Source organism: Hordeum vulgare, chromosome 4H (genome assembly GCF_904849725.1).
Source record: "Hordeum vulgare subsp. vulgare chromosome 4H, MorexV3_pseudomolecules_assembly, whole genome shotgun sequence".
NCBI classification, from domain to species: Eukaryota; Viridiplantae; Streptophyta; class Magnoliopsida; order Poales; family Poaceae; genus Hordeum; species Hordeum vulgare.
This window is the reverse complement of record NC_058521.1, coordinates 66,154,753-66,226,841: the sequence shown is the minus strand read 5'-3', so window position 1 is coordinate 66,226,841 and position 72,089 is coordinate 66,154,753. Positions and strand designations below refer to the sequence as shown.

The 72,089-nt window shown below is 42.8% G+C and overlaps 1 protein-coding gene across 1 annotated transcript; it reads left to right on the top strand.

Moving 5' to 3' along the window:
* Positions 1–36,928: 36,928 nt before the first annotated feature.
* On the top strand, positions 36,929–47,230 carry LOC123447896 (transcriptional corepressor SEUSS-like). The gene is made up of 10 exons (XM_045124611.1): positions 36,929–37,320; positions 38,504–39,718; positions 39,825–39,944; positions 40,122–40,170; positions 40,248–40,462; positions 40,593–40,661; positions 40,962–41,056; positions 45,291–45,384; positions 45,551–45,620; positions 45,780–47,230. The coding sequence occupies exons 2-10, from the start codon at positions 38,600–38,602 to the stop codon at positions 46,715–46,717; spliced, it is 2,769 nt and encodes a 922-aa protein (XP_044980546.1). The 5' UTR covers positions 36,929–37,320; positions 38,504–38,599; the 3' UTR covers positions 46,718–47,230.
* Positions 47,231–72,089: the final 24,859 nt, after the last annotated feature.

The following is a 72,089-nucleotide window of genomic DNA, read 5'->3' as shown; positions in this document are numbered from 1 at the left end:
AAAATGGCCTATTTAATAAAAAATGACTTATACTTAGCTAAGTTCTCTCCTAACTGACATAATAAGGCCTAGGAGAAGAAGAGAAGAAGAAAAAATAAGAAGGAGAAGAAGAGAAAAACAAGAAAATAAGAATAAGTAGAAAAAGAGGATAAAGAAGAACAGAAATAGAAATAAGAGGAAGAAGAAGAAGAGGAGGAGGAGGAAGAAGAGGAGAAGAGGAGGAGGAGGAGGAGGAGGAGGAGAAGAATGAGGAGGAGAAGATGAGAAGAGGAGAAGAAAGAGGAAAAATGAAAAGAAGGAAGAAGAAGAAGAAGAAGAGAAGAAGAAGAGAAGAAGAAGGAGAAGGAGGAGGAGGAGAAGGAGCCCTCCTTCTTCTCCTGCTTCTCTCCTCCTTCTTCTTCTCCCTACTTATCCTTCTTCTTCTCCTTATTCTCTCCTCCTTCTTATCCTTCTTCTTCTCATCCTCCTTCTCCTTCTTATTTTTATTCTCCTTCTTCTCTTCTTGATTCTTCTCTTTCTTCTTCAATTTAGCGTATTTTCCCCAACAAAGACATACTTAGCTAATTATCCTCCAAAATGACATAATTAGCTTAGTTAGGGTAAAAACATCATAAGAACCTTGGTTAGCTCACAACTTAGCTAATTATCCTCCAAAATGACATAATTAGCTTAGTTAGATCCAAAATGGCCTATTTAATAAAAAATGACCTATACTTAGCTAAGTTCTCTCCTGAATGACATAATAAGGCCTAAGAGAAGAAGATAATAAGAAAAAAAATAAGAAGGAGAAGAAGAGAAAAAAGAAGAAAAGAATAATAAGTAGAAGAAGAGGATAAAGAAAAATAGAAATAGAAATAAGAGGAAGAAGAAGAAGAAGAAGAAGAAGAAGAAGAAGAGGAGGAGGAAGAAGAGGAGAAGAGGAGGAGGAGGAGAAGAAGAAGAAGAAGAAAAAGAAGAAGAAGAAGAGGAGAAGAGGAGAAGATAGAGGAAAAATGAAAACAAGGAAGAAGAATAAGAAGAGAAGAAGAACAGAAGAAGAAGATAAGAAGAAGGAGAAGGGGGAGGAGGAGAAAGTAGCCCTCCTTCTTCTCCTTCTTCTCTCCTACTTATTTTTCTCCCTCCTTATTCTCCTTCTTCTTCTGCTTCTTCTCTCCTTCTTCTTCTCCTCCTCCATCTCCTTCTTCTTTTTATTCTCCTTCTTCTATTATTGATTCTTCTCTTTCTTCTTTAATTTAGCTTATTTTCCCCAACAAAGACATACTTAGCTAATTATCCTCAAAATGACATAATTAGCTTAGTTAGGGTAAAAACATAATAAGAACCTTGGTTAGCTCACAACTTAGCTAATTATCCTCCAAAATGACATAATTAGCTTAGTTAGCTCCAAAATGGTCTATTTAATAAAAATGACCTATACTTAGCTAAGTTCTCTCCTAAATGACATAATAAGGCCTAGGAGAAGAAGAGAGGAAGAAAAAATAAGAAGGATAAGAAGAGAAAAAACAAGAAAATAAGAATAAGTAGAAAAATAGGATAAAGAAAAACAGAAATAGAAATAATAGGAAGAAGAAGAGGAGGAGGAGGAAGAAGAGGAGAAGAGGAGGAGGAGGAGGAGGAGGAGGAGAAGAAGAATGAGGAGGAGAAGATGAAAAGAGGAGAAGAAAGAGGAAAAATGAAAAGAAGGAAGAAGAAGAAGAAGAAGAGAAGAAGAAGAGAAGAAGAAGGAGAAGGAGGAGGAGGAGAAGGAGCCCTCCTTCTTCTACTGCTTCTCTCCTCCTTCTTCTTCTCCCTCCTTCTTATCCATCTTCTTCTCCTTATTCTCTCCTCCTTCTTATCCTTCTTCTTCTCCTCCTCCTTCTCCTTCTTCTTTTTCTTCTCCTTCTTCTCTTCTTGATTCTTCTCTTTCTTATTCAATTTAGCGTATTTTCCCCAAGAAAGACATACTTAGCTAATTATCCTCCAAAATGACATAATTAGCTTAGTTAGGGTAAAAACATCATAAGAACCTTGGTTAGCTCAAAACATAGCTAATTATCCTCCAAAATGACATAATTAGCTTAGTTAGATCCAAAATGGCCTATTTAATAAAAAATGACCTATACTTAGCTAAGTTCTCTCCTAAATGACATTAGAAGGCCTAAGAGAAGAAGATAATTAGAAAAAAATAAGAAGGAGAAGAAGAGAAAAAAGAAGAAAAGAATAATAAGTAGAAGAAGAGGATAAAGAAAAATAGAAATAGAAATAAGAGGAAGAAGAAGAAGAAGAAGAAGAAGAGGAAGAAGAGGAGAAGAGGAGGAGGAGAAGAAGAAGAAGAAGAAGAAGAAGAAGAAGAAGAAGAGGAGAAGAGGAGAAGATAGAGGAAAAATGAAAAGAAGGAAGAAGAATAAGAAGAGAAGAAGCACATAAGAAGAAGAGAAGAAGAAGGAGAAGGGGGAGGAGGAGAAGTAGCCCTCCTTCTTCTCCTTCTTCTCTCCTGCTTATTTTTCTCCCTCCTTATTCTCCTTCTTATTCTCCTTCTTCTGCTCCTCCTCCATCTCCTTCTTCTTTTTCTTCTCCTTCTTATCTTATTGATTCTTCTCTTCCTTCTTCAATTTAGCTTATTTTCCCCCAACAAATACATACTTAGCTAATTATCCTCCAAAATGACATAATTGCCTTAGTTGGGGTAAAAACATCATAAGAACCTGGTTAGCTCACAACTTAGCTAATTATCCTCCAAAATAACATAATTAGCTTAGTTAGCTCCAAAATGGCCTATTTAATAAAAAATGACCTATACTTAGCTAAGTTCTCTCCTAAATGACATAATAAGGCCTAAGAGAAGAAGAGAAGAAGAAAAAATAATAAGGGGAAGAAGAGAAAAGGAAGAAAGGAAGAATAAGTAGAAGAAGAGGATAAAGAAAAATAGAAATAGAAATAAGAGGAAGAAGAAGAGGAGGAGGAGGAGGAACAAGAGGAGGAGGAGGAGGAGGAGGAGGAGGAGAAGGAGAAGAAGAAGAGGAGAAGAGGAGAAGAAAGAGGAAAAATGAAAAGAAGCAAGAAGAAGAAGAAGCGAAGAAGAAGAAGAAGAGAAGAAGAAGAGAAGGAGAAGGAGAATGGGAAGGAGGAGAAGGAGCCCTCCTTCTTCTCCTTCTTCTCTCCTCCTTCTTATTCTCCCTCCTTCTTCTTCCCCTTCTTCTCTCCTCCTTCTTCTCCTTCTTCTTCTCCTCCTCCTTCTCCTTCTTCTTTTTCTTCTCATTCTTCTCTTCTTGCTTCTTCTCTTTGTTTTTCAATTTAGCTTATTTTCCCCAATAAAGACATAATTAGCTAATTACCCTCCAAAATGACATAATTAGCTCAGTTAGGGTAAAAACATCATAAGAACCTTGGTTAGTTCACAACTTAGCTAATTATCCTCCAAAATTACATGATTAGCTTAGTTAGCTCCAAAATGGCCTATTTAATAAAAAATGACCTATACTTAGCTAAGTTCTCTCGTAAATGCCATAATAATGCCTAAGAGAAGAAGAGAAGAAGAAAAAAAAATAAGAAGGAGAAGAAGAGAAAAAGGAAGAAAAGCAGAAGAAGTAGAAGAAGATGATAAAGAAAAATAGAAATAAGAGGAAGAAGAAGAAGAAGAGGAGGAGCAGGAATAAGAGGAGAAGAGGAGGAGGGGGAGGAGGAGAATAAGAGGAGAAGAGGATAAAAAGAGGAAAAATGAAAAGAAGGAAGAAGAAAAAGAGAAGAAGAAGAGAAGGAGAAGGAGAAGGAGGAGGAGGAGGAGAAGGAGCCCTCCTTCTTCTCTCCTCCTTCTTCTTCTCCCTCCTTCTTATCCTTATTCTTCTCTTTCTTCTCTCCTCCTTCTCCTCCTTCTCTAAGTTCTCTCCTAAATGACATAATTATCTAAGTTCTCTCCTAAATGACATAATTAGCTAAGTTCTCTCCTAAATGACATAATTAGCCCATTTAGCTCCAAAAAGACATAGTTAGCTAATTGAGCTCCAAGAAGAGGAGAAGAGGAGAAATGAAAAGGAAGAAGAAAAAGAAGAGAAAAAGAAGAGAAGGAGAAGGAGAAGGAGGAGGAGAAGAAGAAGAGAAGAATGAGAAGGAGGAGAAGAAGGAGCCCTCCTTCTTCTTCTCTCCTTCTTCTTCTCTCCTCCGTCTTCTCCTTCTTCTCCTCATCCTTCTCCTTCTCCTCCTCCTCCTCCTTATTCTTGTTTTTATTCTCCTTCTTCTCTTCTTACTTCTTCTCTTTCTTCTTCAATTTAGCTTATTTGTCATATATATGTTCTTCTTCTTCTTCTTCTGACTTTCTTATTCCCATTTTGCAGATTGGATGTACTACATGAATGGAAGCTGGCATTGGAGTGCTTTAGTTCTAGTTTTTATTTGAGTTGATGAACAATGTGGAACTATATGTATATGTATGTATGGATGAACAATATATGTGGAACTATATGTATGTATATATGGATGAAACTTTATATGTGTTAGTTCTTTCGATATATGGGATGTACGTTGATGAACAAATGGCATTGATGAACTTTATATGTATATCATATATGTGTTGTGACCTATATATCATATATGTGCTATGAATTATATATATGTTTTGTGAAATAGAAAAAATAAACAAAAATGTCACAATATGGGCTCTTTGCCGTTTGCCAACTGATGGCAAAGGCCTTTGCCATCAGGCAGCTGACGGCAAAGGCCTTTGCCATCAGGAAGCTGACGGCAAAGGTGCCACGTGGCACCCAGCTGTGCAACCTGGGCAGCAGCAGCTGGCCATATGGGCTCTTTTGCCGTCCGCTGCCTCGGGAGGCTGACGGCAAAGCGGTAGGGAGGCAGACGTCAAAGAAGCCGACAAGCGTTGGCCCAACTCTGTGCTAGCCCATAGAAGCATACGACAAAGATGGGGAGGGAAGCAGACGGCAAAGATTCAGAGGGAAGCAGATAGCAAAGCCTCCGTTAGCCCTAACGGAGGCGTCGCCCGTCAGCTGCCGTCTCAATCTCTTTGCCGACTTCTCAGTGTCTGACACGGACGGCAAAGAGCTTTGTCGTCCGCTTAGGGTAGGCTGACGGCAAAGAAGCTACAATGCCGTCGTAGGCTGACGCGGAATCTTTGCCGACAGGTGGCAGACGGCAAAGCTCTTTGCCGTCGGTGTAGACCTCTTTGCCGTTTGTGATGGCAGACGGCAAAGAAGTTGAGTCCTGTAGTGAACCATTGAAGCACAAGATTGGAGAGAAGACATCACATAGCTACTGGTCATGGACTCATGGTCCAAGGAGGACTACTCACGGCACGTCCGGGAAGCGTCCATGGCGGTGGAGAAGCTCCCGGAGGTCAATCCTCCCTCCGGCAGGGTGCCGGGAAGAGGTCTCCCGACGCTCCCAATCTCGGAAGCGCTGGGGCGACAGAATGATGGAGAAATTCGCGATTCCAGAAGTTGTCGAAGGGTTTCCTCTCGGGACTCTAAATATAGGCCAAAGGAGGGCACCGGAGAAGGTGGGACCCACCCAGGTGGCCTCCTGGCCCATCTTCAGTGATCCAGAAGCTTCTGTTTCGCTAATTTTTTATATATTTTTCTGGAATATTTCGGGCTTCGGAAAATTGGGTAAAAGCCCCTGCAAAATAGACATCAGCAGACAGAAACTGGCACTGGGTGCGCTGAGTTAGTAGGTTAGTCCAAATATGTGTAAAATGATATAAAAGTGTAGCAAAACATATAACAATGTTACCCAAAAGATCATGGAACAAGCAGAAATTATAGATATGTTTAGGACGTATCAACATCCCCAAGCTTAAATCATGCTCGTCCTCAAGTAGATAAATGATAACACAATAATTTATGTGGTGACATGCTAACACACATATAATAACTTCAAAGTAAATCAAGCGAGATATGCAATTCAAGTCAAGACAATAACAAGCAAGAGTCTATATGTAGTATTGAGTTTAGCAAAGTAAAAACATAAAGGTGCAAGAGCTCTCGCTGTCCGTGACTCAAATGTCTCCAAATGGTGTTTGCGTGCAAGAAGTGGGAGATGGGTTGAGATCATAAAATATATTTTTAATTGAGAACTCAATCTACTAAAAATTTCACACTTAATCTCCTTTGAAATCTTATTTTGACTCATCCCGAGACCACTAGTCAGGCACAAGTCAAAGTGATCCTCTCCCTTTCGATTTTGAGCACTCATGCAATGGATGAGCATAAGCAAGATATGTTGGCACTTAGGATGGCAAATAGAATAATGATGGGGAACTAAGACAAAAAGGTGTGAAAGTCTCACATCAATGAGGACAACCATAGGCGAGAGAAAGCCAAATGATAGATATGATGTGAGGAGTAGGGATTGCCATGTATTGCATGCACATATGAGCTAAGATAAGCTCTCCAATGGAACTAGTGGGGGTGCATCCAAATTGTTTGCTCATGAAGACCTAGAGCTCATTTGAGGAGGCTCATCATTGGAATATGCAAACCAAGTTCTATAGTGTAAGGTCCCCCACATAGTTATGCATGAATGATAATCTCTATGTAGTACAAATATAACAATGGAGTACGAGTGTGGATCTTTCAAAAGGGATAGTAGTGTTGCCCCTTCTCTCTTTTTATTTATTTTTCTTTTTCCTTTTTCTCTCTTTTATTTTTTGTGGCCTCTTTGGCTCTTTCTTTTATCTCTCATTTGTCCTCTTTGGGATCTTTTCCTCTCTTAAGGGAAACACTCTATGTTTTACATGAATAAAAAGAAAAATCATCACACTTTATAAGAAGTAGTCAACATAAAGACAAGTGAAAACTATCATGATGTATGCAAATGTATGCCTCTGCCAGTGTAGCAGGATATGCAATGATACAAGTGCGTCATGTAGCAACAATTGGAGCAAGGCCAAAATATCATGCGGCTCTACGATCAAGCAAAAGCATGTATGACATGAAGATCAAGTCATGAGATGGTGGGTGTTGCATGGCAATGTATCTCGGAAAGGCTATGGAAATGCCTTAATAGGTAGGTATGGTGGCTGTTTTGAGGAAGGATATAATGAGGCTTATGTATGACAGAGCGTATCATATCATGGGCTTGGATGCACCTAAGGAGTTTGCACCAACTCTCAATGTGAGAAAGGGCAATATACGGTACCGAAGAGGCTAGCAAAATATGGATGGTGGAAGTGCCAACATTCGAATACTCACATTAGTCCGAAGAGCTCATACACTTATTATGTAACTCTCTATCTAGTTAGGAAATTCACAAAGAGACAAGTACCCCGAGGAGAAATGTTTGGGGGTTTGGTTATCCTTGCGCATCCTTGACTCATGGTAATGTGAGGGTACTCTATATATTCCAACCCCTCCAGAGGTTAGCTATCAATTTAGTAGCTAGAGTTCTCAACTAATTTTTAGTTTTTGAAAAACACACGGATTTCCCAAAATACGACACCTATCACTAATGGGGTCAAGCTCTTGGCACCAATAGTCCAAACATTACTCAAATCAATACCTCAAAACTATTGCAAGTTACTACTATACTTAAATAGCAACCTCATTTACCTACTCATGCAAGACACACAACTCAGTGCAACGAGCCAACTCTCTAAACAAGATAAGCATGATAACTCAAGAGAGTTCCAGAAGAAACCTAAATAATATCTCTTAAAAAGATAAGCATGAAAACTAAGAGCTAAGCATGACAGTAGCTATGAAAAGATGAAGAACACATAAAAGGGATAAGCATGAAAACCTATGTTGTGTTCTAGAGTGGAATGGAGCGTGTCTCTCTCCCAAACAAGGTAGGCTAGGTTAGGACATGTTCTGAACATCAAGCAAAACTAAAACAAACTAAAGAGTAAAGAGCGAGACGCTCCAAGCATAGCACATATCATATGAAGTGATAAAAAAATAGCATGGAGATGGATGAACTGATGATTGCTGATAGAGAAGGGGATGCACGGGGGCATCCCCAATCTTAGACGCTTGAGTCTCCTTTGAATATTTATTGGGGTGCATGGGGGCATCCCCAAGCTTGAGCGCTTGACACTCATGTATCTTCTTTCATCATCTCCCATCGCATACTTGAAAACTCCCTTCATACAGAACTCATCATAAGCTGATTAGAGTGGTTAGTTCCCTTAATAAAACAATTCATTACCTGCTGGAAATAAAGATTTTCATGAAAATATACTTCTTCTTATGAATGCCAAAAGGTTTTTGCAAATAAAAAGTAAGCTTACTATTTGCAAAACAACGAAAACGGAAAACATGGCAGAATCTGTGAAAAACAGAACAACAGGTAGTAAATAATTTATTCGAGCACTTCTGCAACTCAAATAAAAAAACTCAGAACAAATGCCAGAAAGGAAATTATATAGAGCGTGTTTTCAAAAAAAATCAGATCAAAAAGATGATCTGGTGATTTTTAGCTAATGTTTGTGTCAAGTAGACATAATCTGTTTCTGGATAGCATGTCACAATTTTTGAAATTTCTTGCAATCGGAGGCTATAACTTGGCACAAAGCTTAAAAATAAAAATACAATAATGTTGCTACAGTAGTAACAAGCATCAAGACCACTAAAACAGAAAGTAAAAACAAATTGGGTTGCCTCACAACAAGCGCTTTCTTTTATGCCATTGAGCTAGGCATAATGCAAGAAGATAAAGTGTTATCAACTCCAAAAGAATAACTTGCCCGAGTAATGGAATCATAAGGTAACTTAATCTTCTTTCTAGGGAGGTGTTCCATTCCCTTTTTAAGAGGAAATTGGAATTTAATAATTCCCTCTATCATGTCAATGATAGCACCAACGGTGCGGAGAAAAGGACGTCCCAAAATAACTGGACAAGAAGGATCACATTCAATGTCCAAAATAAGAAAATCAATGGGCGCATAATTATCAATGACAATAATAAGAACATCATCAATTCTCCCTAAAGGTTTATTTATGGAAGAATCAATAAGACGAACACCAAAAGAACATGGATCATAAGGTTTCCAATCAAGCATATCATACATTCTTTTGGGCATAACGGAAGCACTAGCTCCAACATCAAACAAAGCAAACCAAGAGATATTATTCAATTTTATTTTGACCATAGGATCCCCACCATCTTATAGTTTCCTAGGAATAGAAGTCTCTAGCTTGAGCTTCTCCTCCCTAGCTTTGATAAGAGCATTGGTAATATGCTCGGTGAAGGCAATATTAGGCGTACTAGTGTGGGGTCTTTAGCCATTCTTTGCAAAAAGGTGATAACTTTGGAGAGACTATTGTCAAAATCAAGGTTACTACCATTAATTAAAGTGGTAGTAATGTCATCTAAGCTCATTCTTTTGGTAGTCTCTAAATTCAAAGGACGTTCTTGTCCTATAGTTGAGGTATTAGCATCACCATTAATAGGTCCATTGGGACTAGGAGTGTGATGGGTGCTAAAAGTTTTGAGATCCTCAACAATTTGTATAGTTGCAATGGTAGTGTGTGTAGGAAGGATCTTAATTCTCTCTTCCTCTTTATTTTCTCTAGCCCATCTATCTTTAAGTTTGGCTAGTGTTCTTATGTTCTCATTAATTTGGACTTGGATAGCATCCATGGGTGTGGTGTTCCTTTCCTCAAGTGGGGAAGTTCTAATTTTAAGCATCTCTACATCATGAGCTATGTTGTCCACCTTCAAAGAGAGACTATCTATTTTTTCTAGTTTCTCTTCTACACTCTTGTTGAAGGCTTTTTGAGAAGTGATAAAATCCTTTAGCATGCTCTCTAATTCAGAAGTGGAGTTTTTGGTGCTAGGATAATTGTTATTGTTCCCATAGTTGTTGGATGGGAACGGTCTAGGATTGCTACCAAAATTACTCCTATAAGCATTGTTATTGAAGTTGTTCATAGAAATAAAATTAACATCCACTTGCTCTCTTTCTTGAGCAACCAAAGAATTTAACGGAACATCATGAGGATCTTAGTAAGTAGAGTCATGATCATGTCAACCTTATCATTAAGGGAGGAGATCTCCTCAACAGAGTTTACCTTCCTACCTGTTGGAGCTCTCTTGGTGTGCCATTGAGACTAATTTTTCATCATCTCATCCAATAGCTTTGTGGCAGCACCAAGTGTAGTTGACATAAAGGTTCCTCCCATGGCCGAGTCTAATAGATTCCGCGAGGTAAAGTTCAATCATGCATAGAAAGTTTGGATAAGCATCCAAGTAGTCAAACCATGTGTAGGGTAATTCTTAACAAGAGATTTCATATGTTCCCAAGCTTGAGCAACATGTTCATTATCCAATTGTCTAAAATTCATAATGTTACTACTCAATTGGATAATCTTAGCAGGCGGGTAATAATTCCCAATAAAAGCTGTTGACAACCTCTCTGTACTTGTTGATGACTGTGTAAGGGAAATCTGCTACTGACTACGTCTCCACCTTCCACTTGGCTAATCTTAGCAGGCGGGTAATAATACATCTCCACTTGCTTGATGACTATGAGGTTTATCGAACCAAGAGGACTCCTAGGCTCAACAAGTAGGTGTCTTCCACCCTGGCGCTAGCAGAAGACGTGGACGTGCACACACAACAAATAACTTTGCTCCCAACAAGTACAGAGAGGTTGTCAATCTCTCCGGCCTTGTATTTTGCAAAGGATCAAAACACAAGCGGGAAAGTAATAGTGATTGCAACGGAAAAGTAAATGAAAGCGGTAAATAATAGAGGTGTAAACAATGATGGTGATATGGATCGGAGTCACATGATGTTCACTAGTGATGTCTCTCTCCCAAAAGATGATAAACAACTATGCTTGGGTAAACAAATCACACTTGGACAATTACCAGAATTATGATCGCACCGTAATGCTAATTATGCTACTTGATAGTTAGAGGTTCAATAGTAATGGGCAGTACGCCAAGACAAGTAGACTATTTATTCATCAACATTTACTTACTAATAATCCAACTTGAGATATCTATCCAGAACATCTCGCCGGTTTTAAGTTGTGAGCCCCACCCAAAGTGTAAACTCAAAGCAACAGACAACTGCATTAACGAACTATGCGTAAGGTAAACAATCCTTGCAACCGTGATCACAAGCACAATTGTTTTCTCCCTGGTGGCAACAAGCACATCCCCTAGTCTCATGTTTATGTCACTCAAGCTAGACATCGAGGGGCATGAACCCACAATCATGCATAACGCTCCCTCTTGGAGTTACAATCTACAACTCGGCCAAAGCAGTAAATAGCAACGGAAAACATGCATGAATCACTAAGGAACATAATATAAAAGGATAATCAAATATATAACTCATAACAATCTAAACATAATCTCATAATCCATCGGATCCCAACAAACTGAGCATAGCAATAGCAAGAGAATTACATAGATGCCTTGATCATGTAGGGCAGCTCACAAGTACTAACCATTGAAGCACAAGATTCGAGAGAAGACATCACATAGCTACTGATCATGGACTCATGGTCCAAGGAGGACTACTCACGGCACGTCCGGGAAGCGTTCATGGCGATGGAGAAGCTCCCGGAGGTCAACCCTCCCTCCGTCAGGGTGCCGGGAAGAGGTCTCCTGACGCTCCCGATCTCAGAAGCGCTGCGGTGGAGGAACGACGGAGAAATTCGCGATTCCAGAAGTTGTCGAAGGGTTTCTTCTCGGGACTCTAAATATAGGCCAAAGGAGGGCACCGGAGGAGGTGGGACCCACCTAGGCGGCCTCCTAGCCCCCCTCTGGCCCATCTTCGGCGATCCGGAAGCTTTTGTTTCGCTGATTTTTTATATATTTTTTCTGGAATTTTCCGGGCTTTGGAAAATTGGGTAAAAGCCCGTGCAAAATAGACATCAACACACAGAAACTGGCACTGGGTGCACTGAGTTAGTAGGTTAGTCCAAATATGTGTAAAATGATATAAAAGTGTAGCAAAACATATAACAATGACACCCAAAAGATCATGGAACAAGCAAAAATTATAGATACGTTTGGGACATATCAACCCTCGGGTGGACTGTTGGCTACATCTCTGTCAACGCGTCATAAAGACGGGCACGTGTAGCGTATAGCTCCACAGTCAGAGCTCGAAAAGCATGATCCACTGCCTTAGTGTACTGCACCAGAACCCGTGTGTCGTAGCGACGCGTCACGTAGGGGGCGAAGACAGTGAGGTTGGACTGGTCGTTGCGCTCCCAAATGCGAGCAGTGTAGGCAGTGAGATCAGACCCAGTCTCATCCCCAGCACGAGCATACATGATGTATATGAAAGCAGACCCCTCCAGGTGAGGGTACGCTCCATGAAGACGGGTGATAGCGATATAGGCCGCATCATGGACGGCCATCTCGATCGACAATCCAGTACCGCAGAAGGTGTGGCACTCGCGGGTGGAGTTGCCCATCTGGTCAAAGATGTGAACCTCGGCCTGGTACTGGTACTGGTTGAACTCGCGGAAGTCCTCATACACAGTGTACTCGGGGTACCAGCGATATCCCATCCTGGTCAAGAGGTCGACCAAAATGGCCGGGAACCCAGTCGTCTGAGTGGCCAGTGTTAGGCGCATGTGCTGCCTTGCGGGATGCATCTGAAAAGAAAGATTTAAGGATTTCAAATGACACTGTGTGTAACATATTATCAGAACAACAAGATTGGATAGTCCAGCCCTCTGGGTCGGTGTGATTACGAGAACCTAATGTTAGAGTTAGTAAATTATTTAACCCTAAAGAGAAGAGAGAGTAGAACCCAGTGCATAGAAAAGGAGTAAAAGATACAAATACCACCCAATTGAGATGTGGGCCCGTAAGCCACAACATCAAAGTTAGTAAGTTTTTCAAACACTAGACTCAACTTCGGCCAAGGAGTTGGAAAGGGGGCTACCTATAGGCAGTCGGCTCTGATACCAACTTGTGACGCCCTCGATTTGATCGTATGCTAAACATACACGCAAATGCGTACGACGAAGCTCAAGGACTCACGGGAAGATATCACAACACAACACTAGACACAAATAAAATAAACATGCTTCATATTACAAGCCAGGGGCCTCGAGGGCTAGAATACAGAAGCTCGATAAACACACGAGTCAGCGGAAGCAACAAATATCTGAGTACAAACATAAACATGGGGTGCCTTAGAGAAGGCTAGCACAAAAGATACAAGGATCAAACGTGGTGAGGCCTCCTGTTTGGGAACCTCCTAACTACTCCTGGTCTTCAGCGGCCTCCACATAGTGGTAGGCACCGTCGAGGTAGCAGTCGTCGTCGGCAGGATACTCCATCTCCTAGGCTCCATCATCTGGTCGCAGCAACAGATCAAGGGGACAAAGGGGGAGCAAAGCAACGATGAGTACTCATCCAAAGTACTCGCAAGACTGACATCAGAACTATGCTAAGTATGCATCGGTATCAAAGGAAGGGGTTTTATGTGGACTGGCTGCAGCAATGCGAGAATAGAGAGAAGGCCTAGTCCTATCGAAGACTAGCATCTTCACGGGTCTTGCAGCAATAGACGAGAGTAGAACATGTAACACAAATAATAGTCATATTGTTGCAGCAATAATTAATATGAGGTCATGCCCAGAGATTCTCCCTCGACTCCCTGCGAGGAAGCAATCCCGGAGCAACTATTCCAGTTAAGTAACAGTTGTAGTTGTATAAGATCAGGGCACAACTCCAAGTCATCCTTTAACTGTGGACATGCCTATCCGAATAGTTAATTTTCATCCCTGCAGGGGTGCACCAAGTTTCCCGTCACGCTCGATAACACTATGGACGGACACACTTTTCTGGGTCATGCCCGACCTCGGAATATCGACACATCGCAGCCCCACCTAGACTCAACAAAGAGGCCAGCCCGGTCTAAATCCTAAGCGCGCAGGGGTCATGGGCCCATCACCCTTTGCACTCCTGCATGATGCGTGGGCGGCCGAGCTCAGTCCTAGCACCCCTTATTACAAGCGCGATGCATATCCGGACCACTCGGGCGCACGCTGCTCCATTGCTGACGTCTGAAAAGCTTCGGCTGATACCATGACGCCGATTACCCATAACTTTTCCCGCGTAGCCGGTTAGTGCGAAAAGGTCTCCGACCAACCCAGATCAAATACCCAAATCCATTAACATTTTAATTAGCTCATCGACACATCCACGCGGGAATCCACCCTCCTAACATTTATTCATCAAAGATCCAGTAACAAGGTCAAGTAACTGTGTGGTTGTAACATCACGGGGAATCCGAGGTATCACCCTCGTTGGATTCCGAATGATGTAACCGTCAAGGTGGACTTAGAGGAATCACCCTCGAGGGTCTCACACTTGAGGGGTTGCACGACAGAGTCGTCGTCGGGAGTGGTGAAGGAGGAATCACCCTTGATAACCACGAGCGACTAGCTGTACTACAGAGATATCATCCTGAGTACTTCGCGAGGTGTTACCCTCGGTACCCGATAGTAGCTCTGCAGTGCCGTACAACTAAGGAGGGTGCAAGTGTTGTGTCGGTTCTTGGCTCGTCGATCAGGGATCGGGACTCGACAGTAAAGCGGGGCAATTGGACTAAGGGGTCAGAGGGGATGACTGCTCCACCTATACTAAACAGTTTAAAGTACGATACTGGAAAGTAGCAGTTCATCAAAAACAGGCTATGCATCAGATATAGGAGCTAACTACAAAAGTAGCAAAATTCTAATGCAAGCATGAGGGAGAAAGAATAGGCGATATAGGAATGATCAAGGGGGGTTTGCTTGCTTTGTTGCTCTGCGGCAAAGGGTTGGTCGTCAGGAGAGTAGGTGTACTCGGCAGCAGCGTCAGTCTCGGGGTCTACCGGTAAGAAGAGGGGGAAGAAACAATACATAATAGCAACGGTGCAACACTAAGCATGACATGGCAATATGCAGGTCTAAGCATGAGCTAACGCAGTGCTATCCGTCATAGACGGATCGGGAAAATATCAGATGATATTTTTGCGGTCTCTCGCTACTACTGTTGAGACGAAAAACGGTGGAAAAGTTCCACGTTTGCTATGCTAGGGACGCGTGACAAACGAATGGATAGTGTATCAGGGTTCGTCTCGTTGTGCCGATCAACTTTCATGTTCAAAATATTTTCATCTGAGCTATGGATTATTCTATATTATTTTTCAAAGATTTAATAAATATTCAAAAATTAAAACAGATTTAATTATAATAGATAATCAGATATGACATCAGCACTCAACACCCTTGTTGACTAGTCAAACTGACCAATGGGTCCCATACGTCATAGACACAATTATTATTAGGGTTAATTAATATTTAATCAAGTTAATTAGTGGGGTGGGACCCACGTGTCATACTGCTTAGGTTAATTTATTAACAGAATTAATTAACAACTTTAATTATTTTTTTCTATTTGATCTTAAACATTATTAACTAATTAACATAGTAATTAACTAGTCTAATTAATCCTTAATTATCTATTTAATTAATTAACTAATTAATTAAATAATATAACTAATTATTTATTTGCTTTATTATTGTTGTTGTTATTATTTATTAAAACGTATTTTTTTAATCCTATTTTTTAATAGTAGTTTAGAGGGGGGGTTCCTGGGCCCCCTTTGTTAGTCATGGTGAAAGGGCAAAATACCCCAAAACAATAATCCAAGTGGGGGTTAATCCCCCCTGTTACAGGAGATGGTCTGGGCCGGCCGGGGCAAGGCCATCGTGGCCGAGGCCAAGTCCAAGGACGAGAGGGGCAAACGGGGGCGCACCGGCGCGGGCAGAACGGGGCGGCGTTGGTGGGAATGCTGCGTCGGAGTTGGGGAGAGGAGAGATTAAGGGAGGAGCCCGAATGGAGGGCTCACCGGCGTTGATGGGAAGGCCTGGTGTAGCCGGAGTTCACGGGGAGGGGCGGAGGAGACGTCGCGGTCGTGTCAGAGGAGGCCGGTGAGGTGGTGGAGGCGGATCCGATGAGGAGGGGCCCGGAGGAACACCGGAGGGCGCCGGCGTGGCGAATCCGACGCGGGGGAGAGAGGGGGCGAGGGTGGCGCTGGGGAGCTTCGGTGGAGAGGGGGGTCCGGTAGGGAAGGGCCACGGTGGTGGTCGTTGGTGGGCGAGGAGAGGGAGCGGTGGTGGTCGGCCGATGGTGTTGGTTGTTGCCGGGCGATGGTGCTTGGCGAGGTGAAGGGGTGGCGCAGGTGGAAGAGGAGAAGGCCGATGGGGGTGGGGGTGCCGGTGGGGTGGGTGAAGGGAGCCGAGCAAGGTGAGGTGTGGCGGGCTCGGTCGAGGGGAGGGAGGAAATGAGGGGCTCGGGCGGGGGAACGAGGGAGCCCTAGCTCCCTTGCGGTGAGTTTGGCGGCGACTCGGATGAGGAGTGAGGAGGGAGTGATTAGGTTTAGGGTTGGGGAAGAAAAAGGGGGTTAAATACCCCTTGGGTAGGCGGGTCGGTTGGGGCTGGGGCTCGTTGTGGTCGACTGGGCCGGTTGGCCCAGTTGGGCCGGGGCTTCCTTCTTTTTTTAATTTATTAACAGTTCTAGTTTTAATTTATTTTAGTGCAATAAATACTTCTAATATTAACGATTCCTAAATGACAATTCTGCTAGGTATAATTCGACACACCCGAACATTTTTATTTTGGCATTCAAAAACTTTTATCGTTTGACTTTATTTTAAATTTTGAATTTGACTCGGTTTTGAACTAACGCAAGATTAACAATAGTAATCACGGTGGGCATCATTAGCGTGGGATCACTATAGCTTAATTACATACAACACTGTAGCAAAAACTAAGGATGTCACACCTCTCGAGTGAGGGGCTTCGCTTGTGCAGCTTTTGCCTTTACGAAGGTGGTCTTCTTCTTTGCCATTGTCATACCGACTCACAATTTCCATAACTCGATTGAAGGTAAAAACATCAGTCCGCCCGAACTTCAGAATGACCTCGCGGTACCAGATGCCTGCCTTGAAGGCACATATGGCCTGATGCTCCGTCACATTTTCCACATTGTTATGCAATGTGGTCCAACGTTCGATGTACTCACACAAAGTCTCCTTGTTCCTCTACACACAGTCTTGCAACTCAGTCAATCCGTCCAGGCGCTTGTAAGTGCCCTCAAACATCTTGACAAACACTCATGCCAGGTCTTCCTAGCTATAAATGCTGCCGGCGGGCAGCTGATTCAACCACGCCCTCACTGACCCCTCCAGCATGAGGGGTAAGAGTGTCATTACAACAAAATCGTTGTTGCTGATGATCTAGACGGCCACTTGGTAGTATTCGAGCCAAGTATCCAGCTTTGACTCACCGTTGAACTTGCAAATTCCCGTTGCTAGCCTATAGTTGGAGGGTATCTCATCCTCCCGAATGTACCAGCTGAAACACTCGAGGCTGGACGTGCCCCGTCCACGCGGTCGCTCTTTGCTTGCCCTGGCCCTGTCAACCATGCCTTGGGCGATGATGGATCTAGCGTTGAGCTCTGGTGCTCGGAAGTCTTATTCCCGTAGTCTCTATGCCTAAAGGCGCTACACCTTCAGTCGTCTTCATAAGACCATTTGTCATCATAGGATCGTTGTTTGTATGATCTACCCCTCGGAGGGGGCGTCCAACTTCAACGGTGGTCCTCGCTCCTCCGGTCTCCGTATGGGTCTCTCAGAGGAGGGGAGCGATAGTGCCTCCCTGGTGCAAGCGGACTATGGGCCCACTGCATCATCTCCGCCCGGACAGACTTGTTGTGAATGCAGTTGTGTGACTACGACACTGTTGAATTCTACTCCAAAGCAGTTTTCAGGAGCGTCTGAATCTGGCGAATGCCTTCCCCATGCACGAAATCAAATGGTTGAACGGAATCAACGATCCGAGTGGCTTTGGCAAAATTCTTGAGCGTGGTGTGCATCACATGGCAATTGTGGGCGCGATCGCTCAGGAACATTTTCTTGCAATGTCAGCTCGAGGTGAGCTGCTCCCATGCTGCTCGGTTGTCAAGTGACCTCTACAGACGCTCGGGCCACTCGTGCTCGGACAAAGTGGCCTGACGCACGGCCTCCAAAGCTATCTCTTCTAGGGTAGTCATGGTAATAGGGGTGATCAGGGCATGCTCATTCCTCTGTCTGAGTTGCTTCCACTGCTCCCGAGTGAGCGGTTGGGGAATGTAGATGTCAGTGGCATCGCTGGCATGGTCATCTTCATCCCGCCCATGGGAGTTTCTCATGGATGACCCGGGAGGTTCTCTAGTTGTGCCGGTCATCAGAATTTCTACAACTAGATCGCTACTCTCGCACTCGGACTCGTCGGAGGAGCTGTCGCACGAGGAGGGGAACAAGTTGAGGGTCGGCTCGCCAGAATCGAGTCGTGTTCTCAAGAGCCATGGCATGCTTGATCCCACGTTGGAGCCGTGAGCGCCCGGAGCGCTTGTGACGGCGTACAACAGAATGAAGGGGCGTTGAGCAGTATGGGACCGACGGCTGCTGGAGAAGGACTCCGAACGTCGTTGGACGAAAATGCACCGTGTCGTGGGCCAACAGCGCGTCAGTCTCAAGCGGAGCTTCCTGCAGCCATGCCGAGTCATCAATGATGAAGCTGAGGGAACCGAACATAATCTCTCCGCCGAGGGTCATCATGGTGACCGAAAAAACACCACCTACGTTGTATATCGCTAAACGTACAGGCCCCATGGTGGGCACTAACTATCGTGGAAACAATCCTGACAATGAAAAATAGGGGTATAAATGAGGGGTGCAGCCTGGCTACTGATTGCAATCTCTCGCGGTGGCTAGACGAATGCTGATGACAACAAACCTTCCCCGACAACGGCGCCAGAAAAATGCTGCTAGCACTCCCGGGCAACGGAACTAGAGAATGTTGTTGATGGCCCACCAGCGCGTGGGTTCGCAGTAGTTTTCAAGGGTAGAGTATTCGACCCAAATTTGTTGGTACGCCAGGCAGGAGGTGAGAGAATACTCTCGAGTATTAGCAGCTGAATTTGTCAGATTCAACCGCACCTGAAAGATTAGTATCTGCAAGCACATTAGTAACATCAAAGTAGTAACAACAAAGTAGTATGATAACAACGGTGTCAGAAACGATCTGTTGACGGAAGAGGATATGTGACTAGCTCCCGTTCGTTAATGTGATGTAGGCATGCATTCTGTGTGTCGTCATACGTGCTTAGGGAAAAGAACTTGCATGACATCTATTGCCCATCCCTCCCGTGGCAGCGGGGTCCAAAAGGAAACTACGGGATATTAAGGTTCTAATAAAGAACCGGACCAACGCATTAGCACTTGGTGAACACATGAACTCCTCAAACTATGGTCATCACCGGGAGTGGTTCCGGTTATTGTCACTCCGGGGTTGCCGGATCATAACACATAGTACGTAACTACAACTTGCAAGATCGGATCTAAAACACACATATATTGGTGACAACATAATAATTTCAGATCTGAAATCATGGCACTCGGGCCCTAGTGACAAGCATTAAGCATGGCAAAGTAGTAGCAACATCAATCTCAAAACATAGTGGATACTAGGGATTAATCCCCATCAAAACTAACTCGGTTACATGATAGATCTCATCCTACTCATCACCGCCCAGCGAGCCTACGAATAGATTACTGACGAACGACAAAGAGCTTCATGGAATTGGAGAGGGAAGAAGGTTGATGATGACGATGGCAACGATTTCCCCTCTCCGGAGGCCAAGACGGACTCCAAATCTGCCCTCCAGATGAAGAACAGGTGGTGGCGGCGCCTCCGTATCGAAAACGCGACGAAAACTTCTCTTTTTTATTTTTTCTGGGACGAAAGGGATCTTATAGACCTGAGATTGGGGTGGCAGAGCCATGTGGGCCCCACAAGCCTGCCCACCGCCACCAGGGGGTGGTGGCGGAGCCAGGGCTTGTGGCCCACTGGCCCAGGCCCTGAGGTGGAACTTGGCATAGATATTTTTCTTATTTTCCAAAACTGCTCCCCGTAAATTTTCAGGACGTTTGGAGATCTTTGATTTCTGCACAAAAATAACACCAAGGCAATTCTGCTGAAAACAACGTGAGTCCAGGTTAGTTCCATTCAAATCATGCAAATTAGAGTCCAAAACAAGGGCAAAAGAGTTTGGAAAAGTAGATACGATGGAGACGTATAACTCCCCCAAGCTTAAAACCTTGCTTGTCCTCAAGCAACTCAGTATACAAACTGAGAGAGAAAGAAAAACTTTGAGAAACTCTGTTTGATCTTGTTGTTGCAACTATGTCTAACTCATAACCAGAATTTCATCAAGATCACAAGTTAACCACATAAGCAAATGACACAAAGGTCTCACGGTAAACTAATATCAATGGCATAATCAGCTAACGAGCAAATAATAATGAGTTTCAAATACCAACACTTCAATCAAAACAAGCATGAAGCAATATGAATAGGTGGTATCTCGCTAGCTCTTTCTGAGACCGCAAAACATAAATGTTGAGCACTTTCAAAGATCAAGGGCTCACTAAACATTGTAATTCATAGCAACGAAGATCCCGTCATAGTCATATTCAATGTCAATCAAAAGCAAAGCATAAAATGACATAGGTGCTCTCTAATTCGTGCTTATATAAGAGGAGGATGACTCGACAGGAAAATAAATAGACAGACCCTTCGTAGAGGGAAGCATTGATTTGCAGAGGTGCTAGAGCTCAAGCTTTGAAAACAAAGATAATAATTTTGGGTGGCATGCTTTCATTGTCAACGCAATGACCAAGAGTTCTCAATATCTTCCATGCTACTCATGCTGTAGGCGGTTCCCAAACAAAAAAGTAAAGTTTTAACTCCCCCACCACCAATCAATCACACTCCACGGCTAGTCGAATCCTCGGGTACCGTCCATACTAACATCCATCCGGGGGTAGTCTTGTTTTACAGTTATGTTTTCGTTTTAAGCATGGAACTGGGCATTCCAATTACCGGCCCCTTTCTCGTGAATGACTGTGAATAAACACATGTCGAGGATAACACTCCTAGCATGGAAGATATCAATAGCCCTATGTCACCACATGAGCGGTTCGGGCATGCAAAACAAATTATTTCTTGAAGGTTTAGAGAATGGCACATGCAAATTTACTTGGAACGGCAGGTAGATACTGCAAATAGGTAGGTATGGTGGACTCTCATGGAAATTTTTTGGGTTTATGGAAGTGGATGCACAAGCAGTATTCCGCTTAGTACAAGTGAAGGCTAGCAAAAGACTGGGAAGCGACCAACTAGAGAGCGACAACAGTCATCAAGATGCAATGAGTTTGACTAACATTAAATGCAAGCATGAACAGGATATAAATCACCATGAACACGAACATCATAGAGGCTATGTTGATTTTGTTTCAACTACATGCATGAACATGCGCCAAGTCAAGCCACTTGAAACATTCAAAGGAGAATACCATCCTATCATACTACATCATAGTCATCTCAAAATCTATATTGGCAATCAAGACAAACCATTATAAGCTCTCAGCTAAATAAGCATGGCATCAGAAACTATGATCTCTAAGTTGTCATTGCAAACATGGTTCTCTGACAACAAAGCTAAATCTGGGTCGACAAGCTAGTCATATTTACAAAAACAAAATAGATAGAGTTCATACCAGCTTTTCAGTCTCGGTCACTTCATCATATATCATCATTGTTGCCTTTCATTTGCACGATCGAATGATGTGAACAATAATAAGCGCATTGGACTAAGCTGAATCTGCAGGCAAACACAAAGGAGAAGACAAAATAATATGGCTCTTTGAAAGCTAAACAGGTAAGCATGTAAGAACCACTAAACATTGTAACCAATATCTTCTACCTTGACACAAAGAAAAAGAAAACTATTTACACGGGAAAGCTCCCAACAAGCAAAAGAAGAAAGAAAAATCTTTTTGGATTTTCTCAAAAGGACACAAAACAAGAAAACAAGAAAACGAAAAGAAACTAGCATGGATAATACAGTGGCAAAGTGTAAACACCGGCTAACAGAGTGAAAGCATAAGCATGAATGTAAAGTCGGTGAGAACACGTACTCCCCCAAGCTTAGGCTTTTGGCCTAGCTTGTTCTACTCCCATGGATGATCCTGGCGAAACCCAAAGTCATAATGGGTGCTATACGGGAGTGCTGCAGCCAGTGCCTGAATAGCTGCCTCACGAAGTCGAGCAGCCGTCGCCTCCCTCTCATACTCCTCTGCCTCTCCTATGGTTATGTAGTATGTTCGTTTTACCTGAAAGTCAATGAAAGCAGGAGAAGGAAGGGTAATATGGAAAACACGCTGCCGGTTAAATATCAAGCGGTATAGGAGGGATCCATGATCTCTCTCAAGGAACTGGTAGCGTGTTAGAGCGACACGATCAAGGTAGGCTGTACGGAGAGGAGGGTCTTCTGGACGGATGGATACTCCAAGAAATTTTGCTAAGCGTGTAGCATAAACTCCACCAAAGAAATCCCCCTCACTGGCATTTTTATTCAGCCTCCTTGCTATTATAGCTCCCATATTGAAGCTCGTGTCACCTGTTACTGCGCTCTTAAGGATACTAAGGTCGGAAGCGCATAGGTGACAATGTGCACCCTTGCCGTTAATGCACCTACCTATGAAGAGGGCAAGGTAGTGCAAGGCAGGGAAATGGATGCTTCCTATGGTGGCTTGCATGATATCTCTGGTTTCTCCAACAGTTATACTGGAGACAAAGACCCTGACCGAAGACTTAGGAGGATCATTAACACTACCCCAATCGGGTATCTTGCAAATCCTATTGAAATCCTCCAGATCCACGTATAGGATTTATCGTACAGATCAAACATTATGGATGAGTCACGGCCAGCTAGAATTTTAAATCTACGCGCGAAAGAGGCAGTGAGCATAGCATACTGTTCACATTTATCTGAGAGGAATTCTTCTAACCCGGCATTGCGGACAAGTGCATCAAACTCATCCTTGAAACCTGCTTCGATCATGAACTCATCGGAAGGCCATTCCCATGGTTGTACCGGTGCGTCCCTTACTTAAAAAGGTTCAGGCTCCCGAAAGGAGAGACGAGGACCCTTCTTACTTGAGGAACCACCATGAAACTTCCTCCCGAACATAATTTCCTTATGCTGTAATTTTTGAAGCTCAAGAGAAAAGTGACTAAAGACCCACCACACCTTGTAGCAACTACTCCTACTAGTGCCTAGAGACCGTATCACGCGCTAAAACTACTTGGGACGAGCTGAAATCAACATTTCTAGCTCAAGAACAGGGTCACCAAGGTAGCAAGAATTCGCGAAGGATAAAGCACTAGAGCAAAAACTAATTGGACCAATGGAGGAGTCACTTACCAAGGAGTAATTTCCCCAAAATGGTTCGGAGAATGGTGCTTTGAGCAAGGAGATCGAAAATCACAGCCAAATGAGCAAGAACACGGGTTTGAGCTGTGAAACATTTTTTTCTCGAGGTGGAAGAAGAGGCTGGGAGCTAGAATGAGTGGAGGGGGTGCCTGTGGCCCCCACAAGCTTGCACCCCGCCACCAAGGGGGTAGGTGGCGGTGGCAGGGCTTGTGGCCCACTGGTCAGAGCCCCAGGCTAGCTCTAAGGCCCAGAAATTTTCAAAAATTCCAGAAAAAATCATACTAAATTTTCAGGACCATCGGAGAACTTTTATTTTCGAGGTATTTTTCTCCGGGACACTAAAACAGAAAACAGGAAAAGCTAAACTAATTCTATCATTTTTCTTCTAAGCAACAGAAAAGGAAAACTCAAAACAGAGGTATGTGACTCCTTGATTCATCCGTTTCATGGTCATCGAAAGAAATCCGTCAATGGGATTGATCAAGTCCTTATGACAAAACCTTTTCGAATCGCAAGAGAGAACAGAGAATTTTCGAATAGCCACTAAGTCACCTCAATGGGGATATGTATCTCCCCAACAAGCAAATCATACTTCATCTTGACACGAGGAATAGGGCATTCAAAGCTCCCAATAAGAATCGATGAAGTCTTTTCGATAGCATTGATGCAATGTACTGGATATCGTTTCTTCGGAAAGTGCATTGTGTGCTCATTACCGTTGACATGGAAAGAGACATTGCCTTTGTTGCAATCTATAACAGCCCCTGCAGTGTTTAAAAAGGGTCTTCCAAGAATGATAGCCATGGCATCGTCCTCCGGAATATCCAAGATAACAAAGTTTGTTAAGATAGTGGTATTAACAACCACAACAGGCACATCCTCACAAACGCCATTAGGGAAAGCAGTTGATTTGTCGGCCATTTGCAGAGAAATTTCAGTGGGTGTCAACTTATCCAACTCAAGTCTACGATAAAGAGAGAGCGGCATAACACTAACACCGGCTCCAAGGTCACATAAGGCAGTTCTTACGTAGTTTCCTTTAATGGAGCAAGGTATAGTGGGCACTCCAGGATCACCAAGTTTCTTAGGAGTTCCACCTTTAAAAGTGTAATTGGCAAGCATGGTGGAGATCTCAAGATCTGGTATCTTCCGTTTATTAGTCACGATATCTTTCATGTACTTGGCATACACAGACATCTTGAGCATATCAGTTAACCGCATCTGCAGAAACACGGGTCTTATCATCTCAACGAAGCGCTCAAAATCCTCATCATCCTTTTTCTTGGATGGCTTAGGAGGAAAGGGCATAGGTCTCTGAACCCATGGCTCCATTTCTTTACCATGCTTCCTAGCAGTGAAGTCATTCTTGTTGTGTCTCTTAGGTTGTGGATTATCAGGATTAACCGTAGGTTCAATCTCCACATCCTCGTCGTGGCTAGGTTGAGCATTATTATGAACATCACTGTCCATATTGTCACCAGGTTCATGTTCATCACCTGATTGTGTTTCTGCATCACACGCAGAAATATCATTAGGTTCTTCAGGTGTGACAGTATTTGGTGAACTGGCGTGCAGGTTTCTATCATCCTTCTTCTTCTCCTTAGGATGACTGGGTGTATCAGCATTGATTCCTTGAGAATCTTGATCAATTCTCTTAGGATGACCTTCAGGATACAAAGGTTCCTGAGTCATTTTGCCTCCTCTAGTAATGACTCTGATAGAGTTGTCATTTAATTCATTGAGCAGGTCATTCTGAGCTTTAAGTACTTGTTCTACCTGAGTAGTAATCATAGAGGCATGTTTACTCAGCAGCTTCAGATCGTTGACATTTCTGTCTACACAAGCACTTAAATGGCTAAGCATATGAGTACTTTGTTCCAAATGTCTGCTAACATAATCATTGAAACTCTGTTGTTTGGCAACAAAGTTGTCAAATTCATCAAAGCATAGGCTAGCAGGTTTATCAAAAGGAATATCACTCTCATAAAACCTACGCGGAGAATTCACTTCCACTACCTGTATCGGGTTATCGAGACCATGGATCTCTTCGATAGGTGGTAGGTTTTTGACATCTTCAGATCTAATGCCTTTCTCTTGCATAGATTTCTTGGCTTCTTGCATATCTTCGGGACTGAGGAATATAATACCTCTTTTCTTAGGGGTTGGCTTAGGAGGTGGTTCGGGAATAGTCCAAGCATTATCGTTGATCAAGATGTTATTCAGTAGGGTCTCAGCTTGTTCTACAGTTCATTCCCTAAAATCACAACCGACACAACTATCTAGGTGGTCTCTAGAGGCATCGGTAAGTCCATTATAGAGGATATCAAGTATCTCGTTCTTCTTAAGAGGGTGATCAGGCAAAGCATTTTGTAGCTGGACGAGCCTCCCCCAAGCTTGTGGAAGACTCTCTTCTTGGAGTTGAGAAAAGTTGTATATTTCCTGCAAGGCAGCTTGCTTCTTATGGGCAGGGAAATATTTCTCACAGAAGTAATAGACCATCTCCTGGGGACTACGCACACATCCAGGAGCAAGAGAGGTGAACCAGGCTTTAGCATCATCCTTTAGAGAGAAAGGAAACATCTTAAGGATATAGTAGTGGCGGATCTTCTCCTCATTAGTGAAGAGGTTGGCTATTTCAGATAGTTTGGCAAGATGGGCTATGACCGTCTCAGACTCATAACCGTGAAAAGGATAAGATTCGACTACAGAGATTATCTCAGGGTCGACAGAGAATTCATATTCCTTATCGATGACAAAGATAGGCGAAGTGGCAAACTTCGGGTCATTTTTCTTCGTAGCTTCCCGAGATTTTTCCTTCCACTTGAGAAGTAATTTCTTAGCGTCATAGGCATCCTTACACGCAAGAAAATCCTCAGCTGTCTCTCCCTCCCTAACGTAACCCTCAGGTATATCAGGCAATTCATATCTAAGAGAGCTAGATCTAGCAGAGCTAGATCTAGTAGGAGCAAAAGCAGGTTCTATCTCAATAGTATCGGCAGTATCAGAAGCATCACGAGCATTGGCAGTAACTCTAGCAATATGAGCATCAAGGAACACTCCTAGTGGAAAATCAGACAAAGGAGTATCTCTAGTAGTATCAAGCATAACATCATCACGCAAAATAGCATCTCTAGCATCATCAGGCAAAGCGGTATCAAGCATAGCATCTCTAGCAGTATCAGGCATAGTATCAAGCATAGCATCTCTAGCAGTATCAGGCATAGTATCAAGCATAGTATCATCAGGCACAGGCGACATATCAAGATTTCTAGCAGGAGGTGATGTCGCAAACTTACTCATAACTGAAGGTGAATCAAGTGCAGAGCTAGATGGCAATTCCTTACCTCCCCTCATAGTTGAGGGCAAGACTTTGGTCTTCGGATCCTTCAGGTTCTTCATAGTGACCAGCAGATATAAATCCCAAGTGACTCAGAGAATATAGCAATACCTCCCCGGCAACGGCGCCAGAAAAATGCTGATTGCAATCTCTGGCGATGGCTAGACGAATGCTGATGACAACAAACATTCCCCGGCAACGGCGCCAGAAAAATGCTGCTAGCACTCCCGGGCAACGGAACTAGAAGAATGTTGTTGATGGCCCACCAACGCGTGGGTTCGCAGCAGTTTTCGAGGGTAGAGTATTCGATCCAAATTTGTTGGTACGCCAGGCAGGAGGTGAGAGAATACTCTCGAGTATTAGCAGCTGAATTTGTCAGATTCAACCGCACCTGAAAGATTAGTATCTGCAAGCACATTAGTAACAGCAAAGTAGTAACAACAAAGTAGTAACAGCAAAGTAGTATGATAACAACGGTGTCAGAAACGATCTGTTGACCGCAGACTATTCCTAATGATTGTATCAGTGGCGCCAAGTTGCCGCGTTGACGGAAGTTGTCAGTTCCCGTCAACGTCCAGTGAACCAAAATTGTAGCAGGTAGCAGCAGTGTAACGAGCAATAGCAGCGGCAAGGAACAACAGTAGTGACAGCAGTAGCAAGTAGCAACAGTAGCAAGCGACAGTAGTAGAAACAGTAGTAGCAGCAGCAAAGCAAAACAAGTAACAGCAGTAGCAACAGTAGTAGCAGCAGCAGCAGAGCAAGACAAGTAACAGCAGTAGCACAAACTCGTAGGCAATGGGTCGGTGATTTGTTTGGATGATATTCATCATGCAATAGCTATAACACGGAGAGATATGTGGCTAGCTCCCGTTCGTCAATGTGATGTAGGCATGCATTATGTGTGTCGTCATACGTGCTTAGGGAAAAGAACTTGCATGACATCTATTGTCCATCCCTCCCGTGGCAGCGGGGTCCAAAAGGAAACTACGGGATATTAAGGTTCTCCTTTTAATAAAGAACCGGACCAACGCATTAGCACTTGGTGAACACATGAACTCCTCAAACTATGGTCATCACCGGGAGTGGTTCCGGTTATTGTCACTGCAGGGTTTCCGGATCATAACACATAGTAGGTAACTACAACTTGCAAGATCGGATCTAAAACACACATATATTGGTGACAATATAATAATTTCATATCTGAAATCATGGCACTCGGGCCCTAGTGACAAGCATTAAGCATGGCAAAGTAGTAGCAACATCAATCTCAGAACATAGTGGATACTAGGGATCAATCCCCATCAAAACTAACTCGATTACATGATAGATCTCATCCTACTCATCACCGCCCAGCGAGCCTACGAATAGATTACTGACGAACGACGAAGAGCTTCATGGAATTGGAGAGGGAAGAAGGTTGATGATGACGATGGCGATGGCGATGATTTCCCCTCTACGGAGCCCAAGACGGACTCCAAATCTGCCCTCCAGATGAAGAACAAGTGGTGGCGGCGCCTCCGTATCGAAAACGCGACGAAAACTTCTCTTTTTTATTTTTTCTGGGAGGAAAGGGATCTTATAGACCTGAGATTGGGGGCGGCAGAGCCGTGTGGGCCCACAAGCCTGCCCACCGCCACCACGGGGTGGTGGCGGAGCCAGGGCTTGTGGCCCACTAGCCCACCCCATGAGGTGGAACTTGGCGCAGATATTTTTCTTATTTTCCAAAACTACTCCCCGTAAATTTTCAGGACGTTTGGAGAACTTTGATTTCTGCACAAAAATAACACCGAGGCAATTCTGCTGAAAACAGCGTCAGTCCAGGTTAGTTCCATTCAAATCATGCAAATTAGAGTCCAAAACAAGGGCAACAGAGTTTGGAAAAGTAGATACGATGGAGACGTATCAGCTACGACGCAAGTGTCACCCGGATTTAGCGAGTTTGGGCCCCTCTCGGAGGAGATAAAGACCCTACGTCTCATGCCCTGAGGCTTGTGTTTTGTCTGGGGTGTATGATTACAACGAATATTGAACCCTTATCATAGAGTTGGGGTGGAAATTGCAGCTCTAACTATGGCCGTTACTCATTACACTGGTCTTGAGTGCACTTTATGTGTGGTCTTAAGTCCCTCGATCATTGAAGCTACCACGTCATCCACGCTTGCCTCTGTCTGAGTGCTGGTGTATGGCTGACTGAATGGAAGATGTCCAAGTGACCCCATTGGTCTGAGTGGATCCTATGTATGCATCTGAATGCATCTATAGTCTTGAGACTTTAATGGCCGTGCGGGGCTCTAGGTGGGCCTTGAATGTCTGGTCCATGACATTCGTGTCCTACTTTCTCCGATAGAAATCTTAGGGTACTCTTTGACATTCTTTGTGTTGGATTGAATACGATGAATCTGAAATTGTTTGATGCATGTCGAATAATTAACCCACGCATACCTGAGGTGACATTGGAGTATCTAGGTGACATTAGGGTTGATTGATATGCATCATAGGTGTTATTCGAGTACGAACTCTAGGGATGTTTGTGACACTTACATGATTAACTCAATGGATTGACCAAAATGGGTAACTTTGAGGTGGTTCGCTGCCTACAACAACTTCTTCTTATGTTCTCCGCTAATAGGAACTTTGCAGTGATTCTTTGCCGCACTTTGAGGGATGATCATATGATTCCATTATGTTAGCATTGTTGAGAGATTGCACTAGTGAAATTATGAACCCTAGGACTTATTTCCAAGCATTTATATAATGCTTTGCTCGTTTTTGACTACTCGTTACCTCGCTGATTTTCTTTATTCAGATTATAAAAATCTATTTCTACTATCCACGCTACACTTGTATCACCATCTCTTTGTCGAATTAATGCACCTATACTATTTGCCATTGTATTGGGTGTGTTGGAGACACAAGATATTTCTTGTATTTGATTGCATAGTTGTTTGAGAGAGACCATGTTCATCCTAGACCTCCTACGGATTGATAAACCTTAGGTCATTCACTTGAGGGAAATTTGCCTTTGCCCTACAAAACTCTGCATTTGGAGGCCCAATGTCTACAATAATAAAATTGCATAGTAGACATCAATGCCAAATGGGATTAAACATCTCAATAGTTGTGTCGGATGGTAAACGACCATCATTACGACCCATTCGCATGAAGGACGAGTGTCCCTTGTATCAAACAAGATGAGGGGCGAGCACATGTCCGGCATATCCTTATTCCTTTCATGTCTCATCATCTTTCACCTCTCGCTCCTTTGCCATTGCTACTAGGATATAAGTCCTAATACACTGCCTACCTTATGCCCCTCTCAGAACCACCTGCCAACGCCTTTAGTGATGGCACATGACAATTCGAATCGAAATCTAGTTTCACGAGCCTGTGATGTCACCATCGAGCTAGGCGGGATGTCTTTTCAAAGGGGATCGTCCAGTCGAGCCAAGGTGGCGGCTAACACCATCAAGGGGCATTTGATGCCTTCTGTTATAATAGGGCCCGCACTTGGAAGCTTGTTGGCATGGGAGTCATGCCATAATGAAAGGATGTTCCCTAGTGAGCGTCGGTACATGAGGGCGAAGCAGCGCCGAGAACGGCTCCGAAATACAACCCCTCCAAGCGGGTGTTGCTGATATTGTTGATCCTACGACGGTGGGATGCACCTCTCCATGATTTACTTTGCGACTTCCTAATCTGTTATGGTATTCATCACATCTCTCCCAATGGCATACATCATGTTGCCTACTTCACTGCGACATGTGAGTGCTTCTTGGGTATGTAGCCCCACTTTGGCCTCTAGAAAAACATTGGGTCAAAGGGCGAAGGAATAGCCTCGAGCACAACCTATGGGAGTATGGTGGAACTGATATTCCACCCAATCACAATCTAGCTGTTTAAATTTGGAACTGGGTGACCCCAACAAACAGTGGGAGCATACTGGGTTTTACTGCAATGACACTCCACCTAAAGTCGACGTCCCACCTACCTCCATATTCCCTTGAGCCTCCAGTCGAATGCTCATCCTGGATTGACTATAAAATGTGTGCTTTTTTGTGATGAAAACCCTGGTGATGAACCAGGAATCATCACCTAAGATCATTTTCTATGATGTTTTTTCGTTACGAGTTGTTTTTCTCCCAAATCGACTCCCATGTGTACCTTGGTGACATTCTAGCCTGGTTTTAGATGACACATTTGGCCTTCACAAGGTATGTGCATATTCTGTGATGGTTTGTAGTGTCATGAAAAATATTTAGAGGGTCCGAGAAAAGATTAAAAAAAGGTGTGTTGGACTTCAAAATGTAGTTTATGGGGTTTTCTGCCACTGCAGAGTTTTGAACATATTAGAATCAAATTTGTAGGGGTTATGAGTTGAGATGCTCGTATTGAAATCCATTGAATTTTTTTCATACATGCTCTCATTTTACTGAACTATGAAATGATATATTAATTCTAAAATAAAGCATGAACATGAAAAATATGATCACAAAGAATAGTATAACACTAAAAGTTACATATAAAATAAACATTTGGTACATCAACATCGTCATTCCCCAAAGTGTCGCACATCATGAGTAGGAGTGATTGAGCATCAACAAGAAGTACAACAACATCACATAACCACTCTTCATCAGATTTTTCAAATTAAACACATTGCCCATGCATGTGTGTGATAAAGAGGAGAACCTCATCACCTACATGGTGCATCGCAAAGATCAACTTCTCTCTAACCGCCATTTGTACCGGTAAAGTAAAATCCTTCCTCCTATCCATTATGAGTCGTCCATCTTTTTATGGCGTCTAGTATATCGATCATAAGTCAGTATCAGGATAGATAATAATTCTAATTTCACCATGTCGATCCATCTAATCTAGCATAACACAACCGGGGAGTCTTTGTTGCAATAACACAATGTGTTACATGGTATGATGACCTATTTTAAATAACAAAGAGTGTACTATGAATGATGAAACGAATAAAATTATTACCAATAGTTTTTTGTTAATGTTGGTGTTGGTCAGATTGTGCATTAATACCTTGTACGGTGTAGAACTTGGTTCATGTGCGTATTTTCCCACAAGCGTGTTAATACAGTTAGCAAAACTTATGAAAAACCACATATCTTTCCACATACATATTATTCCAGCAATAAGTTTCATTTTTTTTACCGTCACTTTGTTTCTTATGCCATAATATAGTAAGGTAAACAAATATACATAAACAAGATTGGTAATACATACAGATATTGATATGCAATTTTTTTTGAAGCGACCACTAAATGCAAGTCTACATAAGTAAGGTACATATGTTTGAGGACACTTACATGGATGCAAGATTGGAACATTGACCAGATCCGGACACTTTGATTTGAGGACCACGTGTGTTAATATTGAAGTGCAACTTCATACCAACTTCAAATTTGTATACTTCGGCAAATTCTCTCTAAGTTGGCCTAGCGAAACTGTTTTCCCTTTATAGTTTACAAGTGAGAAATAAAAAAAAGTCATGCTTTGTTTTAAGCTCTAGCTTAGAAGTGGGATTTTGAAATGAAAAGATGACGAACTTCTTCACGACTTGTTTTTTTGCAAAGCACGAAATGAACTATAGATAAACATAAGGAATACAAAAGTTACACCTATAAGTCATAAGTAACTACATATACCAATTATTCATTAATTCAGAGCGGCTTATGTTAACATGTTCACAAATTTAACAACGACTTGCTCTATTTACATACGTGCATAAAATAATAAGATGTATGTGCAAGAGATCAATATGTCAATTCAGGCATTAACAAAAATGTGCACTATGTGGCACCTCACGTCATAGCAAAAAGTTCACAAAGTTGTAATGTTTTTATTTTTAGAATTTGTCCCAATTTATACATGGCTAACTATTGTTAGGATCGTTCTGAAAGCAATGTGAATGATCTAAAATCTGATAAGTAGTCTTTTGTAATTATGAAACAAGCATCAAAAGTAGTTGTATGCATGCTTGCATATCAACTCTAGTGTCCATCAGCTCCATGGAACCCATGGTAATGACTTGAACAACGACTTAAGTCATAGACCTTTAGTACAATATATGCTCAAGTAACTAACAAAAAATCATGCACACCATAATTGATAGAACTACCAATGTGAAAAACATACCATCTTGTCTACAAAGCCTTCTATAATGCTTATGAAGAAGTGTGTGGCTTGTATTTAGTGGCTATTGTCGCACAAACCCCCTGTGTCCAAACACTTTGGGCACTGCGAATCCAAGCAATCGATTCAGTACACATATATCATTTGTACTTGATTTAACCCTAAATCGAAGAGACGGAAGAAAGATTTACCGACATTTTGTCTAGCCAATACGCTAGCCTGATACAAAACAAACTTCTAAAGGTTTGACAGGCCAGTGCTCTCAGCAGGTAGCAGGTGTTGCTGCGAGTAGGAAGTGCGTCATAGTTCAGCGAGTTCAGCAGGGCATCAAGATGCCATGCCAAATCATTGATGACAAAAATGATTGAACTGACAAGGATGAATATTCCCTGTCATATGGACGCCGAAAAATGGTGAAGAAACCACATGCGCCATGAATTCAAAGATGTGCAGCCCCACGGTGGCCGCCAACTACCATGTGGATAAATCTGGTAGTAAGAAGGTTATGAGAACAAGGTTTGATTTCTCGAGATGCAAGTGGGTGACACATGAATTTATAGGTTTAGGCTCCTATTCGGTGAAGGTAAAAGTCTTAGTCTTGTCTCACACAGAGATGTTCTTGCATATGGTTTTGCGGATACAAAGGTTTCAAATCTGTAATTGGATACAAGGGTTATCTTTATATAGAGTATGCTTCACCCCTTGGCTATCGGTAGCTACGTTATAGGTGTATTAATAAGTAATAATGTGTACCCGCTACAAGTTATTTTAATAAATACCCACTACAAGTTGTAACGATGTTTTGCTTGCCTAGAATATTAACACTAGGCATCCATCCTTAGTAGATACCTCTATTGATGTCCCTAGCTATTGGCCTCCTGAGTCGACTGAGTGGACGAAGGACGCCGTGTGAACCAAGTGATGTAATCCTCTCGCGGGTGCCCACATCAACTGATTAACTCCCCCTTGTCGTGACATTGAGTCATAAAATATACGGGCTTGGGCCTTCATGGCCCTTTGTCGGGTTTGCAGTCTCCATGGGCCCACCTAATGGAGGACAACCTCGTCACAAGGCATTCAGAAGTTGAAGTTTAAATTGGCGTAGAGTAACCTGGACCCGTCGTAGTGTTACTGCTTTAGATTCATCTCCATAATATGGTCATCCTAATCGGACGGGAGGGTCACCCTCTTTCGCTTGAAAGTAGTCACCCCTCTGTAGAGGGTCTCAGTCACAGAAAGATGACGCATTGTGTGGAGACAAGGCGCAACAAGACAATCGTGCAACAAAGTTTATGGTAAGCCAAAACGCTGGTCATCGAGGATGTCCCTTAATGCGATGGCCTGGGAGCTAACGAGACCTTGAGGGAGCCTATGTATGGGATTTTGTTCTTTCTTTGAAGAGATTGCATTTTTTTTCCGTGGTGTCATCATGCAATTTAATCGCTAGCAATGGGGGCAACCCGTGCTCGCCCTTGTCCGTACCAATGGTTGTAACATGATATAAACATTCTAGTATGTTATCTGATTTACATGTTCGTAATAGTGTGATTGCATAAATAAATGTTTATCAAATCTTGGACGTAATTTACCTAGCTAAATAAAATGTACAATTTTACTTGGTAAGAAATTATTAACTTACCAAAATAACATAATTTTATTTGGTAAGCTAATGAAAGGTGAGACAATCAAGACAAGTGAAGGAAAAACGTGAAAAGACCCACGCACACGAGGGAAAAAATCAAAACAAAGAGAGAAAGGGGAACTCACTCTCGCATCTCCAAAGCCCAATACTCACCTCCAATAAATGATAAAAATGTAATATCTTTTACATCACCTCTTTCAAAAGATGTAAAATACAATACTCGGCGATGCAAATTTACATCTTCACCTCCCACGTGATGTCAAAATGTATTGCGCGCCAATCACCCATAGTCGTTTCTGGTCGTTTTCCCACACTCTTCTTCTTCTTCCTGCGACCTCCCGCCACACAGCCGTTGGCACCCTCCCTCCCATCACACCACGCCGTCGTCGCGCCGCGCTAGATCCCACCACCTCACCAACCCGATGTTAGTTTCGCTTGTCCTCCAGCCCACCCGTTGCACGCCGTGAATCGAGGTCTTTTCGTCGGTTCTTCGTCACCGCTCGATTCGGCCCTGCTGCCATTTGCACTATCGCCGCCGCTCATCCGCTAGCATCAAGCCCCCGCCCAGCCCCACCCCACCTCCACCAGCAGTCGCACAACGCGTATCAGGCTGTTTCCGTCGCTCCTCCTTCGTCGCCCGATTCGCTTTCGTCGTCGGTTCCGCCCTCACCACTGCTCATTCGCCACCGCCCCATTCGTACTCACCGCCGTTTCCGCCGCCGCCCCGACGCCGCCATGAAACCAAAGAAGGTCTTTAAGAGCAAGACCGTGCTCTTCAAAGTGCGGCAAAGCCGCCCGACAACTTTGACATCGAGTTCTTTGACGCGGGTCGCCGCTTCTGGCTTGGCACGTATGACACCTCCAAGAAGGCCGCGCGTGCATACGACACGGTAGCGTGGCGTACCGGGAGGCTGAGGACGGAGCTTAACTTCCCGGAGATTGAGACCCAGGCGGATGCGGAGTTCCTCGTGACGGAGGGTATTTATATGAAGGAGATGACAAAGAAGAAGATGAAGAAGAGGCCGTCCATTGTCGTTGATCCTGGCGATAGCGACGAATCGACAATAACAAGGTTCGCGCGGGAGCATCTAGAGTATGTTCAGGTCGAGCTCAGGTTCTTCTGTAAGAGCGAGCCCGAGCATCAGAAGAAGGAGCACGAGGCCGACCCCTTGATGGTGACCGCCGTTGAGACCTCGAAGGAGGACGATGAGGAGTTCTGGGGGTCTTCGGAGGAGAATGATGAGGAGTACTCGATGCTCTCGAAGGAGGACGACTAGTTTGATGGATGCAGTAGTCTGAATTAGTTGTAGTAGTCGTTTAATTTATGTTTCAAATTAGAACTATGTTTGAATTATGTTTCAAATGAAGTAGTAGTTGAAGTATCTAGTTTTTACATGTACACATTTGCATCATCTTTTAAAATTAGAGCTTTACATCACAAATATACATTATTTGTTAGAATTGCCTTTTTAAGATTAAAAAATATTTTTTGATGACGTAAATTATATAACATCTATTTAGGCCCTCTTTGGAACCACTCACATTATATAATCCGGTTTTTATAATTTATTTTGTCTCTAAATAGAACAGATTATGGTGTAGATTATAAAAACTAGATGGACAGATTATTAAAAACTCATAATCTACTCTACCCCAGCTAAAATCAGATTATGGATTACTAAAGACCCATTATCCTTGTAAAGTTAGAGATAATTACATTCCTGCCACCGCAACTCTTTTTTTTTTTTTAAAAGACAGATATGTCATTATGCAATGTAAAACCTGGATTACAGTTTATATAATCTGGCTTCCAAACATGCCCATCTAGATTATTTTTATAAATCAGATTATATAATCTATCTTCATAATCCAAATTATCATAATCTATTATGGTTTCAAATATGGCCTTATGCATCTTTAAATTTACATCATTTATTGAAGATGCTCTTAGGCGAAGGACACTCTGCGTGGTAGTAAAACAAACACTGTATTCTGAAAAAAAAAGTATGAACTTGAACACCGAAATTCCCGGTCAGAAAATCCCGCCCATCAGAACGAGGCATCACAGCAATTACCCAGGTCCAACCACCACCCGTGCACGCTTAACTGGACTAGCACAACGAGCCGGTGCTGACATTCCGTTTGTGTAACATGTTCCACGACCATGTGTGTGACAGGAGGATATCCCATGCCACACCGTTGGCCATGGCGTGGCATGGAGCACACGCACACGCTCCCTTTTTGACTTCTTTTAGCCTCAGCACACAACTAAAGAAAAACCCAGAAATAAAACAGACCAAACACCGAAGCAAAGAAAAACACCCCGCTTAATCACAGCCCCCCTACACCGCAGCCTCACCCCCACCCGTTCACCGCCACGAGGATCCGGCTGGGCGCGGGCCCCAGCCGTCAGCGGGTGGCGGTAGCCACCGGCCGGGTCGCGGACCCCGGATCTTAATCAAATCGAATGCGAATTTTGACGTCCGCAAGGACGGAGTCTCGGCATTTTCCCCTTCCCCCCTCTCTCCTCTCTCTCTCTGCTGTTTCGCTTCGCTTTCTCTCTCCTCCCTCGCTTCGCCTCCTCCTTCCCTCCCTTCTCCACCGAGAGGGCTCGTGCCGAGCCGAGCCGAGCCGAGCCGAATCCCGTCGACCGCGCGCGGGGGCAGGAGGGAAAGATCTTCTCCACGGACCGGTTCTCTTCGTCGGTGCGGCGGCGGACTGTACTGGCCGGAGCGGGGCTGCTCCGGCGCGGCGAGCGGTGGCGGTAGTGGCGGCGCGCGCGTTGCCGGCGGACGAGGGGTCCCTGCGGGCCGCGCTGCGCCGCGCGATTTAGCGCGAGTCGACCCTTCGGATCGTTGGATCGCTGCCGGGCCGGAGCTGCGTACTGGCAGTGGCTGGTGGCTTCGTGGCGGTGAGTGCGCTTGTTCGAGTATTTAATATTTTGTTTGGGCAAGCTGCTTACGGCCCCCGGCTTCCATTACTCGCAAGCAATTCAGCGAGAACAGAGTAGCAGATATAGTAGATAAATAATCTGACAGCGTAAACGCTTGCCGGAGATTTACAACTGACAGGCAACACAGAGTGAAATGTCGAAAAACAGCTTTCGGGGAGTTTATTCATCGAAGCAGCAGCATTGTGGAGCTTGGTGTGCAGTTAATCACTGAACGGTCGCCATCCCCTCTCAAGAGTTCCATACTTCAGCTGAGTTGTTCCAGCAATTATATAGCCCAACATGGTGACCAGTAACAAAACAGAGACGTGACAATATTTGGATCAGATGGTAATCTGTGTTGAAAACAAGCATTGTCTTGTGTCCTTCGAATTGGCCGCACAACTGCAGCCATGCCTACCATTGCTAGTTTCCTCCCCCTGGTTTATCGAATGAACTAATCCTAAAGTCAATTGAGTTATTAGGTACATTATGTAAATCATATTTGCATTGTATAACTCTCCAGATAAACTTTACAATTGTGCATTCAACGAGTAAGTGTTAAAATGTGTCAAGTTTTCATAGAATTGGCATCTCGTGTCTTTTTGCCACTGCCTGTTATTCAGACCTTCCTCACAGAATGCTTTTATTAGATATTAACCACAAAATGTTCCTGATTCTTTTTTCTTTTGAAACTGAAAAAGGTCCTGATCTTTAGAAGGTATCCTTTGTTTGACGTATTCAAAGAACGGCTCATACTAATTGCTGCTGTTTGACTACACTTTTTTTATGAGTTTGGGCATGGGGTGCTGCGATCTAGGAGGATGTGTTCTCTGTGAGGGAGGAGGGGTAATTGCCGCTGCTTCTTAATTACACTTTGTTTGTGAGTTTTGGGCATGGGGACCTGCGATTTAGGAGGGTGTTGCTTAATTATGCTTGTGTCTACTGTTGTGCTCTGTTTTTCGGTGTATTTGTGCTCTGTTTTTCGGTGTATTTGTGCTGTTTGTTGCCTGGATTAAAGAAGACCAGTGTGCTTTGGTAGCTTATCCACCTTTGGTTCCAGTTCATCTTTTGGTGGTGGAGAATGGTATTGAGTATATTTGTGCAGGCGCACTGGTCTACATCCATGCATGTGTCCTAAAGTTGCATCTCTGGTTGTTTACAGGGAACGCTGGTCTGAAAGGATGGTGAGTTGAGTGGTGACATAACTTGACCTTGGAGTGGTTTGCAGAGCTTGGAGCTCTCCGATTGCCTGCAAAGGATGGTTTCCTCAGGGCCCCCGAACCCAATGGGACCTGGGCAGCCAGTGGGTGCTGCTTCTCTTCTCCGGACGAATTCCAGCCTGCTCAGTGGTGGCCAGCAGGGAATGGGTGGCGGCGGCATGCTTCAGTCACAGTCCCCATTCTCATCTCTTGTTTCCCCGCGCACACAGTTTGGTGGAAATGGCCTGCTTGGAGGGTCCTCGAATGTCTCCCCTCTGCTCAACAGGCAGTCCTTTGGAAACGGGGGGACTGTGCCGGGTCCAGGGCAAATGGCTAATGGTGGGCTTCCGATGAGTACTCTTCAGCAAAGAGGGGGGCTTGATGGTACTGGTGATTTGGTTGGCACGGGTGGATCAGATCCTGTGTCATCCTCCCAGGTTAGTTTGGGCAATCACGTAGGTTCAGATAACTTGCAGCAGCAGCAGCAGAAGATGGATATGCAGGATTTGCAACAGCAGCAGCAGCAGCACCACCACCACCAACAACAACTATCGATGTCTTACAACCAGCAGCAATTGCCAACGCAACCACTGCAGCTGCATGGTACAGTAAAGTTGGAGAACGGTGGCAGTATAGGTGGAGTCAAATTGGAACAGCAGATGGGACAGCTTGACCAGAATGGCCCAGCCCAGATGATGCGCAATGCTGGCAATGTAAAATTTGAGCCACATCAGTTGCAATCATTGAGGGGTTTGGGTGCAGTCAAGATGGAGCAACCGAATTCAGACTCATCAGCATTCTTGCAGCAACAGCAGCAGCAGCACCATTTGTTGCAGCTCACGAAGCAGAACCCTCAAGCTGCTGCGGCTGCCCAACTGAACCTTTTGCAACAACAGCGTATCATGCATATGCAGCAGCAGCAACAACAACATATTCTGAAGAATCTTCCTTTACAGAGAAGTCAATTACAGCAGCAGCAGCAACAACAACAGCATCAACATCAGCAGCAACAACAGCATCAACATCAGCAGCAACAACAGCATCAACATCAGCAGCAGCAGTTACTTCGTCAACAAAGTCTAAACATAAGAACTCCAGGAAAGCCGGCTTCCTATGAGCCAGGTACCTGTGCAAAGAGACTGACCCATTACATGTACCATCAACAAAACAGACCACAGGTATGTTCTTTTGGCTTGTTTAAAAACATCTAGTTTTATCTTTTATGCTCCAAGCAAAAGCCATGTTCTTACAACTTAGGGCATCTACTGTTTCCTGTTGATGCAGGATAATAATATTGAGTACTGGAGAAACTTTGTCAATGAGTATTTCGCTCCAACTGCCAAAAAGAGGTGGTGTGTATCTCTCTATGGAACTGGCCGTCAAACTACTGGAGTTTTCCCTCAGGTTTACTAGCTGTTCTCATCGAATCCGTACCTTTTCCCCCTTCCGTTTTATATATTTGATTTATGCAAGTAAACTCTTCTGTTAGTCAGAGGATTTGGAGCATCACATAGTATTTATAGTATATTTCTACCTCTCAAATTCTTATTTATGACTTCCCATATATGTTTGCACCTACAGGATGTCTGGCACTGCGAAATATGCAATCGGAAGCCTGGCCGGGGCTTCGGTAAGCATCATTTTTATTTGCACATCTTCCTCACCTGCTCGTGTTTATAGTTTGATTTTATATTGTTACCTTTGCAGAGACAACAGTTGAGGTCTTACCGCGATTATGCCAAATCAAATATGCGAGTGGTACATTGGAAGAACTATTGTATATTGATATGCCACGTGAATCCAAAAATGCATCTGGTCAGATTGTTTTGGACTATACTAAAGCAATCCAGGAAAGTGTCTTTGATCAATTGCGTGTTGTACGCGAGGGGCATCTAAGGATAATTTTTAATCCGGACCTCAAGGTATTGCCATTCAGTTCTACACTTCGTCTTGTCATATATTCATCATTATGGTGGTTCTCTTATATTATTGTTGAATAAGTGGTGGCTTTGGGGCTAACATATTTCACCTGTACTTTTGCTTGTATTGAAGATTGCATCTTGGGAGTTCTGTGCTAGGCGGCATGAGGAACTTATCCCACGGAGGTCAATAATACCGCAGGTATTAAGATTTATTAGGCTGCGTTTGGCTGGCATTGTGGTGGATTATGATAATTCAGCTTATCCGACCAGCTTTTGTCTATTTTAGTGTTTTGTTTGGCCCATTTTTGCCTACTTCCGTGTCTGTTTCTCCACTCCAGATTATAAAATAAGCACAGCACAGCACAGTTCAGCAATCGCAGACTGAGCCTTAGTGTATAGAGTTAGACATGCTTTCATTTACAGCCACATATATCATCTGTATTTACTAGATTAGGTAACAAACGTTTGATATATGTTTGCATGTTGATGTTTAATGCAGGTTAGTCATCTTGGTGCGGTTGTACAAAAGTACCAGGCTGCTGTTCAAAATCCAACGAGTTTAACAACTCAGGACATGCAGAATAATTGCACCTCGTAAGGAGATTGGCCCTGCTGTGCATAATACTTCCCTTCTTACGTTCTTTTCTAGAGTCAATTTTACATATTCTCTTAATGTGTAGTTTTAGATGTATTGGCACATGTGATACCTCACCCTAGCCATCCAAAGTTTTATGGCTATTGTAGTTCATTTGGTTTTAGCATATGGCCTTCTGTGACCAAACCGTACCAATTGAGTTCACCATTCTAGACGAAGCATGGATGAAAATGTTAGGGTTCTGTGAAACTGGTCTCAGGGACCTAAGGACTTGCATTGTCAGAGAATCTTCCTTGTTGACTGGCACATGTCTGGTTAGGTGGGCTTGAGTGAGCTTGCCCATTGCCTGGTCTGCCTTGCAAAAACATGAGTTGGTAATTCACTCCAATCTCAGCACACTTCTTTTTGAGTTGAACTGGCCGATGAGCGCTTATGATTCAAGGAGCAGTTGTTTGAAAAGGGAGGACAAGTATTGCATACCTACATGTATAACCAGGTGCGACAATCACCAAGATGGTCTCCAAGTCCACATCATCTAATCCTTCCAATGTCGCCTAGTTGTCCATGTCTCGAGCTTGCATGATATCATCAACACTAGATGGCTTCAGATGTGCCCTGTTGCACTCATCCTATTTTTTAATGTTGCTCATAGCTAGTCAGTTAATTGAGATTTGTGGCTGGGGTAAATAAAGCATCTGCTTGCGAGGCTGCTGCAATTGTGAGATCTCTTTTGTTGCTTACACTGTAGTCGCATTGTTATCTTGCTAGGGGAGTATATGGTTTCATTGGCATAAACTTCGATATATAATTTCGTAGGAACTTTCCACGAATGAGCTCTTGTGATTTATGAATAGGGCCTTAGCAAGCTGGCCTTCTGCCTCATCTTGCTATGAAAAAAGGAAGTGAGGTTCAGGTTGTTTGCGTGCTTGCCATCTTTGTTTCATGCCAAGCGGCCAGTGAGCTAGGCGGAGGAGTTCACTTGCCATATACACGCGTGCCTCATCTGGCTGCAAATGGGCATAAAAGGCAAAGGCGGGAATAAAATGACGGATTATTATGACGATTTTCCATATTAGACAATTTCTTCGGGTCGATATCTATCTTTAGACTTCCTTCTAAATAATTCCTGCCCTCTATGTTGTTATATATCTGCATAAAGAGGCCAGTGTTCTCACTTCTCATTTATCAAGAGAACTTTCCTTATTCTATGTAATGGGGGCATAAAAACCGAAGACCTAAGACCGAACCCGTAAAGACCAAGACCGAACTAAAGCCGGCCGGTAAAACTGGAAGACCGATTTAAATTTGGTTGAATGGTCTTCTTCTTTGGATGACCGAATAACCCAGATAGACTTAAATTAGCACAATTCTCTGGATGTTTGTGGCACAATTAGCACAATTCTCGGTCTTCTCTGGATGTTTATGGCACAATTCTGGTTGCACTACGTACACATGTTGTCTGAACTCTGAATTTTGGTTGCATACAACGGTTACACATACCTGCTGTCTGAATTCTGCTTGCATACACATGTACTGTAATGTGCATGAATCTGAGTTATAGCATGAAACTTGGTCTGTTTGGTTGGACCGAACGTTGTGCTGCCGGGGGGCGGTACACAAGGCCACATCACAAGCCTTAAAGTTTGACTCCCTCCTACATGTCAGCTGCCAACATCTTCAAACCTTGGTAAGAAATTCCATACAAGGTCCTGTGCAGAACATAGTGATCCCTGATTAAGTAGAGTGTGTATTTGATCTGCAATGTTTATGTGGAAAACTCTTACTCCCTCCGTCCCAAAATTCTTGTCTTAGATTTGTCTAGATATAAATGTATCTAGTCATGTTTTAGTATTTAGATACATCCATTTCTAGACAAACCTAAGACAAGAATTTTGGGACGGAGGGAGTATTTCATACCTAAAAAAGATTTAATTGACTAGGTAAGATCAATAAGGACGTTACTGTTTGAGCTTTCTAAATATGATGTTTAGACGAGTCGATCCATCATGTTAGAAGGCAGTAGGTCATTGTACAGTAGACATGTCATAGTCATGATTACGATAATATGTCTGAATTCAACATATTGTCTGTCATGTATTCGGCTCATTACATATGTCATTTAACTCATAAAAGGAATTGCAACTACATAAGAATGAGCTGTGCTAAAATAACATGCAGGTTATTCTGCATGTGATGATAAATGTGCACATATCTTTCTGTTCCACTGTAATGCGTGGAGGACAATACTTGATGTGAATGAAGTAATTGACATTGAATTATAGTTGAGTTTCATGCACTGACCAACCCTGTTAGGCAATACATGCAGTTAATTCATGTTAGGGCAAATCCTCGCCCCTAACATGTGGATTAGAATGGTGAGGTTCTCTTAGGACACAAGTTCAGGTCAATCATCTTGCAAAACGTGCTAAGATTGCGAGTGCATGCCTATTCTAATTACACCAGCACCACTCCTTTAATAATAAAATGAGCATGTAGAGTCTATATACTTGGGACCTCTTGCTCTGATGCAATTCTTTCATGTGCCAACCAACATCATTTGTGCACTTATATAACAAGGCAATCTCATCTTAGGCGTGATTGTTTATCTCTTACAAGGTAATGGCCTGTGCGTTGCAACGGGGGTACAAATATTTTGTACGCAATCACTGTGATTTACCTGCCATTTTACTGTTAAATGTGTTTACGTACCAAAAATGGGCTCTTGTTGTCAATTGGATCAGTACTTGTTGGCTTAGCCAACCAACATGATTTTATTTGGTAAGTCATAAGATGTGGGACAGTTGAGGCGGTTTTGAAGGAAAACCGGCCGGAGAAAACCAGCAAAACTGGAAACGGAGGAGGTGGGGTCAGGAGCAAGAGGGTGGAGGAAAAAGGGAACAAAGGCAGAACCATACATACTTTTTAAGTAGGGGGAGAGAGATATCTTGATTAGCTGGAACGGACCGAAATTAATACTTGCTTATTAATGCAATGGAGATGGGATCTAGCTGAATATCCTGATGGTTCTAGGGCTGTAGAACGGGTATATAGAAAAATGCAGTTGCCTAAGAAATAATTTTCATTTTAGCTGAGTAGACTCCAGATTACATGCAAGATATTGGATATTATGCTCTGTTATGGAAACCTTGGTTGTTTGACCACAAAAACCCTGGAGGCAGAGCTTTGCCCGGTTTAGGTAATGACAAGCTACAAAAATTAAGGAGGGATAGGATTCTAGCAATAGATGTCATAGTTTGGTGACAAAAATGTATGGTGCTAGCCTGTCGACTGTTGGTTTGGTCCTGTGCCAAAAGGACATGTTTTTTTTCCGCGAATACTCAAAGCTTGCGTATCTTTTCGTTAATAGGTATTCCCTTCGTTCCTAAATATAAGACCTTCTAGAGATTCTACTAGGAGACTACATACGGAGCAAAATGAATGAATCTACACTCTAAAATATGTCTATATACATCCGTATGTAGTTCATAGTGCAATCTCTAAAAGTGCTTATATTTAGGAACGGAGGGAGTAGAAGAGAACAATACCAACAACATGGAGTAGATATGGAAAGAGGACACCACACATAGGTTTTATTTATGCGTGTTATGCTAGTCCAACCAAGCTTAATGGAGCACAACAGAGTCACTGGTTAGACCAGCGGACAGGTGAATCAGAAGCTTCACCGGGTAAACCGGTTTGGTTTCAGTAACTATGATATTGTGTGGTTGAGTAAGAAGCTCAAGAAGATGCTTCACATGTATTTTGTTAGCAATTAGTGTTACATTTCCAATTTACGTGTAAGAAGCTCAAGAAGATGCTTCACATTGTATTTTGTTAGCAATTAGTGTTACATTTCCAATTTACAATCGGTTGGCAACAGCCCACCATATATTGATGTTCAAGAATCATCAAAGGTTCATAAACAAATGGAAGCCTCATATGCACAATAGGTGCTCTGTATTGAACTTCTTTGTTTTGACTTTAAAAAGCATTATCTTTTGCTTCACTGTTTACAACTCTTATCTCTGCAAGAACCTATAATGGTTAACAAGTCTTGATAGTTAACAGTTTATGCTGTTTCAGGGTTGCATGTTATTCACAGCATTCTTACTTTGCTTGCTGACTGTTTTTTAGTAACTATATCACCATTCACCAATTCAATGTTTCTTTTAGTAACTAGTACTTTTTTTTAGTTCATGCAATCTGTACTTATGTATCAATCTGTACCATTAGGTTTGTTGGATGTGCCCGCCAATTGGCTAAAGCTCTGGAGGTGCCTTTGGTAAATGATTTAGGATACACAAAACGATATGTCCGCTGCCTTCAGGTACACTCTGGTCTGATATACTGTAGTTTCCATCCACCTGTTATAACTTTGAAGCTCCCATTAGTTTAAGTTATTGTTAGAATTTTTGTGAGCATTTTAGTTTTGTAGGTATGATTGAAATTGATTTTTGTTTCTACTAATTCATGTAATTCATTGATATTCCCAGATTGCGGAGGTGGTAAACTGCATGAAAGATTTGATTGACCACAGCAAGCAGACTGGATCTGGACCAATCGGTATGAGATTTTAATCTTTCCCTTACGGGGATCGCTGGGAACAAGCTGGTTTCTGCCAATTTTTTCTAATTTTTGGGCACAAAGAACAGTAGCCTGTCGGCGTGCTATTTGCTGTTTTATATGATTTGTCTATCTGTAATACCCAGTTTTTTTTTTCAGATAGCCTGCATAAATTTCCTCGGAGGACTCCACCAGGGATCAACCCTCTTCAACCACAGCAGCAACAGCCTGAAGAGCAGCAGCCTGTTCCGCAGAGTTCAAACCAGAGTGGTCAAAATTCTGCCCCTATGGCTGGTGCGCAGGCTTCTGCCTCTGCCAATGCAGACGTGACATCAAACAATTCTCTCAATTGTGCACCCTCTACATCTGCACCCTCACCAACAGTTATGGGGATCCTCCAAGGTTCAATGGATTCTAGCCAAGATCATCTAATGAGCAGCGCAAATGGTCAGTATAACAGTGGGAATAACGGTGCAATTCCCAAGGTGAACTCCGCAAGCTCATTACAGTCAAATCCTTCTGCCTCTTTCGCTTCCCAGGTACCTATATCATCCAATAACAACACGATGCCTTCCCTTCAGAACACAAACCAACTCAGTTCCCCAGCAGTATCATCAAACTTGCCTCCAATGCAGCCTCCTGCAACTCGACCTCAGGAGCCTGATCAAAGTGATACCCAAAGCTCGGTTGAGAGAATCTTGCAAGAGATGATGTCATCACAAATGAATGGTGTTGGCCATGCAGGGAATGACATGAAGAGACCAAACGGATTTACCCCTGGTATTAATGGGGTTAACTGCTTAGTTGGTAATGCTGTCACGAATCACTCTGGAATTGGAGGAATGGGGTTGGGGGCTGTGGGCGGGTTCGGTTCAAATCCTACAGCTAATGGACTGAGAATGGCAATGCCGAACAATGCAATGGCAATGAACGGGAGGATGGGAATGCATCACAGTGCACATGACCTATCACAGTTGGGCCAGCAGCAGCAGCAACAGCAGCAGCAGCAGCATGACATAGGAAATCAGCTGTTGGGTGGACTTAGAGCAGGAAATAGCTTTAATAATCTTCAATATGATTGGAAACCCTCTCAATAGTGTGACTGGAAACATTTGAGTTCAATATGATGATGACACAGCTATCCTCACTGGGCTCATCTCTTATGGACCATCAGCGCAGAGCCATAAACCCCCCTTGGGCCAAAATCATATGGGCTTTGCTCTAATGGTGCTATGGAAAGGAATCATAAGGCTGGTAACTGTTATGGTGCATCAGTTTGTGTAGCTGGTTCTCTGTGTATTATGCAACTATGACCCTGAGCTACCTGCCTCAATCATCTTACTGAATGATAAGAGGGTTAGAATCTGCCTGTACGGGCAGTTGTGGGCACTGGTGTATGGTGTTATTTCTCACCCAGAGAAGAAGTTTTTCCTCTTTTTTCTCTCTCTTGACTTGTGGCATCCAACTGTAACTTATCGTCGCCCCTTGCTGTAGCAATCATATGTGCTGATATCTCTCTTTGCTTGAGAATTTTCCCTTTGTAGCCTTACTATACTCTGTAAGTTGCATATTGACTGACTAGTGAAAAAGTATCAGCAATGTTTGGGAAATCTCACTGACAGAATGTACTTTCTTCTTTACCCAAGCATCTCAACCAATTACTGTAGTAGCTGTGCATGTGCGAGGCATGGTCGACAGCAGTTTAACAAAATGTGCAGTCAAATGGTGGGCAATTTTTTTTACCTTTTATTTTAGTTTTGTGGTACTGGATCGCCATTGTCATGTGGAAAACGAAAGTATAGAGATAGATGCCGATGCTATTCTGGTGTCTAAGTTGGATCGATTGATGAGATACTGAGCCTGGTGGCTGGGCTGGGCCTGGGCTTAGTGTTCTTATGATTTAAGGAAGAAGTCCGACCTGAGGCCTGATGGGCTTTTGCACTGATGGGCCAGGTTTGGGCTTCAAATTCAGGCCCGACAATTGGGCTGGGTCAAGCTTTGACCTGGTTTTTTATACCATGGGCTTTGTCAGGCCTGGTGTAAAGCCCGGCCCGGCTTGAGGTATGGCCTAGTATAGTCTCAGCCTATACCGATCATTGGCAATTTCTAACGTAAAGTACGGATGTAGGCGGGCATCCCACATAAGCATGTATAAATATAATACTCCCTCCGTTTTTAAATATAAGTCTTTTTAGATGTATATTAGTGGATTACATACGGATGTATATAGACATACTTTAGACTATAGATTCATTTATTTTGCTTCATATATAGACCCCTAGTGATATCTCCTAAAAGACTTATATTTAGGGACGGAGGAAGTATTAGTTTAAATTAAGCTAAATCTGGTCGGAAGAATTATAACTAAACGTGAGATATTTTGACTTAGAAGCGGGTTGGATTCGGGTTCCGCTATACATTCCTACGTACAATTTCAAAACATGTTTTGACCGTACTCGTAACATAATAAGAATCATCATGATTTGACAAATAAAAAAACGTGGGACACGTTAGGTAACTCTACATGTTGGTACTACATTGCCTCGAAATATGTTTAGGGATTTAAAAGAACTTTCTTTGAGGGCGCAAAGTTTCTGCTCCGGAGCTCAATGAGCTCGGTGAACAGTAACATAAAAAAAATCAAAAAAATCTGTTTTTTTTAAAAACAACATTGACAAAATTTTTAAGTGCATGCTAAAATTTGGCATGAAACAACATTCCTATAAGGCATGAAAAAAAATCAGTATGCGCATTTTGAGAGTATTGGTTTTTTTTGCCACCCCTTATGGGAATGTTATTTCATGCTGAATTTTTGCACGTAACTAAAACTTCTGTGAGTGTTGTTAAAAAAATCATATTTTTTTAATATGTTTCATTTTTGTTTTGCTTTATTATTCATTAAGCTCATTTGAGCTCGAGAGCAGAAGGGCACTTTCGCTTCTTTGGCTATTTATCCAATTGGCGAAAGCACATCTAGTTACAAAATACAAATCGGGAAGCCGAGGATTGCATCATAATTTATTACAAGACTCAATGTTAAAAGCATCCTTGGCTGTCCTATGAGCTGCCTCATTAGCGTGCCGACAAATGAAGTGAATGTTAAATCCCTGGAATGTTCTACCAATCTCCTCCATTTCACATAAATATGGAAAGTCGCCGATCTTCTGAACTTCTTGACAATCGGTTTCCATGTGCACGCTTTAAAGCCCCCTTTCTCAAGGGAAAATGACTGCATCGTGAGAAGCCCATAGCTCTATCGACACGGGATCCATGCCATGATTATATCGAGTACCAGCCATTGCCCAAAAATTTCTGAGATGATCCCTTCCTATAGTATTTCCCCTCTCTCGAAAACCACATCAGTGGGGTCATATATATACTATATCACTAAACTCCCTAGGATTGAAGGCCTCATAATCAATTGAGGTCTCCAATTGAAATTTGATCACCTAGTTTTGACAGGATCAACAATTTCTCAAGACTCTCTCATTGAAATTTTTATAGAATACATTATGCTTCCTAATTTTTAAATCTTCACAACTAATTAAGGCTTCAATTTAGAATTGGGTCACCCGATTTTGACCGGGTCAACAATCTCTCAATGAGCATTCTCATTCAATTCTTCTAATTCACATGCTTCCTGTTTTTGGAGCTCTCACATTTGATCGACATACATAATTTTGAATTTAGTTCATATTTTGACGGGATCAATGATTACTCAAATTAACCGGCAACAACCGACCAATAAAAACATATCAAATTAGTGCACCCCCTCACCACCTAGACAAAAGTAGCACCAACATGTAATATTGTAGCACCAATATAGTACATGCACTCACCGATACATTTTTTCCACATAAATATTGATTGATTAGCATATAATACAAAATCACACCATGGAATACCAACCAAAACACCACATTAAATAAAGAGAAAACATACTTTTTCATCTCGGTCACTTGGTAAACCAAATATTCCCTCAATTCCAAAATGTTACATGTTTGAAAAGTCAAATTTCTTTTACTTTGACCAAGTTCAGAGTAAAAAATAACAACGTTCAAAGTATTATCTCTGTAACTTAAACGAGATCAACGGCGCAACAAAGCGGGCCTTAGCCTTCTAGTTGGTATTAATCTTGATCCAATTTGGTTCACGAGGTCTTCATTTTATATCTACTACAACAACTCAAGTTCTTTCTTGTACCAGTGTTTCAAGTGATCACACAATCTCATCTAAAATGGTCATAGACTTGCGTGTTTTTTATTGGGCTTCTTGATGTGTATAATTATTTTGATAATTCAACATCGTGACATCCTGACTAAATAATAATGATAGACTACTCATATCAACAAGAAGTTCTTTCTTTTCTGAGAGACCGTTCGCAAGGAACCTTAAAATTAAGCATGCTTGGCTTGGAGTGATTTGAGGATGGGTGACTTAGGTGCGCACGAGTGAGGACAAAGTGCTAAGTGTCCTTGGCTTGGAGAGACTTGAGGACGGGTGACCCTAGGTGCGCGCAAGTGAGGACAGAGTGCGTACGAAGACTAGTGTTGGTATGTGGGGCTAGTCTAGATCTCGCCAAGTGTAACGGTCGGGAACCGGTGGCTATGTGTGTGGCATTACACACTGCTAAAAGGACGTTGATGTCACCTAGAGGGGGTGTGAAGGGAGGAGGGTGAATAGGTGCTTTAAAATAATTACAGTTTAGGTTTGAACAAATGTGGAATAAAATTAGCGTTTAATTTGTCAAGGACAAAACCTAAAAGAATTAGATTCACCTATTTTCACCAACAACTTATGCTAAGTAATATAAACAACTAAGTGATAGCAAGATATATAGCATGAAAAAATATGGCTATCATAGAGTAAAGTGCATAAGGGCTCGGGTAAGAGATAAACGAGGCACACAGAGACGATGATGTATCCCGAAGTTCACACACTTGGGGAAGCTAATCTCCTTTTGGAGCGGTGTGGAGGCACAATGCTCCCCAAGATGCCACTATATCTACCGTAATCTCCTCATGTTTCACACAATTCAAGATGTCGTGATTTCACTAAGGGACCCTTGAGGGGCGTCACCGAACCCGTACAAATGGAGACTATTGGGGGCGGTCACCGAACCTGTACAATTGGCAACCCTCGGGGATGGTCACCTGAACCCGTACAAATTGCTTGAGGCAATCTCCACAACTTAATTGGAGACCCGTGTGCTTGCATGAATCTTTACACCATGATGATTGAGCTCCATGGCACCACCAACCATCTAGGGCACCCAAGAGGCACAAGCTCTAGGGTGACCAAACACCAAAAAAATAAGCTTCTTAACTTTTCACTTCCACCTATCACCATGAAGAACTCAAACCGATGCAACTAATTCAATGGAAAGAACACACGAAGTGGTCAAGTCCCTCACTCCCAAATCCCTCCATAACAACAAAATTTATGGAGGAATATGAGAGTAAAAATAAGGAGAACACACAGAACTCAAAGATCTAGATCCAAGGGGACCCCCCTCACACAGAGGAGAAAATGATAGATGAAGATGTGGATCTGGATATCCTCTCTCTTCCGCCTCAAGAAGGAGTAAGAATCATTGGAGGGATTGGGAGTTATCAAGCTTTAAGAAGGTCAACAATGGGGGGAGGACAAACATGAGCTCGAGGGTGAGAACCATTAAGGAAGAAGACCCCTTAAATAGGCCTCTCAAAATCCAACCATTATGCTCACTGGTCGTGCTCAAGCGGTACTAGGGGAGTGATACTACCGCTTAACACAGTCAAACCAGCCCAACAAGACAGAAAACAAGGGCGATTGAGCAGTCACAGCGGTACTACTGCTCGGGGAGCGGTACTATCGCTTCAAACAATAGAAGAAGCAGAAGTATGAAGCAGAAGTAGCGCTAAAAGTGGTACCACCGCTGGAGCCGGAACGGTACTACCGCCTGAAATGGTACTACCGCACCCTTGTGTTGCCGATGCGAAAAAGTCTGCATGGACCCATCGGAAATGCCTCCATCGCTAGAGGGTAGAAGTACCGCTTGGAGCGGTACTACCTCTTGGAGCGGTACTACCTCTTGGGTGCTTGAAGCAAGCCCCAAGCAAAATCAATGGATGCATGAAAACTGAAACTGCCATAACTTTCGCATACACACTCCAAAACGAGGGAACTCGAGCTTGTTTGTTATATTAAGAACAAGCAACGGAGAATAAATGCCAATAGCATAAGGAAGACGACCTTCCAAAATATGATCCGGCAAAAACTCCCAACACCGAAAACACAAAGATGATGCATACGAAATCTGTTTTTGATGAACTTGGGCTTATCAAGATGAAGACTATAAGCTCCAAAATTTCACATAGCTAAAATCCAACCAAGAACCAAGAAAGATGATGGTGCCAAGAATGCAGTGGTTTGAGCTCTCTACGAATGATACAATCAAGCTACTCACTCGAGAGCCCCCTTGATAGTATGAAAATCGACCCTATAACCCAATTTCCAAACTAACACCATGAGACCGATAAAATATAAAACCTATTAAGGACAAACCTTAAACTTGCGCATAGTACACTTGAGATAGATGATGATGATCTTGTGCTCATCAAGTTGGACTACCTATCTTGATTGCTGTTAGAGCATATTTCTCCATGTGTGGTTTTAGTAATTGATGACAACCCCTATGGACTAATGGTGGCCTTGAGTTATATTCGAAGGATTTGTCCATAGGCACTTCTTAAAGTCCATCTGTTGGTTTCAAGGAGTTTATATGGTGACCAAGGTGGTATTAAAGGTTTTATACAGAGATTGGTCATGTGAGAGTTGAGCTTATTGCAAGCATGTCTTGAAGAAGAAGATTGTGTGAACATTCATGTTTACCTTCAAGACATCATCTTTATGAAAAGATAAGATAAGATACAAGGTTGATTAAGACTAAGTCAAATAGCGAATCAAGTTGATAAACACACAAATCATACAGGATGCACCGAGAGGGATCAAGTGATCCCATGGTATGGTAAGCATTGTCCATTAATCTTTGTGTACTAACCCATGGTCTACGTGAGAGTTCTATGTGGGGTTAGGTATGTTTCCATGGGCTTGCGTCAAGAGGAAGATCTCATATGAACCATGGAGGATGACATCAAGTGGTGACTGTCATCAAGATTGCGGTGTGCAAGTTCAAGTGGAGCATGAAGAAGAGATCATTCTTGCAGCTTGCCATCCATTGTGGTGGCAATGTACTTCTGAAGATGTGCTGAAGAGTGGCTAGCCCATAGTACAGTATGGGGGAGCAATCTACTAGTCTTCATCGAGCCGGCACAATCAAGAAAGGTGGTCCATCTTGAAGATGACAACATCGTCATCATATAGCTCAAGTGGACTATGCCCAAGGCAAAGGTTTTCCCTTGATAGGTTTTCTATTTTACCAGTCTCATGGTGGTAGTTTGGAGACCGGGTTATAGGATCGATTGCCATACTATCAAGGGGGGCTCTCAAGTGAGTAGCTTGATCATATCACTCGTTGAGAGCTCAAGCCATTGCATTCTTGGCATCATCATATTATTTGGTTCTTGGTTGGATTTTCTCTATGTGGGTTCTTGATCTTATGGTCATCTTCATGACAAGCTCGAGTTCATCGAAAACAGAGTTCATGTGCATCTTCTATGATGTTTTCGATGTTGGAGTTTTTATCGGTTCTTCATTTATAGAGGTTTCACATCTCTATATCATTGGCATTTTCATAACCGCCTCTTCTTAAGATTGTACTCGTCGTGTGCTATCCAACAAGCTTGAGTTTGCTCAATTCGGAACTCGTATGCGAAAGTTATAGTAATTTTAGTGCGAGGGAAGTTTTTCTCACTTAAGGGGACGTACCGCTGCGGTGGAAGCGGTAGTACTGCTTGGGCGGTACTGCCGCCCTCCACTTCCGTCTCACTACCGCTTATATTTTCTCTATGGATAGCCATTTCCTTCGCGCGGTAGTAGAATGACAGTAATGGGTGGTAGTACCGCCCTGTCTTTCTCTACTGCCCTAGTTTCACCCGCACTTGCAACACCTATCGACAGTACCACTTGTGGGAGCGGTAGTACCGCTCCGACGGCTATACCACCTCCTAGAGTCTCTCTGTTACATGCTGTGGTTTGAAACTTTCGTGCAAGCGAAAGTACCGCCCACCTAAGCGGTACTACTTCTTATGCACGGGCTGAGTGCATAACGGTTGGATTTGGAGAACCTATTTAAGGGGGTCTTCTTCACAATGGTTCCTAATTCTTGAGCTCGTGTTCTTCCCCCATTGTTGGCCTTCTTCGAGCTTGCTGACTCTCAATCCCTCCAATGATTCTTTCTAGTTCTTGAGGGAAAAGAGAGAGGATATCTAGATCCACATTTACTCCATTCACTTTCTCCTCTTTGTGTGGGGGAACCCCTTGGATCTAGATCTTGGAGTTCTTCGTATTCTTCTTCATTCTTCCTCTCATTTTCTTTTGTAGCATTAGTTGTTGTGGTGTGATTTGGGAGATAAGGACTTTGCCACTCCATGTGCCCTTGCCATTGCATTTGGTGCATAGGTTTGAGTTCTCCATGGTGATACGTGGAAGTGAAGTTGATAAGCTTATTACTCTTGGGTGCTTGGTACCCTAGAGCTTGTTCATCTTGGGTGCTTTGGCGTCCTATATTCTTGGTGGTGCCTCGGAGCTCAATCATTATGGTGTAATATCTGGGCAAGCATCGGGGTCTCTAATTAGGTTATGGAGATTTCCCCGAGCAATTTGTACAGGTACCAGTGACCGTCCCCATGGGTTGCCAAAGTGTACGGGTTCGGTGACCACCCCCAAGGGTTGCCATTTGTATGGGTTCGGTGGCCGCCCTCAAGGGTCCCTTAGTAGAATCATGGCATCTTGCATTGTGCGAGGGGGTGAGGAGATTACGGCGGACCTAGTGGCTTCTTGGGGAGCATTGTGCCTCCACACCGCTCTAAACAGAGATTAGCATCCGCAAGGGTGTGAACTTCGGGATACATCATTGTCTCCGCGTGCCTTGGTTATCTGTTACCCGATCCCTTTACTTATGCACTTTACTTTGTGATAGCCATGTTGTTTCTTGTTATATATCTTGCTATCACTTTGTTGTTTTACTTGCTTAGCATACATTGTTGGTGCACATAGGTGAGCCTAGTTGTTTTAGGTTTTGTGCTTGACTAATTAAACATTAGTTTTATTCTGCATTTGTTCAAGCCTAAACCGTAATTATTTTGAAGACTTCTAGACGACATCCCTTCTAGACGACATCCACGTCCTTTCAATTGAGTCATCTCGATGAAGACTTGTAGATTGCCCCCAATACTCCACTATGGGTGAGCCTCTCTTCGGCACATCTTCACATATACATTATCACCATAATGGACGGAAAGCTTGAAGCACGATCTGTTCATGATCCTCCACTTGAACTTGCACACCACAACCTTGATGATGATCACCACTTGATGTCCTCCTCCATGGGTTGTATGAGTTAAATCACAAATTATCCCTAGGTTGTTTTGGTAATTAATAACAATATATACTTCATTGGACTAATGATTCTACCAAGTATATTCTAGGAATTTTTCAATGAACGGATTGGCAAAGGATTAAGAGGATATCCCCTAGATGCAAGGAACATCTATTGGCAACAAGCTTCAAGACTCTACAATTTGCTTTTATGTGAAAAATCACAATTGAGTCCATAGTAAACCAATACTATTAAGAAGGCTAATTAGGGTTAGGGCTGCCTCTATTTCCTCTAGTATATATAGTAGGGAGGGAGGGGAGGATGCAACCTCAAATCCTCAAGGTTTGGCCAAAATTGGAAGTGGAGGAGTCCTACTCCAATCCTACTAGGAGTAGGATTCCTCCTCTCCACTTGGAAATCCTTTCCACCTTTTCACCTTTGGGTTTTTCCCACCCCTAGCCGCATGAGACTTAGTGGGTGCTTAGGCCAGCCCACTAGGGGATGGCTTGACTCATACCACAGCCGATGAGGTCCTTTGGGTCGAGACACCCCTCCCGATGGCCCCCGGTACCCTCCCGACACTCCCGGTACACTACCGAAGTACCTGGAACTTTTCCGGTGACCAAAACAGGACTTCTTATATATCAATATTTACCTCCGGACCATTCTGGAGCTCCTCGTGACGTCCAGGGTCTCATCCAGGACTTCGAACAACCTTCGGTCACCAACATACATAACTCAATACTACTGAAACGTCACCGAACCTTAAGTGTGCAGACCCTGCGGGTTCGAGAACTATGCAGACATGACCTGAGACACTCTCCGTTCAATATCCAATAGCGGGACCTGGATGCCCATATTGGATCCTACATATTCTACGAATATATTTATCGGTTGAACCTCTATGTCAAGGATTCAGTTAATCCCGTACGTTGTTCCCTTTGTCCATCGGTATGTTACTTGCCCGAGATTCGATCGTGGGTATCTCCATACCTAGTTCAATCTCGTTACCGGCAAGTCTCATTACTCGTTCGGTAATACAAGATTCCATAAATAAATCCTTAGTCACATTGCTTGCAAGGCTTGTTGTGATGTTGTATTACCGAGTGGGCCCCGAGATACCTCTCCGTCACACGGAGTGACAAATCCCAGTCTTCATGCATGCCAACCGAACAGACACCTTCGGAGATACCTGTAGAGCACCTTTATAGTCACCTAATTACGTTGCAACGTTTGATACACACAAGGAATTCCTCCGGTGTTCGGTAGTTGCATGATCTCATGGTCATAGGAACAGATACATTAACATGCAGAAAACAGTAGCAATAAAGTGACACAATCATATGCTACGTTCACAGTTTGGTTGTTTTCCATCACATCATTCTCCTAATTATGTGATCCCGTTATCAAGTGACAACACTTGTCTATGGCCAGGAAACCTTAACCATATTTGATCAACGAGCCAGTCAACTAGAGGCTTACTAGGGACAATCTTTTGTCTATGTATCCACACATGCATTTGTGTTTCCATTCAATACAATTCTAGCATGGATAATAGACGATTATCATGAATAAGGAAATATAATAATAACCAATTTATTATTGCTTCTAGGGCATATTTCCAAGAGTCTCCCACTTGCACTAGAGTCAATAATCTAGTTCACATCACTATGTGATTGTAATGAATCTAACACCCATACAAATATGGGGTTTGATCATATCTTGCTTGTGAGAGAGGTTTTCAGTTAACGAGTCTGAAACTTTCAGATCCATGTTTACTTTACAAATCTCTATGTCATACTATAGATGTTTCTACTACGCTCCAGTTGGAACAAGTCCAACTGACTGCTCCACTATATGAATCCGGTTTACTTCTTAGAGTTATCCGGATTAGTGTCCAAGCTTGCATCGTTGCAACCCTTTACGACGAACTCTTTTATCACCTCCATAATTGATAAAAATTTCCTTTGTCCACTAGTTACTAAGGATTACTTTGACCGTTGTCCAGTGATCCATTCCTAGATCACTCTAGTACCCATTGACAGGCTCATGGCAAGGCACACATCAGGTGAGGTACACAACATGGCATACTATAGAGCCTACGACTAAGGCATAGGGGATGACCTTCGTCCTTTCTCTTTCTTCTGCTGTGGTCGGGCTGTTGAGTCTTACTCAAAATAACACCTTACAATACAGTCAAGAACTCCTTCTTTAACTGATCCATTTTGAACTCCTTCAAAAATCTTGTTAAGGTATGTATTCATTGAAAGTTTTATCAAGCGTCTTGATGTATCTCCATAGATCTTGGTGCTCAATGTTAAAGTAGCTCAATCCAGGTTTTTCTTTGAAAAACTCCTTTGAAAAAACCCTTTATGCTTTCTAGAAATTCTACATTATTTCCGATCAACAATATGTCAACCACATATGCTTATTAGAAATTCTATAGTGCTCCCACTCACTTTCTTGGAAATACAAGTTTCTCATAAACTTTGTATAAACCCAAAAGCTTTGATCACTCATCAAAGTACTTATTCCAACTTCGAGATGCTTGCTCCAGTCCATAGAAGGATCGCCCAAGCTTGCATACTTGTTAGCATCCTTAGGATCGACAAAACCTTCTGGTTGTATCTCATACAACCTTTCCTCAAGGAAACCGTCGAGGAAACAATGTTTTGACATCCATGTGCAAGATTTCATAATTGAAAAATGCAGCAACTGCTAACATAATTCTAACAGACTTAAGCATCACTACGGGTGAGAAAGTCTCATCGTAGTCAACTCTTTGAACTTGTCGGAAACATCTTTGCGACAATTCCAACTATCTTAATGGTGACATTTACCATCATCGTCCGTCTTCCTTTTAAAGATCCATCTGTATCTAACAGACTTATGACCATCAAGTAGTTCTTCCAAAGTCCACACTTTGTATTCATTCATGGATCCTATCTCGGATTTCATGGCCTCCGGCCATAGTCGGAATCCGGGTAGCCATCGCTTCTCCATAGCTCGTAGGTTCATCGTTATCTAACAACATGACCTCCAAGACAGGCTTACCGTACCACTCTGTAGCAGTACGTGACCTTGTCGACCTACGAGGTTTGTAGTAACTTGATCTGAAGCTTCACGATCACTATCATCAGCTTCCACTTCAATTGGTGTAGGCGCCACAGGAACAACTTCCTGCGCCCTGCTACACACTGGTTGAAGTGACGGTTCAGTAACCTCATCAAGTTCCACCATCATCCCACTCATTTATTTTGAGAGAAACTTTTTCTCGAGAAATGACCCGTTCTTAGAAACAAACATTTTGCCTTGGGATCTGAGATAGTGTCACATCCCTAGCTTCCATTTGGTGTTTTGCAAGATTGTGCTCATGTTTTTATTCTTGCATTGAAAATGAAATAGGGATTAAAGAAACCCTAGCACCCACCTTGTTTAAACCAAAATAAATAGAGTGTGAGTTCAATCAACCCAAAACGGCCTTCATAAAAGCTCACCCTTTTTGATAAATATTGGAAACAATATTTCAGGGGTGGATTTGTTTTTCAAAATACATTTGGCATTTTATTTAAACCACAAAAGCCACTGATAATATCCAAATAAGGGGTTTTAAATATCTCTCGTTATTATAAAATGTTGAACTATTTTTATTGACTTGGAAATATTCCAAGTAACACCCCAAAATTATTTTCCCTATTTATAAAAATAGTTTGGAGCCAAAAATAAAACAAATAAATGTCAGAACTGTTTAACAGAAAGCAGAAATGAAAAAAATAGGAAAACCTTACCAGTCGGTCACCCTGGCCCAACCCATCTGCCGTGCCGCCTTCTTCAACCTCGTGCGAGTAGGCACGAGGGTGTGGCACCCGAACAGGAGGCACGGCCACCTCCTGCTGGCCGCCCCAACCCTATCTCTTCGCGATGAGAAGCCCTGAGGCGTCCTCCTTCCATTTCCCTCCTCCCTGGCCTCCCTCCCGGCCTCCTCGAGCTCGTTCCCCCGCTCTGGATCTGAGAATGGCCGCCGCCGTCGCCCGCGACTCTGGCCACCACAACGCCTCCCCGACCTCGCCGACGACTCCACGCGAAGCACCGTGAGCTCCTGATGGTTTTCCCCCGCTCCCCTTGCCTTCTCGCGCCCTGCAGCCACCGCCCGCCGTGGCCGAGCTTCGACAGCCGCCGTGGCCCGTCGCCGGCGCTACTCCGGCGACCTAGCGCCCCCTCGAGCCCCCTGCGCGATGTGGCCGAGCATGGGCTTCGTCCCAGTGCCTCCAGCGCATCCAACCGAGCCCCGTATCGCATTTTGGAGCAACTCCGATGAGCCTCCGCCGCACCCGTGGTCGCTGCCGGTGAAACTCCGGTGGGGATGACGTGGCCGCACTAATCCGCCGCTAATTAGCCCTTAGAGCCACTGATAGTGGGCGCCAGGAGCGGGTCAAACCCACTTAGGGGCTGATCAGCGCGGGATTAGCCCGTGTGACGTTGACCAGTGGCCCCCACTGGTCAATTTGACCAGCCCAGGCGCTGTTGACCCTGATGACGTCACCATGATGCAGTAAATATATTTCTGTGATTTAAATAATTTCGGAAATGCTGGAAACTTTGGAAATTCATAGAAAATTAAATATAACTCCTAATTTGACAAATAATATATGTAAAATGATCAGAAAAATTCAATGAACACAATGGTGCTACATTCATGCATGACAAACAAAGTTGTGAAACAGCATCAGGTCAAATAAATTAAATGAATTTGATCAATATCCTATTTCAAATACTATTTGAATTCCGAATTCAAATCAGGATCATTCTATGGTGCTGTTATTCACATTAAACCATACTTCATTTCATTTCATGCCTGATCATGCATCATATTTTTGCATTTGTATGATATTGATTTTCGCTATTATTTCGGTAGGCTCTGCCCCTCCGGATATGTCCGATTATCCGACTGACGGATTTAATCCTTCCACTGAGCAACAAGGCAAGCACCCTTTTGATCATCCTGATATAATCCCATGTTCCCGCTCCTGCTCTCACTTATTGCATTAGGACAAAATATTTGAAATGCTTTACTTCGGTAGATGAACCCATTCCTTTGCATGACCTGTCATTGTCACAATAAATAGGCAAACCTTGCAACCTAGCATACCTGGTAGTTGCTTGAGCCATGATATGTCTTATCCTACTATGCTTGCTATGCCTAGAGTTGTGTCAGGTCTGTTTCATCTGGGTGATGAACAAGAATGGATGAATGTGTTTTAATGACAAAGAATAAGTGTGGAACCTGATTTGGTAAAGGTACCGCTGAAAGGCTATGTAGGAGTACATGGCGGGTTGTTTCATTGGAACCGTCCTTAGGAACTGAGTTTCGTGTATGTAATCCAAGACTAGTTACTACCACATGTTGGGCCCTGAAATATGACCCCGCTCAACTTATTAATTGTAACATCCCAAAAATATAAATTTTGGATGTTAATATAATTATTATTAGATTGTTTGTTGGTTGCCTGAGTGATTGAAACTTGTGTGTAATTTGCAACTTTTCGAAACTTTTGAATGAGAGGGAATAAAATGACTTTCCCCTTCTCCGGTGAATTCAAATTTAATCTTTTAAAATCAAAGAGAGAAGATGACATGACTTCTTCAACTATAAAGAATTTGAACGGAGATATTTTCATTGAATTCTTTTGCATTTTCATTCGTTTTCTTCGTGCAAGAAATGCCGGGAAATACATTCTAGAGAGGAGGAACATGACCCTCGAACCCACGGGCATTTTGAAAGTTATTTGAACCCTCAAACTTAGAGGGTCATTTGAAATTTTTTTTGCAAAAGAAATAAACCTTTTAGGCGATTTTGTGAAAATAATTTTTTTTGAAGTTTTTATTTTTGCCGTGGAAAAATGCCCATCATCTATATTTTATTTTTCTGATAATTTTAGTATATAAAAACTCTTTATTTCGAATTGATTTGATTTCCTTTTTATCGTTTTAGTTTCCTAGTTTTAAAAATAGGAAAGGAAATCACTTTTATTAGGAAAGACCTGCTGGCCCATTAAGCACTTTCCTATTCTTGGCCCAACAGGAGATCTTCTCCTACCTCTCTTCTTCCCCACGTCACAAGAGCTTTCCCTCCATGGACAGAGGATCTCCACCTCCGGGATTCGCGAAGCTCTTCCCTTCCGAGCGCCTCCCGTCGCCTCTATAAGAACCCCGTGCACCTCCTCATTCCATTCCCGTTGAAACCTTTCCCTCTCCTCGCCTCTAACTCGCGCCCCACCTCGCCGGAGTAACCCTGCCCCGGTCGAGTCCAGGAGCTCCCTGCCGACCTCCCCATGGCCCCTACCCTCGCTGCACCACACCCCTGCGCGCCCCACCCCTCCTCCGCCGATTCCCCACCCCGCCGGCGACCTCCCCACCTCGCCGGACCAGCCACCTCGCCGGAGTTCTTCCTCTGTGTCAGCCACGGTGAGATTCACGAAATCCCGTATTGCAGTTTTTTCAGAAAATTGCAATCTTATAAAATTCATATCTATTAGTCCATAACTCCGAATTAGGTGATTCTTTTTGCGTTGGATCACAAATTTTATGTACTTTCTGTAGAAATATAATTTGTCTATGTTTGGATTTATAAAAATTGAGTTAGATCAGATTTGAATTAAATCTTGTTTTGCTTATTCCGGGAGTTTAAAAATAGCTTTTAATTTGATTATTTTTGCTGCTGCTTCCTATTGATCATATCATTCAGTAGTTTAAGTTTATTTTTTTTAAATATTTTTACTTAGGGTTTTAAGCAAAACAGATTCTGTTTTAGCCTTTTTTGTTTTCTTGCTATTTCTTTTGTATTAATTGTTCTTAATTTGTTTTTTTTGTAATTGTGACAAGTTATATTTTGTTTTTTGATACTTACCAGTAACTTTTCAACAACAACAAAATTTTATTTTATTTATTCTTATTTGTTATCATGAAATCAATTCTAGTTCCTTAGTAACTTGCAATTGGTTTCTCCACTGTTTCAAAACCCGTTTGGAAAATACTTTGAAAAAGTTTTGTGAAAATTACTTTATTTTATCTTAGTTAAATTTATATCTTAGTTCCTTGATATTATTTTCTGTTAGACAAAAAAACTATTTAGTGTTTGACGTAGTAGAAGACTCCCTAGTCTTATTTGAAGTTTCCTTCGGATTCTTATTCGCTCTCTCTTTTGTTTTGATTGCTAGAATTGATTGCTAGTATGAGTGCTTATGTGAATGATATGTTTGTTATATAGATTTCATCGGAGAGTGACGAGTAGTCTATCAAGTTATTTTCTCGAGAAATTCTTCTTCGTCAACATCACCAGGCAAGTCACTTTGATCATACTATCACTTATGTTTTATGCATCGTAGTTCTACCATCCTATGCCCAATTGCATGCTGCCTAGGTACTTGGAAATTTTAGTATAGGTTGTAGTATCATGTGGTAGGCACACAACAACCCCGATACTTGGCCCCGGGACGACAAATTTCATATTGCTATGCTTGAGTAGACGAGATTTCGGTTGAGTGCATAACACGAGTGATGCAAGGTTGATTAAATAATCAAGACCGGTTAAGACAAGATTTTCAAGACCTCGGACGCAATGCAACACTAGGTGAAGGACGGTTGATCGGCTCCCTGGAAAACCCAGTGGATGCCCGGGATGCTGGGGACGGCCATGACATCCTGCGGAAAGCTTCACCCAGGCTCAAAGAGACGGACAGATATTTTCAAGACCCAAGGCTTACCTGCACAGCCACAAGTCATTATGGGCTCTGGCTTGGTTGGACAACGCGGCGACTCTGGACAGGCGGTGCTAGCAGATGTAGAAGAACGGTAGGAATGGATGGGCACCGATAGGGATTCAGAGGGACCCGTTGAAAGACCATGTTTTGATCATCCGGTCTTCAAACACCCTGAAGTGCGAGGACATACCCGGAGGCAGTCAAATCTTGTGGGGAACGTGTGCAAAACTCTGTAGAGTACGCAAACCTAATCTATTAGCCGTGTCCACGGTCATGGACAACTTGAGCCAAAGGAACTGAAGTTATCTGGATTTCTCAACACCATTAAATATATTTGATGAGGGGTAATTATTGACAACTCGGGTACGAGAACTGGTTGGCGGAACCATCTCGCTAACAACCAACAATGTAGTAACATTTTGCTTTTAGCCCACTCTTGTTGTAGGAGAAAAATTTGCTTTACGCTAAAACTTATAACCCCACCTGCCATATATGCATATAGTACAGATGACATTTTACCCCTCTCTTATGTGACTTGCCGGCATATTCAATATGCTGACCTACACGGCTGCAACGTCGTATGTTGCAGATATTTTTCTTCGACGAGTAAGAGTACGATTCAGGGTTACGGTCTACACTCAACTTGCCGTTGGTGTTTATCGGGACTCCACTCCCTTGACTGCTTCCGCTGAGATATTTAAGGTATATATCAGTTTTACGCTATTTACATGTGATTGCACTTTGATATATACATTGATGTACTGTGTGTGCCAGCATACTGATCCAGGGATGGCACAGAAACACAGAGGCTTGACTCGTTTTGAGTCGGGTCGCTACAGAGATGGTATCAGAGCACATGTTGACTGTAGGACGTGACCCTAGAAACTGGAAATTTCTTAGGAAAGGATCTCACAAAATTTCTATTTTTCAACAACACCTTTTACTTCTCATCTCTTCTGATTTCATCAAACGTTCTCTCTCACCTCAAATAGTTAGACAACGCCCTTTCCCCTTTGACCACGTGAAGGACCAACCGACTCCCACTTCAAAGTAAAGAGGATTTCATCATGCAGTTGAAGCTACACCAATTGAAGACTCTCAAGACCCGAAGAACTCGAAGACCCCGAAACGTTCCAATGTTTATTAGAAGTCCAAACCCCAATTATATACCCACATTAGTTACGATGATTTGTGAGCCGTCATTGGTGTGTGTTTTCCGACGGCCACAAATAAAACCTATTCTCAAAAATATTGTTTGTATCTCCCTCTCTTACCCGTCTCATCCCCAAAACCTCAACCCTACCAAATGGAGTATGAAGCTGGACTTGTAGTCTCCGGACCAATGACCCAGCTGGAAGCTGAGATATGGATTCAGAACATGGAAAACCACTTCGGGAGTAACTTGATCTCAAGGAAGTATGAAGTGGAACACGCTCTTCAGTACTTTACACAAAGTGCTGCTATCTGGTGGAAAATGCACCATGCCATACTAGGATTTAGTGGAGCAGAAAGTTGGGAAGAATTCAAGAAGACTCTGTTAAGATCCCGTCTTATTCAGAAGTGCTATGATAACCCGAAGAAGAAGACTCGTGCATGCAAGATCTGTGGAGAAATAGGACACACCCAGGAGGAACACACGGATGGATGCACTCATTGTGAAGAAAATCACCCAACTGAGGAGTGCCCAAGTAGTCAGGTGACTTGTTTCTTGTGTGAAGGAATCACCCACTACCCAACTCAGTGTCACATTTACCCCAAGGTGCAACAAGTTGTCAAGCAGCAGAAAGATGCAGTGAAGGAAACCCTCAAGAAGAAGATTCTAGAAGAACCGGTGATGAACGAATATATTGAAGACCCTGAAGGACAAGGTCTGTCCAGATTTTTCTCCAATGCATGCTACTCATGTGGAGAAGAAGGACATTATTCACAGGATTGCACGAAGAGAAGCCAAGAGTATCTGGGAAACTTCCCGAAGGAAAAAGTGGAGTTTGATCCACTTGAAATAGAAGAACTGGCCAAAATGAAGGAGTCCAAAAAGAAGAAAAAGTACCCTCGGAAGAACCAAATCTCTACAGACATAGACCTGAGTCATGTCAGATGTTACAAGTGTATGAAATTTGGCCACCACAAATACATGTGCTCAGGAAGGAAGCTGGGAACCCAAGGAGCAAAGGCAAACACTAAGACGCCTCGAGACTTGTCAGAACTCATTTGCTTTTGTTGCAAGGAAGCAGGACATTTTGCCAGCGATTGTCCACAAAGGAAGAAAGCTAAAAAGGAGTAGTTAAGTTTTGACCGTGGTAGTAAGTGTAATCCGAAGCACTCCTGTTTTTATAAGATCATGGAGTGATTTTTTTTGGTAACAGAAGTCCCTAAGATTGTAATAACATCATGAATAAATGGAATTTATTGTCTCATGATTGCCTATGTTGAAAATGTATGCGTTGTTTCTCTACGAGCAAAGATCTCTGAACATTATGAGGATATGAGAAAATATGGTCTATGCAGGCATGAGTATAATTCATTTAAGTGTGGTAGTATTCGGTAAACCCACAGGATCCACTGAGTAGGAATGTACCATGATTACCAAGGAGACACATACATTCCTCTGAGTACCTATCTACTGACACCTGCAGATGACAACTCTCTACGAGTCATTCCTCAAGGGCCCAGAAACGATCATGACCCTGACCAGTGATCATGATTACCCGAAAATCCTGAAGGACATGATGAAGCACATTCATCTTGCAGGAGATGCAGTCTACAAAGGCTATCCATTCATGGAAAGTGGAGTAGAACTTTGGTACATGGAAGTACACCTCCACCATGTGAAAGGAGTTTGTCCAAAGACTATGGGGCAATACTTTTTCATTTCACGTGTACCACGAGCAACCTTCTTTGATGCTGTTCGTGAAGCTGCCATGGAAGCTATACGTCAAATTGGAGAGATACTTGAAGCAAGACTCCGTCATACCCAGGAATACCTGAGTGAGGTACGTGCAGAAATGATGGAGATGAAGCTCATGACCACCATGATGAAGCAAAAGATGGAAGATTTCAAGGAGCACCTCGGAAAGTTCGAGTGGAACTAAGTACCTCCAAGAGAGGCAGATAAATAAAGTTGGTAGAAATGCTCGACCATACCGAACCATGTGGATGGCAGCAATTGTAATAGAGTACTTTTGAATTGGAGTTTTTGAGGATAAATTAAGGATGTAATAAATGATTGATTATGAAATGAATATGATTTATGGAAAGAAGCTATGATGGATCAGCAAACGTTTCCTTAGGAGCATACGAAAACTTGAGAGTTGTGAAGATACGATAGATGTTTCGTTCAGCTTGCAGAACCAATGGATTATCCGAACTTCGTTCGTGGACAAGAGAAATTTTGCAATGCTTGTGAGGATGCCCCACTGTTAGAATGCGAGATTCGCTAAACCTTATACAGAGAAATGATTTGGGTGCGGAATGGATTGATCACCATGACGACTTACTCTTATCATTTATCTTGCTATTCGGAATGGTAAATCTGAGAGACTTACCCATATAGAGAGACGACGTTCTTTGAAGCTTTTGTTTAAGCCTTAGAGTGGTATAAGAAAAGCCCATGTACATGGCACCTGTTGTCACGCGTAGGAAATTTTACGGTGAGGATAAAACCAAGACCCCTCTCTATGCAGGATAACCACAAATGGTAGACCACCATGAGAATCATCGATAAGTTAGTTAGAATTGATCACGAGACTGTCAGTTAAAGAAGACCCAGTAACGGAAGAAGCTTATATCAACGGGAGAGCATCACCAAAGGATTTATAATGAAGACTGTGCGATGTCAGTTGCCAAAACCCCAGAGGATCGTTAAAGCATTTTGAGGGACCAGTATCTCTCATTTTAAGTGTGGTAGCATCCCACCTTGCCGGAGATTGGATTTGTTATAAGACCCCCAAAACCCTAACCTTTCTTTCTAGCCTCTTCGAATCTCGAGGATGAGATTCATTTTAAGTGTGGTAGTTTGTAACATCCCAAAATTATAAATTTTGGAATGTTAATATAATTATTATTAGATTGTTTGTTGGTTGCCTGAGTGATTGAAACTTGTGTGAAATTTGCAACTTTTCGAAACTTTTGAATGAGAGGGAATAAAATGACTTTCCCCTTCTCCGGTGAATTCAAATTCAATCTTTTAAAATCAAAGAGAGAAGATGACATGACTTCTTCAACTATAAAGAATTTGAACGGAGATATTTGCATTGAATTCTTTTGCATTTTCATTCGTTTTCTTTGTGCAAGAAATGCCGGGAAATACATTCTAGAGAGGAGGAACATGACTCTCGAACCCACGGGCATTTTGAAAGTTATTTGAACCCTCAAACTTAGAGGGTCATTTGAATTTTTTTTTTTGCAAAAGAAAATAAACCTTTTAGGCGATTTTGTGAAAATATTTTTTTTTGAAGTTTTTATTTTTGCCGTGGAAAAATGCCCATCATCTATATTTTATTTTTCTGATAATTTTAGTATATAAAAACTCTTTATTTCGAATTGATTTGATTTCCTTTTTATCGTTTTAGTTTCCTAGTTTTAAAAATAGGAAAGGAAATCACTTTTATTAGGAAAGACCTGCTGGCCCATTAAGCACTTTCCTATTCTTGGCCCAACAGGAGATCTTCTCCTACCTCTCTTCTTCCCCACGTCACAGGAGCTTTCCCTCCATGGACAGAGGATCTCCACCTCCGGGATTCGCGAAGCTCTTTCCTTCCCAGCGCCTCCCGTCGCCTCTATAAGAACCCCGTGCACCTCCTCGTTCCATTCCCGTTGAAACCTTTCCCTCTCCTCGCCTCTAACTCACGCCCCACCTCGCCGGAGTAACCCTGCCCCGGTCGAGTCTAGGAGTTCCCTGCCGACCTCCCCATGGCCCCTACCCTCGCTGCACCACACCCCTGCGCGCCCCACCCCTCCTCCGCCGATTCCCCACCCCGCCGGCGACCTCCCCACCTCGCCGGACCAGCCACCTCGCCGGAGTTCTTCCTCTGTGTCAGCCACGGTGAGATTCACGAAATCCCGTATTGCAGTTTTTTCAGAAAATTGCAATCTTATAAAATTCATATCTATTTGTCTATAACTCCGAATTAGGTGATTCTTTTTGCGTTGGATCACAAATTTTATGTAATTTCTGTAGATATATAATTTGTCTATTTTTGGATTTATAAAAATTGAGTTAGATCAGATTTGAATTAAAGCTTGTTTTGCTTATTCCGGGAGTTTAAAAATAGCTTTTAATTTGATTCTTTTTGCTGCTGCTTCCTATTGATCATATCATTCAGTAGTTTAAGATTAATTTTTTTTAAATATTTTTACTTAGGGTTTTAAGCAAAACAGATTCTGTTTTAGCCTTTTTTGTTTTCTTGCTATTTCTTTTGTATTAATTGTTCTTAATTTGTTTTTTTTGTAATTGTGACAAGTTATATTTTGTTTTTTGATATTTACCAGTAACTTTTCAACAAAAACAAAATTTTATTTTATTTATTCTTATTTGTTATCATGAAATCAATTCTAGTTCCTTAGTAACTTGCAATTGGTTTCTCCACTCTTTCAAAACCCGTTTGGAAAATACTTTGAAAAAGTTTTGTGAAAAGTACTTTATTTTATCTTAGTTAAATTTATATCTTAGTTCCTTGTTATTATTTTCTGTTAGACAAAAAAACTATTTAGTGTTTGACGTAGTAGAAGACTCCCTAGTCTTATTTGAAGTTTCCTTCGGATTCTTATTCGCTCTCTCTTTTGTTTTGATTGCTAGAATTGATTGCTAGTATGAGTGCTTATGTGCATGATATGTTTGTTATATAGATTTCATCGGAGAGTGACGAGTAGTCTATCAAGTTATTTTCTCGAGAAATTCTTCTTCGTCAACATCACCAGGCAAGTCACTTTGATCATACTATCACCTATGTTTTATGCATCGTAGTTCTACCATCCTATGCCCAATTGCATGCTGCCTATGTACTTGGAAATTTTAGTATAGGTTGTAGTATCATGTGGTAGGCACACAACAACCCCGATACTTGGCCCCGGGACGAAAAATTTCATATTGCTATGCTTGAGTAGACGGGATTTCGGTTGAGTGCATAACACGAGTGATGCAAGGTTGATTAAATAATCAAGACCGGTTAAGACAAGATTTTCAAGACCTCGGACGCAATGCAACATTGGGTGAAGGACGGTTGATCGGCTCCCTGGAAAACCCAGTGGATGCCCGGGATGCTGGGGACGACCATGACATCCTGCGGAAAGCTTCACCCAGGCTCAAAGAGACGGACGGATATTTTCAAGACCCAAGGCTTACCTGCACAGCCACAAGTCATTATGGGCTCTGGCTTGGTTGGACAACGCGGCGACTCTGGACAGGCGGTGCTAGCAGATGTAGAAGAACGGTAGGAATGGATGGGCACCGACAGGGATTCAGAGGGACCCGTTGAAAGACCATGTTTTGATCATCCGGTCTTCAAACACCCTGAAGTGCGAGGACATACTCGGAGGCGGTCAAATCTTGTGGGGAACGTGTGCAAAACTCTGCAGAGTACTCAAACCTAATCGATTAGCTGTGTCCACGGTCATGGACAACTTGAGCCAAAGGAACTGAAGTTATCTGGATTTCTCAACACCATTAAATATATTTGATGAGGGTAATTATTGAAAACTCGGGTACGAGAACTGGTTGGCGGAACCATCTCGCTAACAACCAACAATGTAGTAACATTTTGCTTTTAGCCCACTCTTGTTGTAGGAGAAAAATTTGCTTTACGCTAAAACTTATAACCCCACCTGCCATATATGCATATAGTACAGATGACATTTTACCCCTCTCTTATGTGACTTGCCGGCATATTCAATATGCTGACCTACACGGCTGCAACGTCGTATGTTGCAGATATTTTTCTTCGACGAGTAAGAGTAGGATTCAGGGTTACGGTCTACACTCAACTTGCCGTTGGTGTTTATTGGGACTCCACTCCCTTGACTGCTTCCGTTGAGATATTTAAGGTATATATCAGTTTTACGCTATTTACATGTGATTGCACTTTGATATATACATTGATGTACTGTGTGTGCGAGCATACTGATCCAGGGATGGCACAGAAACACAGAGGCTTGACTCGTTTTGAGTCGGGTCGCTACATTAATCGCCTAGTACTCGGTCCAGGAGTTGCAAGTAGTTTCTGGTGTTTAGAGTCATGCTGGAGGCCGTGCATAGTGCTGACCTTAGAGGTGGGCTATGATGCGGTGGACAGTGGCATGGTGTACCAAGTGGCACCCGGATGGTGGGCTTGGGAACCCTGCGCACATCGTTTGAGGCCGTAGCGGAAACTTCGGCCGGACTTCCGTGCGGGTTCACTCTCAAATAGGCTATAAATCTGGACTAGGTATTAGCATGGTTAACGGTCGTGGCCGACTCCCTCGCTGGGCTTCCGCTTGAAGGTTGCCGAGGTGCATGACGTGCACATGGCGATAAGTGGCAAGAGCGTGTGTGAAGAAGTACACGCCTGCAGGGTTATAGTCTATTCGAATAGCCGCGTCCGCGGATATGGACTACTTGGAGACATATGTTGTTCATAGATAACTTTAATGGCTACTCATAAAAGTATCAAGATAAGTGTGAGTATCATGTATGGCATTTCCATAGGGAGACGGAAATGAATCCATGATAGTGTATTGTTGTGGTGGTAGTGGACTTGTGTACGACTTATCAAAGTTGTTTAAAACTATTTAAAATTGCAGTATAGTCTAGCCAAGAGTCAAAGCTGGCTTGCTCCATGAAACCCCACAACCCCCTTATTGATACATGTGCATGATGTAGATAGATCTATTCTAAAGTCTTGCTGAGTACCTTTGTACTCATGTTTGTTTAATAAATGCTACAGAAGATACCAACGAGCCAACAGGTGGGTTCTATCTAGACCTCAATGATGACGAGTAGTTGGTGTCCTAGCTACGGCGTGGCCCCTTTCAGAAGGGATCTGTAGATAGTCATGCTTTATTCCTTTTCCTTTCAACTGTTTGTACTCAGACAGCTTTAATGCTTCCGCATGGCTTGTATGACTTGAGTATCGGGTCATGTGACCCCTACCTATATGAACTTATTATGCAAGACTCTTCCGAGTCTTCTAAATAAATGTTGTGATGTTGTATAGTTATGTTGTGATGCCATTGTTGTATCTATGCATATCGAGTATGTCATGCGTACGTGCGATGTACTATGATATGTATGGTATTCGACACCTAGTCGTATGCCCTTAGTAGCTCTCTATATAGAGAAATACCCCTTTGTGTTTCCACCGAGCCTTGGTAGTTCGTTACTGCTTCGGACACATTGGTTGACCGGCATGTATCCTTCTTAGTTGCTGTGTCTGTCCCTATGAGGAAATGTCACACGGTGTAATGGAGTCCTTGTAGCTTGCTACGACTCGTCTACACTCGCTGATGACCGACACCTGCTTTGTTGGGTTATTACTACCTGTCTCTGTACAGTTGAGCCACTTGAGTTTATGACTAGTTATGTTGACCCGGGTTCTTTGACATTGGAATGCTAGCGACACAAATGCATACATGAGTCAAAAGGTGCAAGCGGTCTCGGCTAAGGTAAGGTGGCAGCCGTGGGGTTAACCGTGCGTGAGACTGCAAAGAGATGCAATGTGTTACAGGCTGGATTCCTATGGCTTAGGATCGGGGTCCCGACAGATAGGAGGAACACCCAACTGTTTCCTTTGGGTATCCTATGAATATGCATTTATCCGCTTTGGGTTCGAGCTTATCAGGTTGAAACTTTTTCACATAAGGGTCGCAACCCCAAACTTTAAGAAACAATAGCTTAGGTTTCTTGTGAAACCATAGTTCATACGGTGTTATGTAGCGACCCGACTCAAAACGAGTCAAGCCTCTGTGTATCTGTGCCATCCCTGGATCAGTATGCTGGCACACACAGTACATCAATGTATATATCAAAGTGCAATCACATGTAAATAGCGTAAAACTGATATATACCTTAAATATCTCAGCGGAAGCAGTCAAAGGAGTGGAGTCCCAATAAACACCAACGGCAAGTTGAGTGTAGACCGTAACCCTGAATCGTACTCTTACTCGTCGAAGAAAAATATCTGCAACATAAGACGTTGCAGCCGTGTAGGTCAGCATATTGAATATGCCGGCAAGTCACATAAGAGAGGGGTGAAA

Excerpts from the sequence above, each read along its gene's own strand:
- LOC123447896 (XM_045124611.1), top strand. The coding sequence starts at position 38,600 with ATGGTTTCCTCAGGGCCCCCGAACCCAATGGGACCTGGGCAGCCAGTG. Across the intron at positions 39,719-39,824 it reads ATCAACAAAACAGACCACAG|GATAATAATATTGAGTACTG; the intron begins GTATGTTCTTTT and ends CTGTTGATGCAG. Across the intron at positions 40,171-40,247 it reads GAAGCCTGGCCGGGGCTTCG|AGACAACAGTTGAGGTCTTA; the intron begins GTAAGCATCATT and ends TTACCTTTGCAG.